We start from the raw sequence: 72,089 nt of genomic DNA, 5'->3' as shown, positions 1-72,089 counted from the left end.
ACCCATCACAGGCTTGTGTGGACTAAGTTAAACTCGAAGGGACACATTCCCTTATTCACGCACGATGAATAAATTCACACAAAGGCGTCGCTTTCACCCCCACTTAAAGCAGGGTTTGGAGCTCGAGTTTAGAGCCTTAGATGAAAAATCTTTAAGGGTTGAAATCATTAAAAAACGGTCAGTACAACTATTTACTCGAAAATATAATCAAAAGTAAGTAATAAGGATCGAAATGTTACCTTAAAATTTAAACTTACCCTTTTCATTAAAAAGACAACTGGAAATTATCTTAGCCTGACTCACTTACCTGTCTCCCTAGCGGAGTCGCCAAGCTGTCGTAAACGTCTTTCGGTTGTGCCCCGGAATTGGGCTTCGATGTGAAAACTGGATTGGGAGTCGCCACCGATCATTTACTTTACGAAAAGTGCCCTATCTGCGTCTTACCAGTGATATGTCGGATCCGGGAGTCGGTTACGGTCAAGGAAGAATTAGCACCCTTGAACCGCCCTTTCGGTACTATGTAATTTCTAGTTGTCTTTAATTAAGAAAGTTGAAAGTTTAAATTGAAAGGTAAAATAACGATCCAAAACTTACATTTGATTGATTGAAAATGTACCCTTAAGAAAGTAAAAAAGCCATGTTATATAAAATGGTAAGAAATTAATTAATTAAATTAAAATGAAAAGAAAACAAATTAAGTAAAATGATAAAATAAAGAAAACAAAGATAAAATAATAAGTAAAAAAATAAATAATAAAATATATATAATAAAGAAAAAGAAAAAAAAAATAAATAAAACAAATAAACAAAATAATAATAACAAAGTACGAATAATATATATATATATAATAAATAAAAAGTAAATATATATAAATTAATAAATTAATGAAGAAAAGAACATATACACATATAATGGTAAAAAAAACAAATAAAGATAATTACAATATATATATATATATATATATATAGTAACAATACTAATAATGATAATAAGTAGTTAAAAAAAGACAATCACACCGAAAAGGGAAGAAAAGAAAGTAATGTTTGGTGAAGTATAATTGACAGGAAGAAAAAAAATGACGAGGGGATGGGGACAAAGTAGGTAGATATAATTAACTTGTGTAGAATATATATATATAATAATAGTAAAATGTATATATAACAACAATAATATCAATAAAAAAAGAAAATAAATATAATATAATGATAATAAAAAATATAGAAAATTAATAGAAAAATATATGTATAATATTATAAAATATAACACTTAAAATAAAAAAAACCAAATATATATTAATAATAGGTATAAAAACTAAAATATTTAAAAAGAACATATGCATATATATATATATATATAATATAAAAATAATACAAGTAATAATACAAGAATAATAAAAAGAAAGAGAAAATAAAAATATAATAATAATAAAATATAAAAATATACATATATAATAAATAAGTAGAATAAAAGGAAAATATAATAGTAAAAATAATAATAAATATAATAGTAATAATAAAAATGCAAAGAAAATAAATATATATATGGGTAATAACGTATATAAATAGAGAAAAATTAAAAAAGTGATAAATTAAAAATAAAATTAGCAAGTATGTATATATATATAAAACTAATTAAGGGATTAAAATGAAAGGAATGTAAATTAAGTGGGTAAATGTCAAAGAACATTGAAGATTAAAACCGGCAAAAATAAAAAAAATTCATTTTTTGATAGATTTTCGTACTCTCATTCCAAAAATGTAATTTGTTTTTGCGAAATAGCCTCTAGGGAGCGTAGATCTGAAATCAAAGTTTCGAAAAAACTCCCTCTGAGTCATCGGCTAAAACATTTGTCTTTGGGGTTCTCCAAAGAAAACACGATTAACAACGCATGCAAGTGAAGAGTAAAGAGAAACAAACGAAAGATAAAAAAAGCTTTCACCTTTATTACTTCGAATCGTTTACAATAGCTTTGCCTTTGTATTTTTCGTGTTTTCCTCTGTATTTTGTCTGTAAATCGTGTCTTACAATAGTGAGTTACAATGGCTATTTATAGTGCTTGTGGATCATATCTTTAGGAATTTAAATCATAGTAGAACTCTATCCTATTTTTAGGAGTTTAAATCCTATTAAAATTCTATCCTATTTTTAGGAGTTTGAATCCTAGTAGGACGAAAAGGTGTGTTGACAGTTTTATCAAAAAATATCTAAAAATCCGTGAATATCGACTAAAATATTTCGACTTTCTTACTTTCAATCTCTAATTCGTGGACTTTTGGATCAAATTCTATCAAAATGGATGTCGGATTCAGACTCAAGGTTTATAGGTGAAGGGGCATATGAAATTTGGGATCGAACGGTAATCATCTACGACAGTCGACAATGGCTGGTAATAACATCCTGTAGCCTTCTGTTTTTATTATATAGTTGGGTGATCAAAATAGGAGAGAGTAAAGTTCAGTGAGGAACGATGTAATTTATCATTTTAGATTAAATAATAATAAAAAATATACACCGTCACAACGTTAGAGAGATAACAAAAGAGTGAGTAAAATGATTCAATCTGTAAAGTTCAGTGATTAAATTAGAAAAACTAAAAGTATGTTGAGTAAAATAGGAGAGAGAGTAAAGTTCAGTGAAGAACGATGTAATTTGCCCTTCATTATATATAATTTTTTATGTTTCAAAATTTTGTTTTTTATTAACGATAAGTATAAGACAATATATGTTTAAGGATAACTCTCAACTTTTCGACATTAGATAATCACACCCCTAATATTTATGATGCTTGAACTCGAGTGTTCAAAGAATAATAACAATTTCTTTATTACGAAGGTCACGCTATCTTTCAACATATTATTTATGTTAGATTATATTATTACAAAAATATATGTAAGCGATTGCAAAGCATAAGTATGGGACGTGTGAATCATGGATATGGATTGCCATTTCCATATTTTCCGTGAATAAAACATGGTTTGCGATTAATGGTGATTGGAAGGCTTGCGATTTAGGCGGGATTCTAAGAGACGAGTCTGGCACAGTGTTAGGATCTTTTCAAGAAGCTCCTGGTCCGGGTCATTCTTTAATGGAATTTAAGGTCATTAAACATGGTTTAATTTTCTTTGAATCTTCTAGTTGGTGCTCTAAGAGACGGTTGATTATTGAGAGTGATAGTAAGTTGTTTGTGGAGTGGATTAAGAAATTGCGGATAAGATAAGGAACTTGGAGGGCGTTATTCGTTGGATACCTAGGCTAGCAAACTTAGAGGTAGACGTTTTAGCAAAGTCTGAAATTGGCTAAGATAGGGAGTTTTGGTTTAGTTTTGCTTTTTTCTCGTTTTTTGGTTTTATCTATTGTACGGGGCATAAGTTTGGTTGTAATCATATGCATTGTACTACTCTTTTATTAATAAAATTTTGAGGCACTTTTTTCTTCTTTCCGCTGATTTCTGGAACACCTTATGGTGTTCTAATTTCTAACGAGACCTCCACTTCTTATCAAAAATACATTGTGATGAATGTAGATGCGGCCATGTTTATTGATTTTTTTGGGTTTTTTAAAAATTTGATTTATTTTCTAATTATATATTTGGGATTTTGTTTTTACCTAAATCTAATAAACTGTTGACATTTTGGGTTTTCTTTTCTGATTACATGTTAGTGTTGTTTTAAACCGTTATTTCATTTGCAAAGGTTTGTCGGTTCTGCATGTGACCAATTCATTTTTATGTATGCCTGGTTTGGTTTCTCTTTTTATGTTTTTCTATTTCTTTGCTTTCTAAGAAAAATTATTAAAAATAAAATTTAGGACATTGTATTTTTATATTATTTGTTTGTAAAAGTAGTTTCTATATATATGTCTACTTTTACAAACAAATATGTCTTCTTGCTCTATACTTTACCTATAAATATGTCTTCTTTTCTGATCTCTTTCATATGGGAATTAATTTTTTATGGAAATTGTAATGTAGGTTTGGGACTCGGAAAAGAGGCTCTTGTCTCATGCACATGTCTTTAAAGAAGAAATTACATCTTTAGCAGTTATGCAAACTGGTCCCTACATGCAAGTCTATCTTCGGTTCTTTGCTCTACTGTAGGTTATTTCAACTTTCAAGAGAGCACATGCGACAATTGAATTTTTCATATCGATTTAATTTCTGAATTTGCAGGTATGTTGGAGATTCTGATGGCAACATCAAGGGTTTTAAGATTGAACAAGAAGTACGTCATGTTATACAAATGAAATACACTATACCTTTTCGGCTTCTCATGGTAAGTAGACGTACATATCAGCTTAAGATTTGAAGTGTGTTAAGCATTATCGTGCATCGTAATCTTTTAACAAATAAACTTGACAAGGCTCAAGCCTTACACGTTCTTGTTTACTCTCTAGTCTTGGCTTGATGACAGTGACATCATTATGCTCTCCTTGACTACAAAATCCTCTTAAATGAATAAAGGATGCTACATGATTCATTTGGAGTTTCCTAATGGCTCCTTAGAAACCTACTATGCTCTCCTTGACGTGTGAAATTTTCCATCCGCTAAGTCCTACTACTGTGCTCAAGTTGGCAGGATATGGATTGCCATTTCCATATTTTCCGTGAATAAAACAGGTCGCGGAGTATAAAGAGGTTGCTGCACCCGTACTGAAACCTCCAATACCTAGTTTAACTGGAATTTGAGAAGGCCAGGATTAGAACAATGTCAAAAACAATTACAATAACTAAATACTCGAAGGGAAATGGAAAACACTCCCCCCTCGCGAATAAAAGAAAAAAAAAGAGAGAAAAAGAATAGCATCATAAACCCTCATAAAAAAAATATGCGAGGAAACATACTGTCAGCGGGCTCTGTTGATAACAAATTTGCAACATGAGCTGCAGCAGCATCCAAACCCTCTACATCATCAGGAGCATCTTCTGAAAGGTCTCCCACATCGAACCCTGATATGTATGTCATCTTTTAAGGACAGCCATCAAAGACGAAGGTTGAAGAGAGTGAAGCATAATTCATCTTGTTTCCTTCATAAGAGACTGCATCAGTATAGAATTTTAAGAATATACTTACAAGCAGTTGATGGAAAGCCACCAAACATAGAATTCTCCGTGAACCACGGCTACGAAAACGCCTCCGGTGGACGGGGGCTCGAACATGACATCAGACTTTCCCGTGTCCAGAAAGCCTGCAAAAAATGGGATGGACAGGCCATCCGAAAAACAAGCCAAGGTACCCAGGAAAACACCAAGCCATAGAGCAACGAGCATGACCGGTTTGTTGGACCAAAAAACCTGTGCTGAATGATAATATTAGAAAAGGATGTCACATCTCCACAAGCTCTCTACAAGGAGCTCAACAGTTCCACTACTGATTGAATTGCAGTGCTGGAGATTCAACCCTAAGAGGGTCTTGCCTAATCTTTTCAGGAATGGGATGCTTTTGTTCGACACTCCGGAGCAACCTGAGAAAGAAAGTACTTGCAAAATTAGTTGTTCTGCACGGGACAAAGCAGCAACACCAGCATTGGTGATTGCACACCTTGACACATCCAGATCACCGAGGAAGACACAACTGTCGGCAACTGCCACCAAACTTGCATCGGTAATCCTCCTGCAACCATCGAGATTGAGCAACTCGAGGGTACCTCCATGTAGCCTGGCCAAGGCCAAAACTACCTCGTCGGTCAAATTTAAGCAGTCGCTCAGATTCACCTTCACAAGTCCTGCCACACAAGACTCGAGAAGATGTAGAAGACCAGCATCTGTGATGCCATAAAGCCCACTCAAATCTACATGCTGAAGCTGAGGGCACAATTTTCCCACCATAGCCAGGCTGGAAGTCTCGAAGCCTGTGCAGTTCCTTATCGACAAGGATTTAAGGGAACTGCAAGGGGAGGACAAAGGAGCTTCCAAGGACACATCCTTAATTCCCATGCACTTCACTAGGGCCAGAGATTTCAATCTACAGTTTGAGAGGGAACCAATAATCCCAAATTAAGCAATCCATTTTGTAAAACAACACTTTTAGATCAGAAGATTTCAATAATGCACTAACTAAAAGCTAATTGAAACGAAAATCCGGAACAAACAACACATCATGTAAAATAAGATCAGAAGAAAATCGAACTGTGCCTACAAAGCTAACTAGAATAGTGGATCCATTAGGCAAGGTGACTGAACAACTTGTTATGGAAAATAAAGATTCAAAGAGAGTCTTTGAATAACATATATGCCTTAAAGCCTCAGAATCTAAAATCCAGTAATCATACACCCCAACACATGAACCATTTATGTGTGACATAATCTTACCTTGCATGGCAGTATTAATTGAAGTGGTAGGAATATCCAAAGAAGATGTAGTTTGTAACTGAGTAGTAAGCATAACAATAAATTACTGGCATTTCTCGGGAGTGAAATCTTCAGTGACTGTAGAAGAACCTTGTTGAGAAACCACAAAGTTGGAGTGAGCCACTTGAGTACCTTTACCACGAGAAGAATTCGAAGAAGACCAATTCTTGGAATTATAATTAGGCAGATAACCAATCAACTTATAACACTTGTCCTTTGTGTAACCAAGAATATTACAATGACTACACAAGGGTATATTCTTGCGATTACTAGTGCCAGAATGAGCCTTGACAACAAAGGTAGGCTCAAAAATAGGATGAACATGTTGCATATTTCTTTGATTCTCTTCTTGAACAACCAAAGAAAACACCTTTGAAATGGGAGAAAGGGGATCCATTAAAAGAATATGGCCCATGATATGAGCATAAGACTCATTCAACCCCATTAAAAATTGAATGACTTGTTATTGTTGTTGTTCAACAAGCATACGTTGTACTCCTCCACAAGTACACTGGAGACAACTACATAATTGTCGAATCGAAAACAATTCATCTCAAACAATCTTTAACTGAGTGTAGTAATTACTTACTGACATTTGATCTTGCACGAGCTCACACAATCACTTCTTTAAATGAAACAATCGTGGCTCATTCAACTGCTAGAAGCGATCAATCAAATCTTTCCACATTTCAACTGCAGTTGTATAATACAGTAAACTCGCATCAATGTCTTTGGAAACTGAATTGAGAAGCCAATAATTGACCAAATTGTTGGCTCTTATCCAAGCGTTGAACTGATTTACCATGGACGAATCAGGAGTTGGAATGGAACCATCAATGAAACCAAGTTTTTTCTTGACAGAGAGGGCAAGCATCATCAATCTTTTCCAACTATGAAAGTTATCACTAGAAAGCAGCTGGCTCACCAATATCATACCTGAATTATCAGATTGATACAAATAATAAGGATTTACCCAATTATCGAAACTATCATTTAAGGAATCAACCATGATAAAGCGTAAAAAAAATCAAACTTCTGATACCATATAACAAACAAGAACCTGGAAATGGAAGAATGATTTCTTTCACTTACATACAAAAAAAGGTTACAAATCTGTTTACAACTATAATGTTAACTAATTAATCGTATTAAAAATAGATTAAAGCATCTAACTAATTACAGTTAATGTATTCTAATAGAGAGGAAATAATAAGGTGGAGGATAGTTATTAATGTATTCTAATAGAGAGGAAATAATAAGGTGGAGGATAGTTATCCCTTTTTTATTTTATTCTGACTTGAAAAATGATAACTAAAAATATAATAACAAATCCAAATTATCTGTTATTGGGGGAAATAGTCAAGGGTGTTCAAATCCAATCCGATCCAAAAAAATAACCGAAAATCAATCCAAAAAACCGATAACCGAAAAAAACCGAAACCGATTTAGTGTGTTTGGTTTTTTTTTAAAAAAACCGATCGGTTCGGTTCGGTTTCGGTTTGAAAATCCAGAACCGATCCAAACCGAACCGAACCGATAGTGTTAGCTATCTCCATGCGACACCGTTTCAAGTTTGGTGTAAAAACTGAAACCCTAACCCATTTTCCCAATTTTATTCACGTCTCCGCCTCTTCTCATCCTATTCCTTTCCTCTGTCCTTTGACCCTTTGAACAGAAAGCCAAGCGGCTGATTTGCGACAATAGGTTTTCCTTCTTTGGTTTTCTTTCAGCATTGCACCTTGTTTTCCTTCTGTTTTGCTTAATGCAGTCAATTGCTAACCACTTTATTTTTCGATTGCAGTTTGGGCTGAGTAATTTTGTTGTTTGTTTTCCGGGAAAACTCAAGAAAATGCTCTTCTGATTAATCGTTGTTTCAGCAAAAGGTGAGCCAAGTACAGTTCTTTTCATATTTTCATACTGGAATTTCCCCACTTGTTCTGCTTTCTAATTGTCTTTTCATACTTATCGAAATTTGGGTTTAAGGATGTGGTTTTAGATTGCATGCAAGTGCATGTTAATGGATCTGGTATTTTGAATTGTTTTATCAATTGCACATGGTATTTAAAGAACACATGGTATTTACTAATTTTTGAAATCTGATTGAAAGTTGCTCGATGAAAATTCGAGTCACTCATTCAGTGGGGACTAAGCAAGGAAGGTAATGGTTGATAAGGAAAACTGATAAGCATATCAATGACTATATTTGATTTTAATGTAGTTGACGGGATTGAGAAGAAAACAGTACAATAACGTTAAGAGCAAGTTATGGAACAGACAAAATCCAGTAGGGAATTCTTCACCCAAAACAGTACAAGAGTCGTTCTGTATGGATAACTTGATGGAAATTCTGTTCTTGGTGTTAGAACACACAAAGAGGTTGTCTGATTTCATTTTTGTTGTTCAATGTGATGCAAGTGTAAAAATAGAATAATATTAACATGCACATTGTTGGAAAATGCTTGAAGTAACTGATTAGGCGTCTAATTTCTTGAAGTTTCAAAATGTATTTACCAAGTAAAGTTCATTTGAAATGTGCAATTTTTCCTTCTATTGAATGCTACCAGTGAATTTAAGACTGAGTTTCCTATCAACCTCATTCAAAATTTTGTTTCTAATTGAGCTCACCATGTCTTCCAGAGTTCTCTTTTGCAAATGAGAGTAAGATACTGTAAGAGCTGCCAGACATACGTACAGGGTTTTGACCACCACTGCCCTGCTTTTTGGAAACTGTATTGGTACTAGAAATCAATTTGTTTTTAGCAATACATTTTTTAACTAATTTTTTTATTTGTCGATACCTTCTTAATCTGTTCTTACCATGCAAATAACCCTTTGTTTATAAGATTATTCTTAACTAAATATTATCCTCCTTTGTGATTGATGTTTTTATGTCATCATGGGCAATAACAGAATTTTGAAAAATTAGAATCCAAAAACCGCACAAATCCAAACCGAATCAAACCGCATTTAATCGGATCGGATCGGATTTTTTTAGAAACATCCAAACCGATCCAAACCGCAAAAAATTATACTTTCGGATCGAATGAATTTTTAGCCAAAAACCGATCCAAACCGACCGCGAACACCCCTAGAAATAGTTGAGTCACCAGAAAGTTAATTACAAATAAATTCAATGTGAAAATTGATCGATTTTAAAGTATAATAAATAAAATAAAAAAAGAATAAAATACAGTGATAATCGGTATAATTTATTTATTTTTTACATTTGAGTTTATGGATTACAAGAAAATTCATCTTTCCAGCCATGAACTCGTGAGCTAAATTCCATTCCAAGCCCAGCAGACTCGATAATGTGGGCTTGGCATCGGGAGACTCGACGCTATCCCGCGAGGATGAATCGCTGACTAGATATTGAATTCTAGAGCGTTCCTTTTTTTCCCAGCAGGAAAGCGCGAAATTCACACTAACCAAACTACACTGAATTTTCTTTCTTTTTGATTAGTCGAAAGAAAATCGGGCGAGTCGACGCTATCTGCACAATGTATCGCCAAATCAACGACGCCATCTACACAAGGTATAGAGGAATCGCAAGTCTCCACTCTCTGGCTATAAGAACACGACACTTGGATTTCGATTTCTCTTTATTTTCTGTTTGTAGCTGAAACGATACTATCCATGGATGGCATCTGGAACGAGCTTTTGTCCAACCTATCTGATTACGATGAAGCAAATGTAAGAATTTTTTGTTTCGAAGTTTTAGATTGTGCTGTTGACTTAATAATCTTCAACTTTTCTGATAACTCATCAAGATATAAACCCGTGTGTGAGTTCTAATTGCTGAATATAGAAGTTGCTGTGATTTTATAGGTTACAGATATTCCTTTAAAGTGCCCGAGCTCGGTGCAGAATCATCCCGGACTAAGCGGCGGGATTACCGTAAAGCAGAGTAATGGAAGCACAGTCCAGGCATCTCAATCTCCAAGCACTTCAAATGCTCGAGTTTTGAAAAAAATCTAAATCTAGTTTATCCGAAACTGAGCGAAATGAGAGGAAAAGGAAAAATGATCAGGCATATCGCGAAAGAGTAATTTTGATTCCATCTCATCTCATTTCCTTGAAAGAATTTGGATATGTCGTAACCGGTTTTCGTCCGGGCACGAAATATTATACTTTGGCGGGGAAATTGATGTGAATAAATGGTTTTGAAAATAATTTGGGAGTCGCCATCGACCTTTTGGGTTAGGTAGGTCGAATACCTAAAAATTATTTTTTTAAAGAGTTTTAAGAAAACACCAATTAAAAAAATGAACTGATATGCGTTTATAACCAAAAATTCGTTCTTTTTAATAATAAAAAGGGATTCGTGGTCGGTTACGTTTAGGGAAGGATTAGCACCCCTACAACGCCCAAAATTGGTACTTTTTAATTATAATTTGTCTCTATTATTAAAATTTTAAAAATTCAAAAATATATTTAATTTATAATTCTATTATTTCAAAATTATATAAAAATATATTTATTTATTTAAAAATATCAGAAAAGAACTTCTAGGTGTCTTAAGACAGCTCTTTTCTTTGATATTGATAAATATTAATTTAAATAATATTGTTTACTTTTTAATTTTAAAATATCAGAATGGGACATCCAGTTGTATTAAGACTGTCATTTTCTTCGATATTAAAAATAAATATTTAAAAATTACTATTTATATATATATTTATGAATATATAAAAATATTTAACAATATAATAAAATAAAAATAAAAATACTACTAAAACAATATATTTAAAAACAATAAAATAAATGAAAACATATAAAATAACTGACTAAATTACAGTAAAAATAAAATTAAAAATCTAATTCATAATTAATCAAAATTATAGGGATTAAATATGTTATTTTCTTATTTAATAATTTAGTGACTAAAATAAAATCATCTAAAATTCGGATATTATAATAAAATAAATTAAAAATATAAACTAGGGATTAAATATTATTTATTAAAATTAAGGGATTAATTCTGTTATTTATCCTACATATATTATTTTAATAAAAAGGACTAAAATGAATAAAATTGAAATTCGAAGACTGAATTAAAAATATTATAAAATCGATTTAGTGACTAAAATGTAATGTTTACAAATTAGGAGGACGGCGGACGGAGTTTAACTATTGTCTAATTACGCGCATAGTCCTTCCCGAAACGACGTCGTTCGGGAAGGACTATAAAAGTTCCAAACCTGCTGGCCCGAAGGGCCAGTCTTCATTTCTACTTCTCCTCTCTCTCTCTTCTTTGAGAGAAAAAAATTTCTCTCGCTTCTCTCTAGAACAGAGAGAAGCCAGTCGGCCGGCAGCCGTCAGTCGGCGTTCGTCCGCCGTCAACCACCGCCGCCGGCCACCGTCTTCGGTGGCCGAAAATTTTTTTTTTACATCTAAACATAGATCGGACCGTCCTAATGACGGTTCCGATGCTCTTTTCCGTTAAACGGCTCCCAATCGGAGCAAATCTAAAAAGAATACCTTCGGTTTTTCGAAGGTTTTGATGAGATCCGGCGTTTGGCTTCCTCGGTAAGTCTTTCTCTTCCTTTTTCTTTCTCTTCTGTTTCTTTGCTACTGATTGTTGAGATCGTTGGTAGTTTTTAGTATCTAGTTTCTTTGTATCTCTCTCGATTTCCTGTGTAGTCTCTGTCTTTTTTTCTTTTTTCTGTCTCTGTCTCCCTTTTTTTTCAGGTTGGGGTGGTGGCTTTTATAGCCACCACCGGTGTGGCCATCGGACTGGTCCGAAGAGGGAGTCTCGGTGAGTCACCGGACTACCAGTGGTGACTCACCCCGTAGCCATGGCGTGGACGGCTGGCGTTGGAGCTTCTGGAGGCTTCGGTTGGGACGTAGCAGCGGCGGAGGCGGCGAGATAGCAGCGGCGGCCGCGTGTCCCTAGGGTATCAGACCCTAGGGTTTCCATCTGGGGCAATCTGGACCGTTGGATCTCTTAGATCCAACGGCTGTGATGAGGCGTCCGGCTAGATTAGGGTTAGGAAACCCTAACTGAAACCCCCAAATGTTTAGGGTTTCTGGTTTGTTCTGGACCGGTTCTAGTTTGTTTGTAACTGGGCCGGTCCATTTGTAATTGGCCTGTAATTAATTATTTATATATATATTTAATATATATTTAATAATAATAATAATAATAATAATGATAATAATAATAATAATAATAATAATAATAATAATAATAATAATAATGATAATAATAATAATAGTAATGTGGGTAAAAAATTAGTATCTTCAGCTGCCCCTCTTTGCTCATTCTTGTGTTAACAAGAATAGGGCAAAGATGAAAAGATAATAAAATTTTTTATCCATTTGGCTTCACTTGATTATAATGGAGATATTGAATAAATTCTTCTCTTTCTTCAGATGAGTTCTTTTCATTATGAACTTTCTGCTGGGGATGATGATCCATCAAATGATGAATTCAAGCAAAAGATTGAACAAGTTCTTCTCATTATGAACTTCTTCTTCATTCTTCAGATGACGAGTTCTTCTCATTATGAACTCTACCTGGCAATGTTGATCCATCAAATGATGAATTCAAGCAAAAGATTGAACAAGTTCTTCTCATTATGAACTTCTTCTTCCTTCTTCAGATGAGTTCTTCTCATTATGAACCTTCTCTGGAAAAGATAATCCATCAATTTGATGAATTCAGAAAAAAGGTTGAACAAATTCTTCTCATTATGAACTTCTTCTTCCTTCTTCAGATGACGAGTTCTTCTCATTATGAACTCTACCTGGCAATGTTGATCCATCAAATGATGAATTCAAACAAAAGATTGAACAAGTTCTTCTCATTATGACTTCTTCTTCCTTCTTCAGATGAGTTCTTCTCATTATGAACCTTCTCTGGAAAAGATAATCCATCAATTTGATGAATTCAGAAAAAAGGTTGAACAAATTCTTCTCATTATGAACTTCTTCTTCCTTCTTCAAATGAGTTCTTCTCATTATGAACCTTCTCTTGAAATGTCAATCCATCAAATGATATATTTGAATCTTTGCTAAAATCTTTGAAATTCCTGTTAAAAATTCAACAAGAATAAAAATGAATGAAAATGCATCTATTTTTGCAAATGCCTAAATATGATGCATGAATGTTAAGTTGTTTGATTTCAGATTGGTGAATTGAGTATTTCTTCAATTGTAAAAACCCAATAGATCTTTCTTCTTCAAAACAAAGAATCTATCATCTTTGACAAATATAGATGTAGATATAATGTCACAAAACCTCTTGAGAATAAAACTCAATAGTATAGGCTCTTGAAAAGCTTGTATTCAGGCAACATGTTGATTCTGATAACAATTCATCTGATTATGAAGTGACCTTTCAAGATGATTTCACAGATATCGATAGTTCTTCTAATACCGAGAAATCTTGACTTCTGATTCTGATGAAGAGAATAAACTGTTATACTTGACAAAAATGTGATTCTCAGAGGCTGAAACTTCAAATAGCTTTCTTCCGGTAACAGATGGGAAGCCATTATGTGATGATCCCAGTTACAAGCAAAGGCGAAACTTGTGCTATGATTTTTGGGAAAGGAATAAGCAAAAGAAGCTTGAAAAGAAACTTCTTAATGAAGACGATCATGCAGTTCATCTTTTAATTCTAATGATTGGTTCTGTAGTTCTTACCAAACCAGATCAGATAACTCAAAGAACACTTCCAGAAGATGCTATGAGCACATTCATCTTCCAAATTCAATGATTGGTTCTGCCAAACCAGATCAGATAACTCAAAGAACACTTCCAGAAGATGCTATTGAGCACATTATTCTTCCAAATTCAATGATTGGTTATGTCTAACCAGATCAGATAACTCAAAGAACACTTCCAGAAGATGCTATTGAGCACATTCATCTTCCAAATTCAATGATTGGTTCTGTCCAACCAGATCAGATAACTCAAAGAACACTTCCAGAAGATGTTATTGAGCACATTATTCTTCCAAATTCAATGATTGGTTCTGTCCAACCAGATCAGATAACTCAAAGAACACTTCCAGAAGATGCTATTGAGCACATTATTCTTCCAAATTCAATGATTGGTTCGGTCTAACCAGATCAGATAACTCAAAGAACACTTCCAGAAGATGCTATTGAGCATATTCATCTTCCAAATTCAATGATTGGTTCTGTCCAACCAGATCAGATAACTCAAAGAACACTTCCAGAAGATGTTATTGAGCACATTATTCTTCCAAATTCAATGATTGGTTCTGTCCAACCAGATCAGATAACTCAAAGAACACTTCCAGAAGATGCTATTGAGCACATTATATTTGTTCCAGTTAATGTTTGGACTAGGATATCATAATGCTTATTCGATGTAGAGCCAGAATTTGTAGATTCGAAGCATTTCCATCATACTACACTGAAAATGACTATATTCATAATTCTGCCAATTAAGAACAGAGTTTCTCTTATTCTGCTTCCTCCATGTGCTGATGTTTTTCCATTGACAAAGAAATGATGGCTTTCATGTGATCCAAGAACAAAGTTGAACCGTTTATAAACATGTACAAGAAGTACCAAATTGTCAGAAAGGATCTGTAAAGCTCTTGAAGCTTATGACAATGAGCCAACTTCGAGTGTTCAGAAGTATGTTCTTAATGAGTGCTGAAAATGGAATCTAGTATGAGTTGGAAGGAATAAAGTTGCTCCACTTGAACCTGATGAGGTGGAAATGCTTCTAGGTTTCCTTAAAAATCATATACAAGGATCGGTATAGAGACATGTTTCTAGTAATATCAATGTCTTGTTTCTTTTTGCTGGAATCAGTGCTGCAAAGATTGACTTCTACTGTCTTAGTATATCTTTGAAAACAGATGTGCAAGAACTGAGTGGTGATCGGTTGGAGCAATTGATGAGTAGATTTGGCGGATTCGATCTTGTTCAAGATGGTGATGATTTGCTTACTTTGTATTCCACGTATTTAAAAGTATTAACATAAAGTGATATTCAGAAATCTTTAATTTATTTCAAAATTATGTTAAATCATAGAAGAATAAATTGAATTTCCAAAAATAAATTGAATCTCAAATAAATTGAACTTGAAATAAATAGAATTGTATTCAAAGTTATGGCAAACATAAGAATGATAAAAATTCAAATGTCTCAACAAATTATAAGCATAAGTATTTCTAAATTAATCAAGTTGACACAATTTAGAGATGATGTAAGCTTTTGTCTGGAAGATCTCAAACGTTGTTGAAATGCTTGTAGATGTGAAGTTTCTTCCAAACTATTAAAATCTTAAGAGAGTTCAATTGCCAGATGCCTAATATCAACCTGCATTTGAGCCGCCTTTTTTTCAACTCAAATCCTTCTTTTGGTTACAAGATGCTCTTTGCGAGTTTTCACCTTGACCCCTCTTTTTTCTCTTTTTTTTTTGATTCATCTTTTTTTTTTCAAGCATAATATTTCTTGACAGAATCCGAGTTTATTGGATTTCTCAGAATTTTTCCATCCATTTTTGCTAAGATCAATGCTCCTCCGGAAAAGGCCTTTTTTACAACGTATGGCCCTTCCCAATTAGGCATCCATTTCCCACGGAAATCTTTATGTATAGGTAAGATCTTTTTTAGTACTAGATCACCCTCTTGGAATTCTCTTGGATGTACTTTTTTGTCATGAGACTTCATCATCCGTTTCTGATACATCTGTCCATGGCAAATAGCTTTCAATCTTTTCTCCTCAACAAGGTTCAATTGATCAACTCTAGCTTGGATCCATTCAGATTCATCCAATTTTGTTTCTCTCAATATTCGAAGCGATGGAATCTCAACTTCAATTGGTAAGACTGCTTCCATTCCGTAGACTAGAGAAAACGGTGTTGCCCCAGTAGATGTTCGAACAGTAGTTCGGTATGCGTATAGAGCAAAAGGTAACTTCTCGTGCCAATCTTTGTAAGTTTCAGTGGTCTTTGTAATGATTCTCTTGATGTTCTTGTTTGTTGCTTCAACTGCCCCATTCATCTTTGGACGATATGCAACTGAGTTTGCATGTTTGATCTTAAACTGTGCACAAAGTTTGGTCATCATTTTGTTGTTCAAGTTCAGAGCATTATCTGTAATGATCCTTTCTGGTAGGCCATATCGGCAAACTATCTCTTTCTTTATGAATTTGCAGACTGTGGACCTCTTAATATTGGTATATGAAGCAGCTTCAACCCATTTGGTAAAATAATCAATTGCCACAAGGATGAAGCAATGTCCATTCGATGCTTTTGGTGTAATTGCACCAATGACATCTATTCCCCACATAGAAAATGGCCAGGGTGCTGTCATTACATGTAAAGGAGATGGGGGTACATGAATCTTGTCTGCATATATCTGGCATTTATGACATTTCCTTGCATAATCAATGCAATCTGTGTACATAGTAGCCCAATAGTATCCATATCTCATTATTTTTCTGGCCATGGAAAGACCATTTGCATGTGTTCCACATATTCCACTGTGTACTTCTTCAATGACGTTTCGAGCTTCGCTAGTATTTAAACATCTCAATAGCATTTGATCATTGCTTCTTCTATACATAATCTCGCCATCAAGAAAATATCCAGCAGCCATTCGTCTCAAGGTTCTTTTATCAATTTCAGATGCATTTGGTGGATAACTTTGATTTTTGATATATTACAGAATATCATGATACCATGGTTTACCATCTACTTCTTCTTCCACACTATAACAATGTGCAGGAATTTCATAAACTTGCATTTTGATTGGCATCATATCAACTTTCTTAGTTGCTTGAAACATAGCAGCTAATGTAGCCAAAGCATCTGCCATTTGATTTTCTTCTCGAGGGAGATAATTGAAGGTAACTTTCTCAAATTCTTTCACTAATTCGAGGGTAAAATTTTGATATTCCAATAATTTGGGATCTTTTGTTTCCCATTCTCCTCGCAATTGATACACCACCAAAGATGAATCTCCATATATCTTGAGACATTTGATTTTTCTTTCTATAGCTGCTTTCAACCCCATGACACAAGCTTCATATTCCGCCATGTTATTGGTGCAAAAGAATTCCAGTCTACTTGTAAAGGGATAATAAATATTTTCTGGAGAAATTAACACTGCCCCGATTCCTCGTCCCAAAGCATTAGATGCTCCGTCAAAGTAAAGCTTCCAAGTTGTAAATACATCATTTGTTTTGACTTCTTCATTCATGGATATGCATAACAAATCTTCATCGGGAAAATTGAAGTTCAAAGGCTGATAATCATTTGATACACGACTGGCCAGAAAATCAGCTATGACACTTCCTTTTATCGCTTTTTGGTTGACATATACAATATCAAACTCAGATAATAACATCTGCCATCTAGCCATTCTGCCTGTCAAAGCTGGTGATTCCATTAAGAATTTCAAAGGATCAAGTTTTGATATCAACCAAGTAGTATGGTATAACATATATTGTCTGAGTCTTCGAGTAGTCCACACCAAAGCACAACATAATTTTTGTATTGGTGGATATCGAACTTCACAATCAGTAAATTTCTTGCTCAAATAATAAATAGCTTTTTCTTTTCTTCCAGATTCATCATGTTGTCCTAGTACACATCCCATCGAATTTTCGAAGACCGTCAAGTAGAGAATTAATGGTCTATCAGGCATTGGTGATACTAAAATTGGGACATTGGATAAGTATTTCTTAATAATATCCAAAGCTTCTTGACATTCTTCATTCCAGACTTCAGGATTGTTCTTTCGAAGTAATTTGAACACTGGATCACATTTGTCAGTTAATTGAGAAATGAACCGAGATATATAATTTAATCTTCCCAAAAAGCCTCGAACTTCTTTTTTTTGTATTAGGTGGTGGAAGATCTTGAATTGCTTTTACTTTATCTGGATCAATCTCGATTCCTTTTTTTGCTGACCACAAATCCCAAAAGTTTCCCGGAAGTTACCTCAAAAGTGCATTTAGCGGGGTTAAGCTTTAATTGATACTTCCTCAATCTTTGGAAAAGCTTCCTCAAATTTTGAATATGTTCTTCTTCAGTTCGGGATTTGGCAATCATGTCATCTACGTATACTTCAATCTCTTTGTGCATCATGTCATGAAACAAAGTTACCATGGCTCTTTGATATGTTGCCCCTGCATTTTTCAATCCAAATGGCATCACTTTATAACAGAATGTGCCCCACATGGTTATAAATGTTGTTTTTTCCATGTCTTCAGGATTCATTTTTATCTGATTATATCCTGAAAATCCATCCATAAATGAAAACCATGCGTGCCCTGCAGTATTGTCCACCAGTGTGTCTATGTGGGGTAATGGAAAGCTATCTTTCGGACTAGCTTTGTTGAGATCTCTGTAATCCACACACATTCGAACTTTCCCATTTTTCTTTGGTACGGGAACAATGTTGGCTACCCATTCTGGGTATTTAGATGCCTGTAGGAAACCTGCATTGATTTGTTTCATCACTTCTTCTTTGATTTGCCACAACATTTCTGGCCTCATTCGTCTAAGCTTTTGTTGGACCGGTTTATATTCTGGATTGATTGGAAGCTTGTGTATCACTATATCTGTGCTTAAACCAGGCATATCTTGATAAGACCAGGCAAAGATATCTTTGAACTCTTGAAGGAGATTTATCAATTCTTGTTTTATCTGGATTATCAGAGTAGTACCAATTTTTACCTCTTTTATTTCTTCATCTGTTCCCAAATTCACATTCTCAACCTCTTCTTTGTGGGGTAGAATTTGTTTGTCTTCTTTTTCTACCAATCTTAATAGTTCAGTAGGAACATCACATTCCAGTTCATCCTCACACCCATTGATTTCTTCCAGACATATGGGCTGCTCTAAATTTATCACTGGATTAAATCTAGGAATAAACATGCTATTAACACTGTGACACCTGCAAATTTAAGTCGGACATATTTCCGAAAGAATATAGTAAATTTATGAAATAAATAAATGTAAAAATGTAAGAAAATGTAAAGAATGATTGCCATATGAAAATTTTAAAGAAAATTCCTTATATTTAACATAATTTCTTTTACAAGATAACAAAAAGTTTTCATATTTTTGAGCTAAACATAAAAGATTAGTTCTGAATATTACTCTGCATTAATATTAAAAACTATAGGAAGATCTTCAGTGGTCCAATTGGTGAGTGTTTCTCCAGGAAGACATGGTCGAATCCTATCCAAGTATTTGCCAGTTTTGTTGTCATTCATGATCATGTTGATAAATAATCCATTCATAGCTTTTTCAACTATGTCTTGATCTTTCGTCAACTTTTCTTCTTTAAAGGCTTCAACAAGCTGCTGTTCTACATTAATTGTTCCCCCTGATCTGAATGTGGTCTTCAATTGTGGGAAAGACATGTATTTCCAAAGGATTTCTCCCCCTTTCAATTTTGCCTTTCTGTTTTCACATCTTCTTTTCATCTCTTTGTTCTTTTGCTGAAGATTGGGCTTAAACCCCTAGCCCAAAACGGTATTTTTTCATCTTTATACTGATAGGAATTGAAATCCCTTGAAGATTCTTTCCTAAACCTCTCCCAGCTTTAGCTCCGATGCCTAAAGTTTGTCGTACCGTCATCTTGGTGCAATCAGACAATCTGGGATATGGAATTTTGCTTCCTTCTGCAATAAAGGTTGCATTTACAAATTCAAGAGCTCGAAAAGATCATTCAAGAGCATCATCATTGGTGTCGATATATGGAACATCGCTTGTTACAGACGCAATGATTTCTTCTTCAGCGCCGACGCATATTAGTTGTCCATCAACAACAAATTTCAGTTTCTGATGTAATGAAGAAGGAACGACTCCTGCTGAATGAATCCATGGCCTCCCTAATAGACAATTATATGTGGGGTGGATGTCCATCACCACAAAGTCAATATTGTACACGACTGGGCCGATTAACAACGGTATTTCCATTTTCCCAAGCACTTCTTTTTTAGTACCATCAAATGCTCGTACTACATTCTGAACTCTTCATGTGTGATTGATCCAGAGGCATTCTTTGAAGTGTAACTAGAGGCATCAAGTTGAGAGCGGATCCATTGTCAATCAATACTCCTGGCAACACATGACCATGACAATGTGTCGTGATGTTCAAAGCTTTTATGACCCATTCGCCTTCCGGTATTTCATCATCTGTGAACGTTATGTAATTGTCAGCGGCTATAGGTCCCACAATTCTGTCAAGTTTATTGAGGGATATCTTCGGGGATAAATGTTTGATTGAGGATTTTCATCAAAGCATTTCTATGTGCCTCTGAATTCATCAAGAGATCAAGAATAGAAATTCTCGCTTGTTGTGTAGTTGTTCAACCACACTATACTCACTATTTTAAGAATTTCAAAATCTTGAGTTGTTTTTCTGTCACAGGCTCATGAATGCTGGAAGGGATCATCTCAAATACCTTCTGAGGTATTACCATGGCTTTTCCTTTGCTTCACTTGTTCTGAAGCATTGGATGTTTCGGGAGAGTAACATCTCCCACTTCTGTAAAGAAAACCGACTTCGCTCACTGTTTCAGACATCGATGTTGTACTCAAACTTGTTTTTTCTTTTCTGTTTTTTCTAGAGAAACAGATCCTCCTACCATTGAAACATTGGTAGTATAATTCCAAGGTACCCTGCGGTATCTTTGTATGGAAATGGTAGAGGAGTGGTGATAACTACTTTCGGCTTATTGGTGTAGGAATCACCGTAGATGATTTCACATTAAATCACAGGATCATTATCTTTCACTGGTTTAGAATCCTCTGATGAGCAACATCATCTTCTTTTTTCTTGGTTCTTCTTCAAAGAATTATATTTCTCTGTTGTTCATCAATTTTTGCACCAAATCCCTAAACTCAGGACATAGTTGAATTTTATGCCCTTTTCCTGATGATATTCACAATAATTCTTGCCTTCATTCTGCTTGGCTGAATTGTTGTGGAATTATAGGCTAAAGAGAGTTGTTGGAATACCCAAACAAACGGAGATTTAATTTCAGAAATGTCAGTTTTGCTTTCTTTCTGTTTCTTCCTGAATGCATTCGTTTTTATCTCCATGATTTGGCAATTGATGATTTGATGCAGATGGTGTATTGAATTCCAACTTCCCAGTGTGATCAATTGAACCACCCTTTTGAATGCCAAACAGTTTCAATAGAATGACCCGTGATTCCTTCATGATAAACACAGTGTGCCTTCGTATCATACCAAGGAGGGAATGGTGGTGCATGGGAACCAAAGGATATGGCCGTATGACATCTGCTTTTAACAGCGAATCATAGATCTCAGCATATGGTACTGGTAAAGGTGTAAAAGACAACCTTTCATTTTCCTTTCGAGATCCTCTGGAATTGCTCGATTAGTGTTTGTTTCCTCTTTCTTAACCCTTGGCTGGGTTATGTAACACTTTTCGATGAATCCTTGCTGTAAGAATTTGCATGTGACTTCATTCTCCTTTTTCCGGTACGTAGGTCTTTTGGAACTAGACCCATCATTTGATTCAATCTTGCCACTTTTTAAGACATTTTCAATGAGTTCTCCAGAAATGACCAAATCTGCAAAATTCTGGTTGCATTCCCATTAGATGATTAAATAAGGAGCCTTCAAGGTATGAACAAATATTACTGTGGCCTCTTTTCTAACAAAGGTGGTTTGAACTTGGGCCGCAGTGTCACGCCATCTCTGGGCATACTGTCTGAATGTTTCATTTTTTTTCTCCAATTTGGAGAGTCCATCTATCAGGAACCATGTGTTACGTGGCGATACTGCTCTAAAAATGCTTTAGCCAAATCTTTCCAAGATCTAATGTTGGCTTTGGTCAATTGAGTATACCATTTTAAAGCCGGTCCTGTCAAACTATCCTGAAAGCAGTGAATTAACAATTTCATCTTTCACATACCCTGCCATTCTTCGACAAAACATAGTAATGTGGATGAAGGGCATGTAGTACCGTCATATTATCAAATTCGGGAGCTTTGAACTTGATGGGGAGGATTAGGTCTGGAACTAAACTCAATTCACTAGCATCAACCCATAGAATGATTCAGTTATTTCCACAGATTTCATTGTTTTTCTAAGTTCTTGATCTGTCTGGTCAGTTCTTCATTACTTTTTGTTTCTCATTCAACTCATTCAAATCTGGGATCAATGCTCAGTATTAAGATCCCCTATTTTCACATCGGATATAAGCGGATTTTTGCTTGAAGATGCAGGATCCACTTGTTGGTTTTCATGTGGTTTGGCTTCTGAAATGCAGATGTACGAGCATTGATTTGTATAGGTGTAGTACCAGAATGATAAATTGGTTCTGGTGGAAACACTAGAGGATATATGGGTTCTTGGTCGAAAGATACAAGATTTTCATGCATTTTTCCACTGATAGCCTGCCTTTTAAACAAGTCCTCTATTTTCTTCATCATAATGTCTTGTGAATTTGCAATACTGGCTTCAATTTTTTCCAGCTTCATTCTCATTTCTTCTTGTTCTTTATGATGTTGTTCTCAATACGCTGTATTTTATCCTCCATAATTCTCTTAGTAGCTTGTCTAGTACCGTAGTGATGTTGTATTTCTCTTTTAGCCAGAATAACTGCGATTGAAAAATCTTTTAATATTATTTTTTCCAAATTTTAATTATTGAATTTTATCTTAATAAAATAAAATAATAAAATTATTCATAAAGAGAATTATGAAATGAATGATGAATGTATGCAAAATGCATGTATGTAAAAAACATTGATCCCAAAAAGTTAACTGTCATAGAACAACTTTCATCGGCATACAAAAGTTTCTTTATAATAGTTCATAACTACAGATAAGGCATAGCTTTCCTATTAAGCTCTATAATTTCTTTCATTAACCATGACACCTTCTTTCCACATCCAGAAACTGGATCAACTTGATGCTCAATTATTTTGGCTTCAACAGCTAGTTCCCCAACATATCTGGCAACTTCGCTCATTTGAACCATGGCCTCGAACACCATATTACTTCTTTCTTCACTTCTTTCCACATAGAAATTAGTTGACTTTGCCATTGTTCATTTGTTCTTCAAGAGTTTGCTCTAACTCAGTGATTCTGACTTGACAATTGTGCAGAATTTTTTCAAGATCTCTAATGCGTCTTCGCAGTGAAGCATTTTCCTCATTACTTTCTTTGAGATCATTAGGTCCTAGACGAACCTTTTCTTGAAACAATGATTCTTCAAGTTGCAAAATGTAAGCATTAAACTCTGAGTTTTTATTTCTAGACTGATCCAGATCTTCTTCAAGTTTTGTTCGTGCTTCTTGTGTTCTTTGATTAAGCTTCTGGATCTGCACATCTTTGTTTCTGCATCTTCGCATCCAATTTCTAGCCACTTCCTGCTCTACCTCAAATCTGGTGTTGAAATTTTTCTTTCCAGCTCCCATTTTCTTTTTCAACATTGGATTCTTCCATCTTTTGGCCTCTGACTTCAAGTTCAGCAATCAACTGGTTCATTTCAGATTCAAATCCCTTGAACATGATTTTTCTCACCTTCAAATTTATTAAAGATGTCATTCTTCATTTCTTCTACATCTTTGACTCGATCTCTTTCTCTTTGCATTTCATTCATGATCTCGCGATGCTCAGCCTTGTGTTTTATAATTCGCTCTCTTCTGTCGACCTCAAAATCTTTCATTTTTTGCTTTCCCTTCTCAAGGTTTTTGAGTAGACGACTATTCTTTCCTTTCAGATCTTCAACTCGACTTTTCTCTATGTTCAACTCTCTAGTCATCTGTACCGTTGATTGGCTTGGTCTTGATGCTTTCCGGGATTTATATAACTCCTGGTAATTTTTCTGTAAGGCTCTATACTCATCCTCACCTTTTTCTTTATCTTTTCTCAACATTGCACATTGTGATGAATGAAATTCAATGTCAACCCCCAACATAGCTTTATCTTGTCTCATTTGCTCTAATTCTTTCGACCAGCCTTCTCTTTCTGCTTCAAACTCAGCTCTCAAGATTTCAATCTCTGACGGAACCACCTTAATGCGATCTTCCATAGAGATATCCTAATTTTGATCTGGTAAAGGAATATTTTCGTTTTTCCTAACAGATCTCCATTCTTCATAATCAGGAGTTAGCATTTCTTTTGCTGCTTTATCTCGGATACAAAAAGTTGTTTTCCAAGCTGTAACGGCTTCCATGATACTTCTTTTATAATTTTTGCTGTGGAATGCGAATTCAGATGACTGTAACCCAGCAGTGACAGGTACAAATTAACGACCTTCATACTGTCTTATGACCAGAAGTGGTGCATATCCAATTCCTCCCCATAATCCGAGCAACATTATCCAGTTGTAATTTCCACATCTGTAAAAGAATTCCCTTTGGATTTGCCACGGGGCTCGCCAAGTCACGTCATTGCTTTGTAGATTTCGAAAGGCATTAATCCACATATCTTTCTTAATTTCTTTCGGCCATTCCTGCTCCAGAAATTCTTTTAATGGTGAGTAATCCGTATTAAAGCGTCGGTATGAAACCTTTTCTGTCCTCCAGAAATGACTACGGATCCAAACATATAACAACTGGGTACCCTGAGAATCGTCCACCTCCTAACCTTTTACAAGCATTTAACGATCTGAAGGTCTCTGCTAGGATTGCAGAAGCAGGATTAATCTTTTTCGGTAGCTGTTCAAACAAATCTACCACTGCAGCTTCAACATATCCCAATATTTTTGGGAAAATGACGATACCATACATACCCAGAGCAAATAAATCGAATCGTACTTTAATATCTGGATGGCTCTGAATAAGTTCTCTAATGTTGGTCCAAGCAATGCCTTCGCTTTCGCCTTTTTGTTTTGTACGGGATGCCACCCATTCTTCTCGTACCCCAGCAATCTTTGCTAATTTAACTCGAAAGGGTTGAGTTTTAATTGACTTTGAATAGATTCGATTCTCCAAAACCCCATCTATATGTAGCAAAGTTGTGTATTCTTCAATAGTATGGACCAAATCCTCTTTATTGAGAGTGAAGCAATTGTACCCTGGATTCCAGGATTGAATTAGGGCTCTGAGTAATTCATCATCAACTTCTACATAGAGCAAATATGGGATGTCTCCGTAAGTCTGATAAAACTGCAATTTTTTGTTTGAATCCCAACTTTCCAAATGCTTCGCAAATCTTGCATATCATTTCTTTTTAGTGAAACTGGAGCATAACTGGCCAAGTCAGATACATAATCATCCTGCAGGCTGTCTCCTTCTCGTCTTTGTAAGTCCTCAGCCCACTGTCTTACTTCTGAGTTTAGAATTACTTGATTTGAACACTTTTTATCCATAGATGAAGGCTTTCCAATGAGACAATTAACACAAGGATCAATGTCTTTTATCCTGTATGATGCAATGCAAACAGAAAATAAAGAACACACAAAAGAAAATAAAGTAGTTTACATAATAAAGAAATTTAATAATAACATTTACATAATATTCTTTATTTAAACATGCTTTTCTAAATTTAAATAATTTAAATAAACATGTAATTTAATTAATAAATAAATTAACAAGAAAGTCAGAATTCATTTCTCCTGTGTGTAACCTATTTGGACAAAATTTCGGCATGACTTCTGATCGGAAGAGTTTCTAAGGTTCTTTATATGCAGGGTTTCAGATCTAAGAATCAAGGTACCCGAATTGTCCTTGTTAGTGCCCCCTTGGGTTGCTAACCCTCAATCCTAGTCCATCACAGACTAAAGTGGATCGAGTTCAATTCGAGGGGATACATTTCTCTATATCTGACACGGAGAATAAATTCTCACGAAGACATAGAGCATATGAACCCCGAAAGTTACTTGCTAGGTCTGACACGGAGAATAAATTCTCACGAAGACGTCGCTTTCACTCCCACTTAAAAGGGACAACTCAATTATAGAGTTTTATGTTATGCAATGCAAGTGTTGTGTGTGAGGAGAAATGTTCATACCTTTGACAAAAATAAATAATGAAATAAAATACTTACAAATAAAATAAAACATATAAATATTATGAAAATAATAAGTAAATATAAAAATTTTGAAAAGAAAGAATTAAAAATTAAATATATTAACTTTTAATTTTTAATTAATAGAGACAATTTATAATTTGATTTTTAAAAGTTTGACCGGTCCCCAGCGGAGTCGCCAAGCTGTCGTAACCGGTTTTCGTCCGGGCACGAAATATTATACTTTGGCGGGGAAATTGATGTGAATAAATGGTTTTGAAAATAATTTGGGAGTCGCCATCGGCCTTTTGGGTCAGGTAGGTCGAATACCTAAAAATTATTTTTTTAAAGAGTTTTAAGAAAACACCAATTAAAAAAATGAACTGATCTGCGTTTATAACCAAAAATTCGTTCTTTTTAATAATAAAAAGGGATTCGTGGTCGGTTACGTTTAGGGAAGGATTAGCACCCCTACAACGCCCAAAATTGGTACTTTTTAATTATAAATTGTCTCTATTATTAAAATTTTAAAAATTCAAAAATATATTTAATTTATAATTCTATTATTTCAAAATTATATAAAAAAATATTTATTTATTTAAAAATATCAGAAAAGAACTTCTAGGTGCCTTAAGAGAGCTCTTTTCTTTGATATTGATAAATATTAATTTAAATAATATTGTTTACTTTTTAATTTTAAAATATCAGAATGGGACATCCAGTTGTATTAAGACTGTCCTTTTCTTCGATATTAAAAATAAATATTTAAAAATTACTATTTATTATATATATATATTTATGAATATATAAAATATTTAACAATATAATAAAATAAAATAAAAATACTACTAAAACAATATATTTAAAAACAATAAAATAAATGAAAACATATAAAATAACTGACTAAATTACAGTAAAAATAAAATTAAAAATCTAATTCATAATTAATCAAAATTATAGGGATTAAATATGTTATTTTCTTATTTAATAATTTAGTGACTAAAATAAAATCATCTAAAATTCGGATATTATAATAAAATAAATTAAAAATATAAACTAGGGATTAAAATATTATTTATTAAAATTAAGGGATTAATTCTGTTATTTATCCTACATATATTATTTTAATAAAAAGTACTAAAATGAATAAAATTGAAATTCGAAGACTGAATTAAAAATATTATAAAATCGATTTAGTGACTAAAATGTAATGTTTACAAATTAGGAGGACGGCGGACGGGGTTTAACTATTGTCTAATTACGCGCATAGTCCTTCCCGAAACGACGTCGTTCGGGAAGGACTATAAAAGGTCCAAACCTGCTGGCCCGAAGGGCCAGTCTTCATTTCTACTTCTCCTCTCTCTCTCTTCTTTGAGAGAAAAAAATTTCTCTCGCTTCTCTCTAGAACAGAGAGAAGCCAGTCGGCCGGCAGCCGTCAGTCGGCGTTCGTCCGCCGTCAACCACCGCCGCCGGCCACCGTCTTCGGTGGCCGGAAAATTTTTTTTTATATCTAAACATAGATCGGACCGTCCTAATGACGGTTCCGATGCTCTTTTCCGTTAAACGGCTCCCAATCGGAGCAAATCTAAAAAGAATACCTTCGGTTTTTCGAAGGTTTTGATGAGATCGGCGTTTGGCTTCCTCGGTAAGTCTTTCTCTTCCTTTTTCTTTCTCTTCTGTTTCTTTGCTATGATTGTTGAGATCGTTGGTAGTTTTTAGTATCTAGTTTCTTTGTATCTCTCTCGATTTCCTGTGTAGTCTCTGTCTTTTTTTCTTTTTTCTGTCTCTGTCTCCCTTTTTTTTCAGGTTGGGGTGGTGGCTTTTATAGCCACCACCGGTGTGGCCATCGAACTGGTCCGAAGAGGGAGTCTCGGTGAGTCACCGGACTACCAGTGGTGACTCACCCCGTAGCCATGGCGTGGACGGCTGGCGTTGGAGCTTCTGGAGGCTTCGGTTGGGACGTGGCAGCGGCGGAGGCGGCGAGATAGCAGCGGCGGCCGCGTGTCCCTAGGGTATCAGACCCTAGGGTTTCCATCTGGGGCAATCTGGACCGTTGGATCTCTTAGATCCAACGGCTGTGATGAGGCGGCCGGCTAGATTAGGGTTAGGAAACCCTAACTGAAACCCCCAAATGTTTAGGGTTTCTGGTTTGTTCTGGACCAGTTCTAGTTTGTTTGTAACTGGGCCGGTCCATTTGTAATTGGCCTGTAATTAATTATTTATATATATTTAATATATATTAATAATAATAATAATAATGATAATAATAATAATAATAATAATAATAATAATAATAATAATAATAATAATAATGATAATAATAATAATAGTAATGTGGGTAAAAAATTAGTATCTTCAGATACTATATAGGCTTATATCATAAATAGGTATTTTATGTCAAAATAGTTATCTAAATTATTCAAACATTTTCATCTAAGTTCTAAAAAAGTTGACTCGTGACATTAATTAAAGAATATTTTAAGTACTTGGATTGAAAAAAATTGAATACTTATGTACCTATTTTGACCAAAAAAATAAATTTAGTATTTATTTTGACAAAAAAATACTTTAGGTACTTAAATGAAAAAGATGATATACTTTAGGTACTTATTTGTTATATAACCCTACAATAGAATATGCCTTGGGAAAAGCATTTTCTACCAGTTTTTATTTTCTTTTGGCAAGTGGCAACGATTTAGCTGCCAAAAAGTGTTCCTTGATAGCTAGAAGGTAGAAGCATTTGAGTTGGAGATGTTTGGGAGAAATTAAAAAGAAAGATCTAAAAGCAGAATCCCAATGCATAGAAAGAGTTTTTATTCCTATTGATATGTATAGTTTGATAATGAATGACGTGTCTTTTTCCTTTGGAAACAGCAACACAAAGTGCAAATGCAATTGGATTTTGAGAACCTTACTAGAGAAAATGATTCTTTGAAGGTCGAGAATCAGTCACTAAAAGAGGATAATGCTTCCATTAATCAAACCTTGGCAAAGCAAGCAGCCATGATTGATCAGTTGGGGAGTGATCTTTTGCAGCTGAAGCATGACCATAGCAAACAAAATGTTCTTTTGGAAACACTTGCACAGTATCTAGTATGTCTCTTTTCTTTCTGCTCTTCATGTACATGTAGTAGTTTTTTATTTTCTTTATTTGCTTGAGCCTTGAAGAAAATAAGGTATGTCCTAATTGGTCATAATAGTGAGAAAGGGTATCGGCGGCTTAAGCTACTAGCATGCATGGTTGCTACAACTTTTTATTTTTAATTGCATACGTTGTCCAAGACATATTGGATGAGTAGAGAGAGGTAGTTTTATCATCTAAACATATGAGAAACTTGGAATGATTTTAACTCGTCTCTATGGGAAAAATATCTTTATCCAACACTCACCACTCTGTCCAAGAAACTTAGAATGATTTTCACAAACTCTTATTTATCGACTCCAGACTTCTATAATAGTTTTGTTACTGATTTCCTACGGGTTTTGCTAATAGACTTTTGTTAAAAAGGTTATAAGGCTTGTTACCAAAGTGTGTCCTTTTTTTTGGGTACAACTCACACACCCTTGGCAGGTGCAAATCTCTGCCACACACTCGCACCATAAGTCAGTAGTTCCTGTGATTCAAACCCACGTAGGTGGGCTTGGGTGTCTTTGTAAAAGCTAACATGTATTGCTCGTTTTAAAGCTTGCATATGATGGTATAGTTTTTTTCACTCGGTTGTTTTAATTTTAGGCTGATCCATTGCGGCTCGAAAATGAGAAACTGAAGGCCGAAAATGCTTCATTAAGGAAGAATGCCAATCTTAATGGTAACGTACCACAGCTGTTGGCAGAGAATGCCAGTTTGAAACTTGAAAATAAGGTACTCAAGGTTCAGAACGATGCTTTATGTGGGAAGATTATTAGTGACAACGACAAGAAGCGAGCAAGAACAGTAATCTGAAGTACTGTTTGAAGATTTGCCGACAGGAAGTGTTCTTTCTTTTGTGCTCAGCTTGTTTATGCTCTCTACTTCTGGCATACCTTGGTATCTAGACCACTTGGTCGGATCTTCCTTGGAAACTTTTCGTTTTATATTTTATCTTCAACATTGTCTTCCGCTTTACTCTCTGGAATTTTGCACCTACCTGCAGCTGACGGTTAAGTCCTTGAATCTCTGTATCGTAGTTGCCGGATTCAGTTGAGGTGGTCTGGTCATCAAGATGTTATTCCACTTTGCTGCTGCTGCAGCTGCCTTGTTGCTACTGAATATTCCTTCATCAGCTATGGCCATAGAATTAGATTTTGTGTTTAGTGCACCTCTGTTGTATGTATACATCGGTGGTGAAATTTTCAAACTTCAGTGGACTAAATCTTCTTTGTTGTCAGTTCTTAGAAATATGGCGGTTTCTTTTTAAATAAGGGTATGGTGTGCACAATGAAAATTAATTTAAATTAATTTGATATTATTAGATGGGTGGAAATTGATGGTTGAGATTATTTATATTTTTGTAAAAAAAAGTTATTTATTTAATTTTAATTTTACCCATTATTTTATAGGGTAAACTACGTATTTAGTACCTATACTCTCAATTTTGGTCTATTTTAGTATTTATATTTTTAATTTTTTTCAAAATCATATCTAACGTTCAGTCATTTTAGTATCTCATCATTAAAAGTTTAGCGGGTTTAGTACCTAAACTGTCATTTTTTAATTTGTTTTAGTATCTAAACTTTCAATCTTTTCAAAAATTAATGTTAAATTTTGAATAGGGTATTAAAATAAAACAAAAACCAAAATTTTTAGCAGTAGATATTAAAATAAAACAAAAATTAAATTTTAGGTATAATTTTGAAAAAAAAAATAAAAAAAAAATAGATACTAAAACATATCAAAATTGATTGTTTAAATACTAAACGCATAATTTATTCTATTTTATATTTGTCAAAATCATGATACTTGTGTTGCACGTAATATCACTGATTTAAATATGAAATTTCATGTAGCGGGGTGAGACTTTGTCTTGGCTTTAATGAGTAAGCAATCCAAGTAATATATCTCCAGAACACGTTATTTTTTCCCAGCAGGGAACGCGAGATCTCCCACCAACTTCCACTGAATTTCCTTTCCTTTTTCCAGTCAAAAGAAAATGGGGCGAGTCAACTCTATCTACACGATGTATCGCCAAATCAACGACGCCATCTACACAAGGTATAGAGAAATCACAAGTCTCCACCGCTTCATTATAAAAACACTGCACATGGACTCCGATTTCTCTCTGTTTTCTGTTTGTTGCTGAAACGATACAATCCATGGATACCTTATGTGTCGGGCCTTTTCTCTCTAACCTATCTGTATACGTTGAAGCAAATGTAATGATTTTTGGTGTTTTTTTTTTTCAGATTGTGCTTTCGAGTTAATAATCTTCAACTTTTCTGATAAGGCGTCAAGTGTGTTTGTTTTAAACACGGAATATAGAAGTTGTAGGGATTTGATAGGTTACATGAGACGGTATGAAAAACAGTTTGATGTACCGATTCACTTACATAATATAAATTTAATTTAAAATTATTAAATAAATACAAATTATTAGTTAACGGTTTGATATTTTTCAATTTTAATTTCAATCATCAATTTAATTAAAAAATTCAATATGCATAACTAGATCCTACCTTTATAAATATTCGTAAAAATCAAAGCTAAGGTGATTATAAAGTAGTATATGTTCTGAATACTTTTAATTATTTGACAATAAACACTCAATCACCTTATTATTATCGTTGGTCGTGAAACAACAACGATTCCTCTTACCCGTGTTGCATCACTGATTTGAATATGAAATTTCATGTCTCTTAAGCCTGAGTCTGCTTTTGGATTTCTAGAAAAAGACGTTAAAAGATTCTATCGATGCTGTCCAATGAGATCTTTGTCAGGAACAGATCTGTGTTTTCCCTCAAGGTTCTACCTCCTAACTTTACATGAGAAAGTAGCAGCTGTTGACCCCTAATCGGAAGTAATAACTAATGTAACATTCATTACTTAAAATACATACAATTAGCACTAGATCTTTTCCGTAGGCCACCGCTCCACATCCTAGAATTATTTGTTTCCCAGTCAAATAAGCATGTTGTCTGTTCAATTATATGCACAAGGAAAATTGAATTTGACATGATAGCATTTCCCGTTGGTTGTTGCTTCCTTAGAGAAATGCATCATTGCTAAATTATTCCTTTTACCATGAAAATTGTTTACGGGGTGTTTCTCATCATACAAGTCATGTTTGTTTTAGTAATGAATGTCGTCTTACCATAATCAAACTAATTACAATCTGTAGTGTATTTAGTATTCAACATTTCTGTTCATTATTCATCTTGCCTGGGAGGATCATCCATAAGCTGAATCAAATGCATTCTGCTTTTATATGGAAAGAAAGAAGAGAGATCTGCAAAAAGCGCAATATGAGATGGTACCTTCTGGTATCCTTAGCATGAACAACGAGTATTAGTCTGGAGCATTGCTTGTGTTTGAAACATATATGGGCACTCTTCTCTACTTCTGAATCCATTTCGGTTGCTTGGATTTGAGCTTATTCGTTAAATTTGCATGGATATTTGCCAGTTAAGACTCCTAGATATGAAGTTAGAGTTGTAAGAAAATCTTGAAATTGAGGGAGATTGCTAGAAACTGCTGCAGCTGGAGTTCTCTGGGAACCTTTGTATCTGCTGATACTTGGAACTGATGAACAAAGCACTGAGGAATAAGTTGATTTGTTCCATATGTGCATGCCGAAATTTTCTTTGATAGCCTTGTTAGCAATCTTGGATCGTTTGAGCAGACTTTCCAGTCCCAAAGCGTGGGAGACATCGGTGTATCTGCTACTTGTACACTGTTAGGAAAAATGTAGAGATCACTTGTTTTTCTGTTCTAGTTACTCAAAGGCCGTCTAGCACACCTACTGCAAGAACACCTGGTAGTTGCTTAGACGAGCTTAGCTGCGTGACCGGTACTTTAAAAGGGAAATCATCCAGTCTATTTTGTTGGACTTGCTTGGACTGCATGCATATTATGTTTTGAAGGAGCACAACTGTAGAAGAAAATGTGGTAAAGCAAAACCTTGATGGTATAAATCCAACCAAACTACTTTCTATTTGTCCTGCTGTTGCTTTTCAACTTCCTTTTACACCAGATTTTATTCTTTCATACAGTTTCTTTCTACGCAACTTATGAAGTCTTTACAATCTTGTGCTTGTGTTTTCTTAAGTACAACATTAGGAAGTAATGAGTTGTTAATATGACATACTTCTCGGGTTTGTTATCGTGTCACCGTCACGGCCCGTCGATTAACAATATTTGATATTAAGGTGATTACAAAGTAGTATATGTTCTAAATATTCTCAATCATTTGAAAATGAACGGTCAATCATCCTGCTGAAATCGTTGGTGCTCAAATTCATAACCTCTAAAAACAATAAAGATTCTTTTAACCACTAAGGTAAGTTGGTTCATGCTACCAGTAATAATGTTAATTGAATTAAATTCAAATTCAATTGGTTATATTAAGAAAAAGAGCTTAAAATAATAATAATTTGAAAATGAGGTATGAACCAAGCATTTTCGGATATTCGGGATTAAACTAAGCAAGGTAGGTGTTCATTATTATTATTATTATTATTATTATTTGACAAAAATAAATTATTTACTAATATGAAAGGAAGTGATAAATTCAAGAGTTAAACGTTAAATTAAACCTTTTAGTTATAAGGGTTTAGATCAAAACAAAGTTATAATGTTATGTAGGGGTGTTAATGGTCAGTTAATCGTACCGTTTAGTCTAAACGTTTGGTTAATCATTATAGTTGTTATTAAATTTTGTTAATCATAACCTAACCATTAAAAAATAATTAACTGCTAATATAATTAATTAATTATATATTGTCAATAACGGTTCGGTTATAGGGTAACATATGGTTAACCTACAATTTTTTCGAACATAACAAAATTTAAAAATTTCATAAAATTTACAATGATGGAAACATATATATTTGTCAAAATCTTTTTTATTTATAAATACACTTTATTTTATAAATATATATATATATTATGAGATTTAATAATTTTTTTATGGTTTAAAATCTTGTGTATATATTTATATTTGTAATTTAAAATCATGTATTTCTTTTATCTATGTTTGATTTAATGTGATCTTATATAAGATAAACATGATAACTAAAAAATAGGGAATCATTTTGATTTTATTTTTAATTCTATTATCTAAATAATATAATTAATTAATTATAATTTATTAACGGTTAACCGATGGTTAACCATTTATTAAAATTCATTAACCGTAACCGTTAATAAATATTTTTTAACAGTTTGGTTAACCGAACCCGTTTAATCTTAACGGTTCGGTTAATTAACCTATAAAATGTAGCGATTTCATCGATTAATAGTTATGTTTAACGGTAACGGATTAATCTGAACACCCCTAATATTATGTGCCTGAAATTTAAAGTTAAATGTTTTAGAGTTTGAAATTTAGGACTTAAAAATGACATTCAAATAAGTAGGTTTGTGGAATAGTTTTTCTTTATCAATGTCATAATAACCCTTTACTTTGAAGGTGAGGGTTTGCATATTTTATTTTATTTTAACTTAGATTAGCATAATATTAAAAATTGTCCTTAAAATTTGATGGAATAGTTATCTTTACCCTTATACTAAAAGCTCTTGTTGGAGGCTATATGTTTAGCTCGCCCTTCTTATTTTAAATATAATGTCAAGATTTACCTTGAGTACTTGTTTGAATAGTCATTTTGTGACATTTCTTCACCAACAATCGACACTTGCTGCTGATCTAAAATTTTCAAAAGTGGTTAATTAAAAATGTGGAATATGTCACATAATAAAAGTGATGATTTGATCATATGCTACATTATCAAAAAATAATAATGTGATATATCATACCATTAATTAAATATATTTGAAAATATCATATCATTAACAAACAATGATCGTTAGTCAACCAATGATTTCTACCTACTATTTTGAATAAAAATAAAATATTAAGAGTTAAAAAGTGCTTAAAAAATCGAAGTGATTTCTCCCTCTCCCTTTTTTTTTCTTTACGATTTATGTCATTTTCTATATATCTAATCAAGTTTTTCTTTTTGATTTTGTTTAGCCGGCAGTGGTACCGGTTTTGATGTTGGTTTTCGATCAACAGTTGTTAATTTTTTAATAGGAATAATTATGTCTTTGTGATGTGTTTATCTCTGTGTTTTGATACATTTCAATAGTTTGGCCGTTATTTTTATTTATTTTTTATGAGGGTTGAATTTTGACAACGCTACGACTGATCAAGATAGCGCTTATTAGTTATCATATTTGTCGTAACCGGTTTTCGCCCAGGTACAAAATTTTTACTTGGCGGGAAAGTAAAGTGAATAAAAAATGATTTATATTTTGGGAGTCACCATCGGCCTTTTGGGTTAGGTAGGTTGAATACCTAAATATTATCTTTTAAAAGAGTTTTTAAGAAAACATCATTTAAAAGATAAATCTGTATTCGATTAACCAAAAATTCGTTCTTTTTAATAGATAAAAAAAGGATTCGTTGTCAGTTACGTTTGGGGAAGGATTAACACCCCCACAACGCCCAAATTTGGTACTTATTAATTATAAATTGTATCTTTTATTGGAAATTTAAAAATTCAAAAATATATTTAATTCATAATCTTGTTATTTCAAATTTATTAATATAATTTTAAGAAAATATATTAATGTATATATATATTTTTTATTTTTATAAATAAGATATTTATTTACTTAGAAATATCAGAAAAGGAATTCTAGGTGCTTTAAGATAACCCATTTCTTAATATTAAAAAATAAATAAATATTAATAAAACGTTAAAAAAATAATATATATAATTTATAAAAGTAAAATATTTATTTAAAATAATATATATAATTTATAAAAGTAAAATATTTATTTATTAAAAATATCAGAAAATGGACATCCAGTTACTTTAAGACTGTCCTTTTTTAATATTGAAAAATAAATATATATTAAATATAATTATTTTTCTTAAAAGTAATTTATAAAATTAAATTTATAAATAGGATTAAAATAAATAAATAAATATTATTTATTATATATATATATATATATTTATAATAATAAAAATAATATTTAAATATATTGAAAATAAACATATAAAATTAAAATATAACTAAACAGTGACTAAAATAAAAAAAATTAAAACTATATATTTAAAATATAAAAAGCAATAAAGCTTGTAATTAAAAATAAATGAAGATATTAAAATTAATGACTAAATTAGAATATATTAAAATTAAATACCCTAATTCGTAATATTATGAAATATAATAATTAATAGTTTTAATTTAACCTTAATTATTTATTCAGGGATAAAATAAAATTTATAAAATTATGAGGGACTAAATCCTAAATATATATATACGAATAGTGACTAAATTATAAATTAATTAAAATTATAAGACCAAATTGAAATGATTATAATTTGATTTAAGTGACCAATTTGTAAAAGTTACAAACTAAGGGTACTGCGTAGAATGTTTACCCATAAGCGTAAATGATGCCTATACCCCCTACCCAAAACGACACCGTTTGGGAGGGGTATATGAACCCTGAATGGCCGACCCTTCGGGCCATTATTCTCATTTCTTCTCTTCTCATTCTCTCTCTAACTGAGAGAGAATGAGAAATGCTCTGTCTTCTCTCTAAAACGAAGAGAGAGACCACCGGCCGGCAGCCGTGCTCCGGCTCCAACCACCACCGTGAATGATGGCCGAAATTTACAAAATACCCCTAAAGCGTAGATCTAAACGTCCTAAGGCCCGATCTAAGGCTATTTTAACCTAAAACCCCATAATATATCGTAAATATAAGATTTTCACCTTCGGCGTTTCGGTTCTTCGGTGACGTTTGGAGCTCTCCGACAACAAATTAAGTTCCTCTCTTCTCTTTTATTTTTGTTTTTGGTTCATGCTTCATTCTGCTCTGTTGGTTGTTTGCTTGCTCTCGGGTTCCTCTCTCTGTTGTTGTTCTCTTTGCCTTTCTCGGTTGCTCTCGCTGTTCCTGTTTCTGTCCGTCTCCTTCTTTTGTTTTGCAGGTGTGGTGGCTTTTATAGCCACCACCGAGCTCGTATTGGACCGGATAATAGAGCTCTTGGCGGTGAGTCACCAAACTATGGTGGTGACTCACCATAGGGCTTCGACGTGGGGCTGCTTCTAGAGTATTCAGCGAGGCGGCGGCGTGGTGGCATCATCGGAGTGGAGCACCTGGCAGTGGGAGTGTCGGCAATGGTGTGGCAGAGGCGACTGGATGTTTGGGTGATGAAACCCTAACTGGATTTAGGGTTTATTATTAGGTTTGGACCAGTTTGTTTGGGCCAGTCTGGGTTATAATCGGGCCTGTTTGTAAATAATATTTTATTAATAATAATAATAATAACAATAATAATAATATATAATATAAATAATATAATAATCAAATGAAAAAAAACGAGTATCTTCAGCTGCCCCTCTTTGCTTATTCTTGTGTTAACAAGAATAGGGCAAAGACGAAAAGATAATAAGTTTTTTTTTTCATTTGACTTCACTTGATTATGATGGCAATGTTGAACAAATTCTTCTTTGGGATTAGTTCTTCTCATTATGAACTTTTCCACTGGGGATGACAATTTATCTCATTCTGTGATGTAATTTAGCAAAAAGTTGAACAAATTCTTCTCCTTTTTCAGATGAATTCTTCTCATTATGAACTCCTTCTGGAAATGTTGATTCTGATCTATCTCCTTATGTGATAGAATCAAACAAAGGTTGAACAAGTTCTTCTCATTATGAACTTCTTCTTCCTCTTCAGATAAGTTCTTCTCATTACGAACTTTCTCTGGAAAAGTTGATCCATTGAGTAATGAATTCAAACAAAAGGTTAAACAAGTTCTTCTCATTATGAACTTCTTCTTTCTTCTTCAGATGAGTTCTTCTCATTATGAACTTTCTCTAGAAAAGTTGATACTAATCTATCTCTTTCTGTGATAGAGTCATGCAAAAGGTTGAATAAGCTCTTCTCATTATGAACTTCTTATTCCTTCTTCAGATGAGTTCTTCTCATTATGAACTTTATCTGGAAAAGTTGATCCATCAAGTGATGAATTCGAGCAAAAGGTTGAACAAATTCTTCTCATTATGAACTTCTTCTCCCTTCTTCAGATGAGTTCTTCTCATTATGAACTTTACCTGGCAATGCTAATCCATCGAGTGATGAATTAAAGCAAAAGGTTAAACAAGTTCTTCTCGTTATGAACTTATTCTTCATTCTTCAGACGAGTTCTTCTCATTATGAACTCTACCTGGAAATGTTGATCCATCAAGTGATGGATTCGAGCGAAATGTTGAACAAGTTCTTCTCATTATGAACTTCCTCTTCCTTCTTCAGATGAGTTCTTCTTATTATGAACTCTATCTGGCAATGTTGATCTATCAAGCGATGGATTTGAATCTTTGCTAAAATCTTTGAAAATCCTGTCAAAATTCAACATGGATAAAATGAATGAAAATGCACCTATTTTTGCAAATGCCTAAATATGATGTATGAATGTTAAGTTCATTTTTATTTGATTTCAAAGTGGTGAACTCAGTCTTCCTTCACTTTGGTCAAAATGTCTTTTCAAGCTAGCATCTCTGATTTGGAAAAGCAATCTTTGTGTCTTCTTTGTTTCATGAAAGTCTCAAAAGAAATATTTCATTCAGAAAATTCTTGTTGCGATCATAATTATGACCTTGTTGCCCCATCTTATCATGGATAACATCGGCTTTCTTTGCTTGGACTTGTGTAAAAATCCAATAAATCTTTCTTCTTTGAAAAGAGAATCTATCATCTTTGAAGAGTGTAGATGTAGATATGCCTGGCTTAACAGGGATTAATTAGGAAAGTAGAGTCTGTTCTGATTTGACTCTTGAAACACATCATAAGAAAGATTTATCCTAATTTCTTTCATGTCTTCACATCTAATTGGATCTCGAACAGGGCCACTCAAACCATATCATGTCGAGATGATTAACAACAACCTATCGTTCAACCTCATTTGGCTCCACTAGTTTCTTATTGATAAAATTTCCGCTTCCCTTCTGTGGAAAGAAATTTTCATCATATCGCATTTCAAAGCTTGGTGTTGAAGAAGACAGACTTCATCTTAGATCCATAAATGGAAATGCCATATGATTGTAACATTGGTTCAGCACCATAATTACTGGTTCTTAAAACACTTGACAACACATTCATTATTTCTTGTGGCTTCTGCTCAGATGCTTGTAAAACATTTGACAACACATTCATCATCTCATGTGGCTTCTTCTCAGATATTTGGTCAGGGAAGCTCTTTCATAGTTGTTCAGAACTTTTGTATGATGTCACAAGACCACTTGAAAACAAAACTAAATAGGAATACAAGTGAGATGTTGGTGTGTTTCATGACCAAAAAGTTGGTCAAATTCACAAAATATGCTAGTACTGAATTGAATAAGAGATACCAATTGATCTTGATATCATCTCGGGCAAGGGCAAGTGTGATACTGATCACGTTTTCTTCCGTAATGAGTATTGTAGGAGGTAGAAATACCTCAGCTATAGGAGCCATGTATAGAAGGATGTCTATGGAATTCTTGTTGTCGTAGATGAAACTCATATGACAAACCACATAGATGCAAACTCAGTTCATCTTGGCTGGCAATGATAACCCCAGTAATAACGAGAATAAGGGTAACAAACGTATGCTGAGCTTCTTTATTCAATGTTATCAAGTAAACACAAACTTATGTGAAAAACAGCTTTGAAACCCCAATAGTATGGTTGAAACTAACTGCCAGGAATCTCAAAGAAATATTTCCAATCATCACCAACACAGAGAATGCAAAATTCAAAGTCGAGATCTTGAGAAACTGAACCCTAGATCGAATGGTATGCCTGAGGATCATCTTTATCCATGCAACCGTGATGTAGCTTAAAGAACACGCTGTCATGTGACACATGGTTAAGAAGATTGGGTATTTGAAACCATACTTACTGAGTAGATATTTGTTTAACAACATGACCCTAATACAACTGTCTGATGAATGAAGCAATTATGTATAGTCAGCTCGACTGTCACTGTTTCACCATTTTTATTCTTCATATCTTTCTGTCTCATTGGAAATATTTGCTCAAATCAATGAAATTTAACACATGATGATGTGGGCCTTCAGCATGCCCCAACATTTGTTGCTTGTTAATCTGAGCCTTCAAAATGCCCCACATGGATCTGTCTGAAGTAACCTTTAAAATGCCCTAACATTTGTTGATACAGATGTTAAAAGTGTACTCAACATTACTTCTTGCTGAGATGAGCCTTCAAAAATGCCCAAATATCCATACTGACGTGGGCCTTCAAGATGCTTCACATAAAACATTTTTGTTTAAAATGGGATTTCGAGATGCCCCAATATTCTGCTTCTGATTCACTCTCAATGTATGTTTGACTGGAATATCATGATCCCCACGAGGTCCAATTTTGACAATGTACTATTGTAGGTACTTGTAGCTTTATTCGTGCCCCGAATTTGTTTATCTTGAATACTCTCATTTTGGTGTCACTAAACAACAGTGTTGTCAAGTAGCTGGATGAATTCTCTTCATGTTGTCACAAACTTATGAAATGCTCAATCATTCTAACAAAAATATCTGAGATATGTGTCTCTTCTGAATGTGGTGCCCATTTTTAGATCTGAAGGGATCTTAGTCAGACAGAGTGATATAAATCGCTTGGTAATTCATTTCAGGCTAACACAGTGAACCTTGTTTTCAGTGAAGGCTATTTCTGGAATATACTTTTCTGTGGAAGAGAAACCAATTTATGTGAACAATAATCTGATGCACTAACAAGACTACATATACAGTGGTACAGGCTCTTGAAACATCCGCACCCATGCAACATGTTGATTCTGATAACTACTCATCTGATTATTAAGCAATCTTTCATAATGATTTCACATATAGTGATAGTTCTTCTAATACCGAGGAAATCCTGATACTGATGCTGATGAGGAGAATAAACTGTTATACTTGATGAAAATGGGGTACTCAGAGGTTAAGGCTTCAATAGCCATGGAGAGATGTGGTCTGGATTCATCAATTGCAGAGTTGATAGATTATATATATGCTGCTCAAATGACTAAGGCTGCTGACGTACTTCTTTCAGTAGAAGATAGGAAACTATTATGTAATGACCCCAATTACAAGAAAATGTGAAACTCGGGCTATGATTTTTGGAAAAGGAAAAAGCAGAGGAAGCTTAAAAAGAAGCTTCTTAATGTAGAAGATCATGCAGTTCATCTTCTAAATCTAATGATTAGTTTTGGGGTTTTTACCGAACCAGATCAGATAACTCAAAGAACACTTCCACAAGATGTTATTGGGCCTCCTTATTTCTATTATGAGAACGTGGCACTTGCTCCAGTTAGTGTTTGGACTGAAATGTCACGGTACTTATACCATGTAGAGCCAGAATTTGTAGATTCAAAGTATTTTTGTGCTGTTGTACAGAAAAAGAGATATATTCATAATCTGCCATTTGAGAACATATTTCCTTTTATTTCGCTTCCTCCACGCACCATACATGATGCTTTTCCATTGACAACACATTGGTGGCCTTTCCGGGATCCAAGAACAAAGTTGAAATGTTTACAAACATGTACAGGAAGTGCCAAATTGACAGAAAGGATCTGTAAGGTTCTTGAAGCTTATGACGATGAGCCACCTTCAAGTGTCCAGAAGTATATTCTTGATGAGTACCGAAAATAGAATCTGGTATGGGTTGGAAGGAATAAAGTTGCTCCACTTGAACCTGATGAGGTAGAAATGCTTCTAGGTTTCCCTAAAAACTATACACGAGGAGGAGTTGCTAGAGACATGTTCCCCGGTGGTATCAATGTCCTGTCTCTTTTCTCAGGGAGCAGTGATGCAGAGGTTGCCTTCTACTGTCTTGGCATACCTTTGAAAACAGATGCACAAGAACTGAATGGTGATTGGTTTGAGCAATTGATAAGTAGATTTGGCAGTTTCGACCTTGTTGTTAGTGGCATCCAGTGTAACAACCTTACTGGAAGAAATAAATATCACTGGGATGGACTTGAAGATTGACTGCTACAGCGACTGTCTCTTTTACTGCTCCAAAACATATCATAATCTTGTATGAAAGATCCATAAGTGTAGAATTTTTTCCACTGTCTTATTCTATACCATAAGTTCTCAATTTCAAGTTCCTGATAAAGAAAATGATCAGCATGGAAGAAATAACAATGATGTATCAAGACTTGAGCCAACATCACGGTATAACCAGAGTGCAAGTAGTGGACTTGTTCATTCCCAAAATACACCTTAATGGGACTTATAACTCTGTGATGTAATCTTCTAGAGAACAAGGATTGATGGTTGGGGAAAATAAGTTGGCTGGTGATGATTATTGCTTTCAGCATGAAATAAGTGATAATCTTTCTTGATGAATTACTAATAATGTCACAAGAGAGCGTCATGAGTTCAATTCCCCAGACTTTCTGGCTTTTTGGACCACTTACTTTCAAGAAAGTGAAATGCTTCATCATTATGGTCTCATTTTTTCTACAATAGAGGTAGAATAAACAACAACTTGCTTCAAGGACCTTCTTCATTTGAGACTATCTTGTTTAAAAATGTTTTCCCCCTTTCTTTATCGAAGAATGAAAGAATTTTGTAAAATGTTGCCTATCACAGGTTCACAATAGAATCAAATCATAAACAATGAATTTAATGAATATCAAATAAATCAATTACACTTTTAAATCATTTAAAAATCATAGACCTATAGAAAGTGTCAAAATTATTGACTGTTTTAAGGTGTAGGATGATTCTGGTAAAGTAAGGTCTCTCAGGTTAATCCAGCATATATGTCTTTTTGGGCTTCCATTATTTTGAAGAAATGGTTGTTATGCTCATCTTGTCGAGATAATTCTTGTTTCCAGACTCTCAGGAACATCTTTGGGATGTATGGTGCTTCATTAATAGCTTAAGATCATCTCTTATGTCGTTGTTGCACCATTTAATATTCGAGCCGCCTTTTCAGGTTTTCAACTCGAATCCTCCTTTGGTTTCAAGATGTTATTTAAAAATTGACATCTTGAACCCCCCTTTTATCATTTTTTATATCATACATTAAAGATTTTAAAAACCAATTTTTGCAAATAAAAATCAATCTTGAGAGGCGGAATGAATTCTGAAGATAATTTCTTTTAATTAGATGCCTTCAATCTTGCTTTGCTTGACTTGGATCTACTTTGCTGGGGATTTTTCCATCATCTGGATCCATTCGTCTCCAGTATTTCTTGCATTTCTTGTTGAATAGGAATCTTTGAACTTATTGCACTTGATCAACCTTGTAACTTGAGGCTCCCCTGAATCACTCATCTTGGTTCAATTTTTCTTTTTCTTTTTTTCTTTTTTTTCTTTTTTCCTTTTTCCTTTTTTTCTTTTTTTTTCAAGTATAATATTTCTTGACAGAATCTGAGTTTATTTGGTTTCTCAGAACTTTCTCATCCATTTCTACCAAAATCAATGTTTCTCCGAAAAAGGCCTTTTTTACAATATATGACCCTTCCCAATTAGGCATCCGTCTCCCAAGGAAATCTTTATGTATAGGCAAGATCTTTTAAACACTAGATCACCCTCTTGGAACTCTCTCGGATGTACTTTCTTGTTGTGATCTTTCATCATCCGTTTCTGATGCATCTGCCTATTGTAAATAGCTTTCAATATCATCTCATCAATAAGGTTTAATTTATCAAATCGAGCTTGGATCCCTTCAGCCTCCTCTAATTTTACCTCCTTCAAGATACAAAGTGGTTGTATCTCAACTTAAATCGGTAAGACTGAATAATAAGGTGTTGCCCCAGTGATGTTCGAATAGTATTTCGATATGCATATAAAGCAAAAGGTAGCTTCTCGTGCCAATCCTTTTAAGTTTTAGTGGTCTTTGTAATGATCCTCTTAATGTTCTTATTTGCTCCTTCAACTGTCTCATTCATCTTTGGGCGATATATCACTGAGTTCGCATGCTTAAATTATGCGAAAAGTTCAGTCGTCTCACACATAGAAGTCTTTGTAAAAAGAGGTATCTTCAGGGGGATGAATATTCAAGATTAACTTTTATTTATATGAAAACGATGTAATTAATGCATGATATATTTATTTAAATCAGTCCTTTTTTATTCTTCTTTGAGTATGCCCCAATCACTCGAAATTATCTTCGATAAGTTGATCCACGATGTCTCATCTCGTCTCTTCTTGCAGGAAGATTCACGGATAATTTGAAAGTTTGGTTCTTTTGAGGTCATTTGGTTTATGATGGTTTTGTATTTGGAAGGACAAAAGTGTGACTTATGAAGTCATGTATATGGTGGAAGGTAGTATCATAAACCAGTAAACATCTGGAGTTGGTGTCTCAAAAACAGGTAGAGACATTTCTTCAGAATCTCAGATAAATGTAGTGTCAGGATTTGGTTTTGGTGAGGGTCAAGTAATTGGCGTTGGATGGAATATGGAAGATATAATTTGACCACTTGCCAAAGATCTATAACTCTTGAAAAATTAAAAGAATATTTAATCTATCTGATACTCAAGAATTTCAAGATTAAAATTCGATTTCTTACTCATAACCATAAAAGCAACACAAATTAATTTATTGCACAAAAGTAGAGAAATGAACAAAAAACAAGTTCAAACAAGATGCTGAAAATAGAAAGTACTATAGTGGTAGATAATACTTCCACTTGCTTATCTATCATGCCTCATTACTCCTATAATGTTAGGTGTGTAATCAGACCACGGTTCTCGTCCTCATTTGCCCCCTATTTCTTGATCATTTGTGTCAACTTCTTTGAATAAACTTTCAGATGCACAAATCTCTCATTCCTCCTTATCAGTCTCTATCATCTTCTTCTTCTTCTCTTAGTGGAAATTGGGCTCAATTTTATATTCAGAACAACTTTCTTTGGTGATGACATTTTTGTTTTGATTCTGAATGCATCTTGCAGCTGTGATTGGAGTAGTATTCACCAGACTCCTTAATTTGCCCTCTGTCTCACTTGTCCTCAAAAAATCTGATACAGGTGTTTGAGGTTTCTTCAAGGTTACATCTTTCCCATTCATTTTTAAACCTATGGGCCAGTCTCGAATTACCTCTCCTTTTATTTCTTTCTCATTTTTTAGGTTTCTTCAGGGTTACATCTTTCCCATTCATTTTTAAACATATGGACCAATATCAAATTACCTCTCCTTTTATTTCTTTCTTATTTTTTAGCATCAGAGAAGTATTAAAAATTGAACGTTTTATCATTGGCTCAAGTACTTTGTTTTCCTCGTTCTCTGCAGCATGTACCTCACTTGTTTTGATACTACTAATTCTATTTTGGGGTTTGATTCCTAATTGTTTGATCAAAACAGACTGATCATTAATATTCATTTCTATAATTTTATGAACCAAAAGGTCTTGAACTCGTTGTTTGAAGTTACCGCAATTCTCAATGGAGTGACCTCGAATTCCAGCATGATAGTCACAGAAGACTTTCTCATTATACCATCTCTGGTAAGGAGGCAACAAAGGCTTAGCCTGACATGGGCCAATAAAATGGGCTTTGAGTAACTTAGGATATAACTTGTTGCATGAAACTGAAGGAAACTTGGGTAGAATTTCTCTTGACATCACTGTCTCATTACAACTGTTTACTCTCATTTCTTGAAGATCTTGTGACTGATGATCTAGATGTTTGCTTTGTTTAGCTTTCTTCAATGGCACTGGAACTTCTTCCATGCTTCTCTTCAACTTGATATTTGTCGCATTTTCTGGGGTTATACCCGATTTTTGGAGATTTATTGGATTTCCACATTCTCTGACAAGTTCTTGGTCATTTGTTTTCATTGCATCAGCTACACCACCAACATCCAAATCTTTTATAACAAGATCTTCTAAAGGTTTTTCTCCATGGATCAAAATATTCATCAGGTCTATCAGTTTTGTCATTTGCCCTTTTGAATCATCTTGGAATTTTTTTGATTGATCAATTATCTCTTTTTGAGTCTGGATAAGTTGCTCTTGCAGTTTCTCGATTCTACCAACCCTTGCTAAAATCTCATTCATAGTTATTATCCTTCTTTAGGAAGACCAAGTTAACTCCACTTTGATTTCAAAAATTCTATCATGGAATTCTCCACGAATTATTCCCATATTTTCATGATTAAATGTGTCTAAAATAATTTGAAATAAAATGTAATTATGCCAAGATGCAAATGCAAAAATGAAAATGTAAATACAAACATAAAAATGAAAAAATGCAAATGTAAATATGTGAATGTAACAATAAAAAAGGAAATTGTGCAATACAAAAGCAAACATAAAAGTATAAATGCAAAATGAAAAATGCAAAGATGCAAAATGCAAATGCATGTATGAAAAGATGTTACTCAAGAGTGACTATCTTATAACAGATTTAACTGAACACAAGTTTCCGTGCATCAAACAAAACTTTTACATGTAGGGGATAACTTTCCCATTTTCTTCTCTAAGTTAGCTTTCATTCATTCTCAAAAGTTAAGTTACCAGTCTACTTTAATTCTTTGTAAAGTCAGCTAAGTTTATCAACTTATCGACCATATTGTTTATCGGGACTGCGGCTTCTTCCATTCCATTCTCTTTTTCTTCATTTTCTGTGTCAATTCTCGAAGTTGCTCATTTTCCCTTGTAAGAGAACATTTCTGTCCAAGAAGTTCTTGGACAAGATCTTCATATATGTTACAGTTCTTTTCAGTTTGGTGACCCCTACTATCCACTCTCCTGGGGTGTTTCCTATGCCAGCATTTCGAAAGGCTTGACTGATCTTCTGAAAATCTTCATGCATGTTTTCCATTTATGTGTTCAATTTCTTGTTTTGATCCTTCAAATAACATGCTTGAGCTTCATAAAACCCTCCTTTATTCTGAATGCTCTGACTGATGCTCTTATCATAGACTGCTTTTGGTATTAATTTAGCAGGACCTTCAGTTACCAAACTAAGTCAATCATTTATCATAAATTGTAAGGCTCCATGATCTAAAAGACTTTGGATTCGACGTTTGAAGGCAAGACAATTCTCGATGGTATGTCCTTGAGCTCTAGCATGATATTCACAAAACGTTGATGTCATACCAATTTGGATAAGGAGGTTGGAACGGTTTTATGTAGTATGGATTGAACCTAAATTTTAGACGTCAGGAGCAGACTAAACTTCGACAATTTCAGATTACATGACTTCTTCTCATCTCTGTGAGCTTTTACAGTTGTCACCATTTCTTTGGTATCTCCAGACAGTTTGTAAATACGAATAATGATTGTCTGTAATTTCTCAAATTGGTTAGGATCAAAAGTCCCTTGCATATCTGAGATTGCAGGGTTATGTCCATTGACCTCTCTCTCTCTGTGTGCATAAATTTCTTTTCCTTTGGCCAAAACAGATATTCTATCCATCATCTTGGACATCTACTCTCTTATTTCCTGTATCTCCTTTTGCTCCTCAACAGGCATACCATCTTTGGGTGCATAGCTCTCCTCTATCCTCGGAGTTTCCTCAGGATGTCATTCCATGGTTGCGTCATATTTTGTTTGATCATAAAACTTTTTGTCCATTTATGAAGTCTTTCCAATTTGATGAACAGTCTTTCAAATCAACACCTTTTGGTTATGTCATGATCATGCGCAATGCAATGGAAAAATAATAAAAAATAGAATAGTTAGTACCAACTAATGGAAAGAAAAATTCTATCTATCAAGGTATAAATCTTAACCTCATGCTTTCTAGTTCCATGCTTTGTTTGGAAAAATTAACCTAACTGCATGGTTTCTAGTTCGCATGCATTTATTCAGAAAAAGGAAAAAAATCAAATAAATTAAAAAGACAAAAAGTTAGAACTTATTTCTCCTTTGTGTACACCTACGGACAGAGGTTCAGTACTGTCTTAAATCGGGTGAATTTCTAGGCTTTCTTATATGTAGGGTTTCAGTTCTAAGAGTAAAGGTACTCGAACTGTCCTTGTTGGTACCCCCTTAGGCTGCCAAACCCTCAATCCTAGTCCACTACAGACTTAAGCAGATCGAGTTCAATTCGAGGGGACACATTTCCCTATGCCTGACACGGAGAATAAATTCTCACGAAGACATAGAGCATATGAACCCCGAAAGCTACTTGCTAGGTCTGACACATAGAATATATTCTCATGAAGACGTCGCTTTCACTCCCACTTAAAAGGGACAATCTTAATTATAAAGCTTATGTTATGCAATGCATGTGTTGTGTGTGAGGAGAAATATTCAAACCTTTGACAAACAAATAAAATAATGAAATTTAATACCTGAAAATGATATACATATAAATATTGTGAAAATAATAAGTATAGATAAAAAATTTGAAAAGAAAGAATTATAAATTAAATATGTGAATTTTTAACTTCTAATTAATAGAGACAATTTATAATTGATTTTAAAAGCTTGACCAGGTCCCCAGCGGAGTCACCAAACTGTCGTAACCGATTTTCGCCAGGTACGAAAATTTTTACTTGGCGGGAAAGTAAAGTGAATAAAAAATGATTTTTATTAAAAAAATATTTTGGGAGTCGCCATCAGCCTTTTGGGTTAAGTAAGTCGAATACCTAAAAATTATCTTTTAAAAGAGTTTTTAAGAAAACATCATTTAAAAGATAAACCAGTTTGCGATTAACCAAAAATTCGTTCTTTTTAATAGATAAAAAAGGGATTCGTGGTCGGTTACGTTTGAGGAAGGATTAGCATCCCCACAACTCCCAAAATTGGTACTTATTAATTATAAATTGTCTCTTTTATTAGAAATTTAAAAATTCAAAAATATATTTAATTCATAATCTTGTGATTTCAAATTTATTAATATAATTTTAAGAAAATATATTAATGTCTATATATATTTTTATTTTTATAAATAAGATATTTATTTACTTAGAAATATCAGAAAATGACTTCTAGGTGCTTTAAGACATCTCATTTCTTAATATTAAAAAATAAATAAATATTAATAAAACGTTAAAAAATAATATATATAATTTATAAAAGTAAATATTTATTTAAAAATAATATATATAATTTATAAAAGTAAAATATTTATTTATTAAAAATATCAGAAAATGGACATCTAATTGCTTTAAGATTGCCCTTTCTTAATATTGAAAAATAAATATATATTTAAATATAATTATTTTTCTTAAAAGTAATTTATAAAATTAAATTTATAAATAGGATCAAAATAAATAAATAAATAAATAAATAAATAAATATTATTTATTATATATATATTTATAATAATAAAAATAATAATTAAATATATTGAAAATAAACATATAAAATTAAAATATAACTAAACAGTTACTAAAATAAATAAAATTAAAACTATATATTTAAAATATAAAAAGCAATAAAGCTTGTAATTAAAAATAAATGAAGATATTAAAATTAATGACTAAATTAGAATATATTAAAATTAAATACCCTAATTCGTAATATTATGAAATATAATAATTAATAGTGTAATTTAACCTTAATTATTTATTCAGGGCTAGAATAAAATTTATAAAATTATGAGGGACTAAATGCGATATTTATCCTAAAGATATATATACAAATAGTGACTAGATTATAAATTAATTAAAATTATAAGACCGAATTGAAATGATTATAATTTGATTTAAGTGACCAATTCGTAAAAGTTACAAACTAAGGGTACTGCGTAGAAGGTTTACCCATAAGCGTAAATAACGCCTATACCCCTTACCCAAAACGATACCATTTTGGACGGGTATATGAACCCCGAATGGCCAACCCTTCAGGCCATTATTCTCATTTCCTCTCTTCTCATTCTCTCTCTAACTAAGAGGGAATGAGAAATACTCTGCCTTCTCTCTAAAACGAAGAGAGAGACCACCGGCCGGCAGCCATGCTCCGGCTCCAACCACCACCGTGAACGGTGGTGGAATTTACAAAATACCCCCAAAGCGAATTTACAAAATACCCCCAAAGCGTAGATCTAAACGTCCTAAGGCCCGATCTAAGGCTATTTTAACCTAAAACCCCATAATATATTGTAAATCTATGATTTTCACCTTTGGTGTTTCGGTTCTCCGGCGACGTTTGGAGCTCTCTGACGACAGAGTAAGTTCCTCTCCTCTCTTCTCTTTTATTTTTGTTTTTGGTTGTTGCTTCGTTCTGCTCTGTTGGTTGTTTGCTTGCTCTCGGGTTCCTCTCTTTGTTGTTGTTCTCTCTGTCTTTCTCGGTTTCTCTCGCTGTTGCTATTTCTGTCCATCTCCTTCTTTTGTTTTGCAGGTGTGGTGGCTTTTATAGCCACCACCGAGCTCGCATTGGACCGGATAATAGAGCTCTTGGCGGTGAGTCACCAAGCTATGGTGGTGACTCACCATAGGGCTTCGACGTAGGGCTGCTTCTGGAGTATTCAGCGAGGCGGCGGCGTGGTGGCATCATCGGAGTGGAGCACCTGGAAGTGGGAGTCGGCAATGGCGTGGCAGAGTCGGCTGGATGTTTGGGTGATGAAACCCTAACTGGGTTTAGGGTTTATTATTAGGTTTGAGCCAGTCTGTTTGGACCAGTCTGGGTTGTAATCGGGCCTGTTTGTAAATAATATTTTAATAATAATAATAATAATATATAATATAAATATATAATATAAATAATATAATAATCAAATGAAGAAAAATGAGTATCTTCAATATTGATCTTCCTTGCTTTGGACCCTCGTATTGATTTGGTTATGTTTTTTAACATTTTCCTTCTTTGGTCCTTGTGTGATCTAGGTGGTTAGTTTTTTGTATCAATGGTTATAGGAAAATGTTCTAATTATAATTTAGTTTACGTTTATGGTTATACTTATAAGTCTTCATTATAATTCTAGATATTTTCTATTTTTAATAAAACTAGTGACTTTCTATAAAAAAAATCGAAGTGATTATTTCATAAAACTTTAAGAATAAAATATGATATTATACCTTTATTCAATTTAATTTAGACATTATTAAATATCACTATTATTTCCTTTATCGAATTGAATATTTTTTCCATCCTATTAAAAAAGAAAAAGGGTTTGAAAAGCATGACCTTTTAATATTGAGAACAATCAATGAAATTTTAGGGTTTCTTTTTCATTAATGAAATTTTAGGGTTTCGAATACATGCAAAAAGAACATGGAAACTCTCGAAACATATATAAGCCCTAAACCCTAAAAAGGAAATCAAATATTTTATGGTAAAATCAAACATAAAAAGAAAAGGAAATAAGCATTGATTGAATCTGACAAAGTAGATTCAGCCATCACTTTTCCTACCCTATAAAACCCTACACAGAAAACACGTAGAAGACACACAGGCACAACAACAATCATGCCTCGATCATCGTCAAGCTGTGGCAGCAATTACATTCAGCCAAATTTCCAGAAAATAGTTTCGGAGAGTGAAGTCGGTCGAGGACAACTACATCTGAATCAGAGCGACGTCGATGCGTTCATCAAGCCCTACATGTCGCCCGGACACTTCGCGAGTCTCGCCACCGTCGGAGATTATACTCGAATCGTGGCTTTTGACGTGAAAACCGAGCGTGCATTCGCCGTGAAACTGGAGAGAGCCAGGAATGGCTACTTGCTCATGGGGAATGGAGTCAATAATATGATCAGGAATAACATATTCGTTGCTGGTTATGAGGTTGCTTTTTGTTGGCAGAATGGAGCTTTGATTGTTTATCGTATAATTAGCTTTTTTTCTCTTATTTAGTTATGATGTGAGAATAAATGGATTATATTATATTATTCAATAAGAAAAACATGAATAAAATATTTATAGTTATAGTTATTCATTGGGCCAAAATAATCATTGCAACTTATAATTGATTATTTTTGCAATAATTTTATAACTTTTGAAAATCATGGGACCAAAATGAAATTTTGAACATAATTCAACCTAGTTTACTCTTTATTTTTATCCCCACGCTCTTAGAAAGTGCAAGGACAGGAAACTTCATCCTTGATCTTTGCACCATGTATGGGGTAAAATTAGCACATTAAATGAGACGAGACAAATCGTGAGCTACTCGATGTCTATTTGGTTAAAGCTTAATAAATATTCAATTCGAATGAACTCGACTCGAGTTTTAATTCGAGTTCTTAACGAGTTGAAATGAGCTACTTGATACTCAACTCGAAAAAGCTCATAACAACTCGAAAATATAATATATTATAATTTTATTTTTTAAAAATAAATTATTAATAATATTAACATTTATGTGTTGTTTTTTTTAAAATGCAGTTTAAGGTTTTCATGTATTTAAGATTTAGGTTTGAGTTTGAGCTTGAGCTTCAATCGAGTTAAGCTTAAGAAGAAGAAGAAATTTATTTCGAACTTTTGCGAGCTTCAATTCATAATTTCGTGTTCGAGCCAAACTTAAAAATTTTAGGCTCGTGAGTTTTCGAGTCGAGTCTAGCTTCAATTTAGAGTTTTTGAGTCGAGTCGAGTCGAGCTTCAATTTAGAGTTTTTGAGTCGAGTCGAGCTCAACAATAATTGAACTCGACTAGACTCGTTTACAACCTAGGTAAAACTTTAATGTTACATGACTTTCCATGAATATGCATGTCTCCCTTTGGAGAATGTTTAGGTTTAGGGTTCTTGAAATTAACAAATATATTTCATTATTATCATTAATAATAACATACTAACAGCAAAGAAGAAACCTATCTACTTCGTTAGCCATTTGCCTAAAACCCTAAATAAACCGACACGTAGCTTTTAAATTTGGGATAGACCACGGGATCAAGTAGGACAATCATCCATCGAAAATTTTGAATTATCATATAATTTATATATTTTATATTAAATAATCAGTTTTTACCTCTCTTAAAATTTTAGAAGTTTGTCACCACTAATGTAAAATCTCACATACGGTCCTATTTCAAACTGTTTCGTGAATTAAAATAAAAGGGACTAAATTTGAAGATGTAGTGTATAGGGATTGAAAGCATAATTATCCCATTCTCTTATGGGTCACTCAACTTGCTAACATACGGGCACTTGCTTACAGGAGTCGGATCGAATCAACTTTGTTTGCATAATGGCTAGATTTTGGCCTATGCACGTGCGGACTCCGAGTCTGAACTGGATGAACTCGACCTGGAAATCAAGAGTCCAACTTGGAGATTGAATTTGATCACTCAGAAAAGTATAAAGAACAATTTGTATAGGGAAAGAGGAGCTAATTCAGCATTAGGAGAGAGTGATGAGCAAGAGAGCCCATATTAGGTGTGGGGTAATGAGCCCCTGAAAATTTGGACAGTGTCGTAATGGAGTCCGCCCACAATGTGGAAACACATAGTTGGCGAAAGCATGGGCTAAAAGGGAGCGGCTGTCATTGGACGTCTCATGAGTCATGCCACACCCTATTTTCGACACACGTAGGGACGATTCCATTAGGTAATGTTCAGCAGCAGAGTTTGTGTGTCAGTGTTTTTGTTGTTGTTAAAGAATCGACTATCAAATAATAATAGAATAATAAGGAAATAGAAGATTTATGGTATCATAGTATGAAAGTCATAAAAGTATTTTTGTTCGGATTGATGTAATATCCCACAAAATTAATATAAAATTTCAAACTTCGTACACTTGAAATAAGAAAGTGCCCACTTCAGAAAGATAATACTAAAACGAGCTATTGTCTACATCATTTGGGAGAGTGACTATGAAATACTAACTTGTTTGCAGTACAACAATGAAAGAGAGTATCTTACATGAGTCATCAACGACTTTGATTGGCGGAGATTGAGATGCAACTCGTTCATCCAGTGCATATTATCTTGCAGATTACTATCATTTATCTCATTCATATATATATATATATACTCGGCATGTATTAGTATCTGATCACATCGTTCCGCTAACTAGAAGAATATATAAATACTTCCTTCCTTCCTAATCTCGGATTATGTATGCAATAAGCTTATTTCGAATTTACAAAATTAAGAAGCTAGATTTGATTAAAAAATGAGTAAAGTATACAAATGGTTCATTGACAATAGGTTACTGTTTTATTAAGTCATTCGATTAATATAAGTTACAAAATAATCATCTAGCTCTAACTATAAAATATTATTTTGTTAAGTTCTTTGACTATAAAAAGTTACAAAATGATCGTCGAATGACTGTAAATTATATCTCAAACTTGCTTTTTTTTTTGTTAAAACATTAACTATTACTTAAGTTTGACGTCAATATGATGATTAAAATATAATAATCTTCTAGGAGTAAATTTTATCATAACATGTTAACATTTCATAATACATTTTTTTTACAGAAAAGAAAAAGTTTAAAACATAATAAATAGTAAAGTAATAATTTTGTAACTCTTAATAATTGAAGGATTTAACAATGACCATTCAAAAATTTATAATAGTTGAAGGACTTGTTGATGCAGTACCAAGGGATCATGTGCAAACTTTACCCCAAAAAATTCTACTTGAATAATTTTTAAAATCAAAGTCAAATTTTAAAAAGGGGTATTCATGGTTCCTTGACCATAACATGTATTCATTCCAACATGCCAGATGAGATTCCTAATCAGAGCAAATGGTAAAACTCAAGTATTCTTAGCAAGAATTTTATATTCAAAACATATAGAACTATCGCATGAGGATTTTACTAAAGGCAAAATCCACAACACCAACAATAAACAGAAAAGTCGGCAACAACGATCAAAGATCCACAAAAATTCCTAAAACTAGTAATCTCCCCTCATCAACCAGCAGACAATACCCACACTTATTTCGGCTGAGCTCTGAAAATTTTAGGATAACACAAAAAACCAAATGGGGTGAAAATGAACAAACAGCAGAATATGTTGAAAGCTCGGAGGCACTGAAATCCCCCTCTATTCAAATGCATCATCATCGTCGTCTGGAAGAGGCTGACTTGCTGCTGCTGCAAGCTCGGCTTCATGCCTACAATCGACACAAAACATGTTAATAACGGCTCATAGTCCAGGTAATACAAATAACAAAAGAACACCAAAGATTATCCTATTGTTGCTGGGCAGCCAAGTCGATGTGAACTTCAGGAGGAGCAAGAGCAGGAGACTCCACAAAGTGAAGATTAGGATCACCGAAATCATCAAAACATCATATTAAGCAGCATTGGCATTGGCATCGAACATTAAGCATGCAAAAAAGCGATGCTCCATTACCCGGCAAGCTTCCTGGCAAGATACAAGAAAGGCTTCTCGAAATTGTAGTTGCTCTTAGCAGAAATTTCATAGTACTGCAGGTTCTTCCTGTGGAAGGTGACCTGCTTCGCCTTGACCTGCCTGTTCTTTACATCAACCTTGTTTCCACAGAGAACAATTGGAATATTCTCACACACCCTGGCATTCGCAAAAACAACATGGTCACATAAAGCTGTTAACACAAAAACCATAAACAGGGAAAGAATCTCAACACACCTGCAAAGATCACGATGCCATGTAGGAACATTCTTGTATGTCAACCGGGCAGTAACATCAAACATAATAATGGCACATTGCCCATGGATGCTGGAACACACATTAAGAAACATGAGAAAATCACTCAGCAACTCAACAATGCAGTGATTGTTGTGGTCTAAGGCAATGGTACAAAATTAAACGTGCAACTCAAAACTCTAGCTAAAAAGAAACACATCATCAAGTTAACATCACAATAATGAAAGGACATTCATCAGCATCACTTATTGATGACAATGACGATAGATAATTCAACAAAATAATAGAATCCGGTGCAAGCAGTAACATCACTTACTAGTAACCATCTCTAAGGCCACCAAACTTCTCTTGTCCAGCAGTAAGTATCCCAGCAGTAAAAACGGATTATCCCACAGTTAGTGAAGAAGTCCAATGGGTGAACCTCCACCCCGATAGTTGCTGTGCATTCAAAATGACAATAACACTTGAGTAAAAATGATAATAAGCACTGAATTTGTTCAAAATTCAAACAAGGCCAACATAAAAAAACAGAAGCTCGTTAAAACACTTACGCTCGTATTTCTTCTCAAACTCTCCAGTCAGATGCCTCTTGACAAAGGTGGTCTTTCCTGCACAATCACAAAATTAGATGCCTTTTGACAAAGCTTTTAACACTAAATCAAAAGCTTTAGATAAAAAATACATATTCAACGGTAAACAAATTTATTTTAGTTAAAATATATCTGTCAAAAGCCTTGGAAATGTAAAAAAAAAGTATAATCAATCAATTTATTAACATGAAAAATGTTTCCATTCAAAATCTGTAGCAACTAACATCAGCAGATCGAACATACAACCGGTTAATCGCATATGAAACAACCTAGCAAGTCGAATCTACGAGAAAAGGATACTGAAAATACCAGTTCCTCCATCGCCGACGATGACGAGCTTGAAGCTTGGATAATCAACAGTTTCCTGGTTAGGCAAAGCCTACACCACGAATCAATAACGAAAGAAATCAAGATCTATCTCGAAACTAAAACACTATATTACAGTTAAGATATCGAAACAACAAAAGGTGTATAAATGAACATTAGAGAGAGAGAGAGAGAGAGTTTCACCATCGAGTGCTGAGCAGCTAAGAGAAGAGAGAGGAATCTGCAAATCCTGCGTTCGTTTGGCGAAAGCGGAGGGATCGGACTGCGAGTGAATTAGGAGACGGCGATGGCTAAGGGTTTTATAAGAGCGAGGGCTTTTGGAAGTCTTTAAGCTCTTTAACCATAGGCTCCGGCTTTAAATTGACGCAACTCTCTGTGCCGTTGGATATGATTAATCTCCACCATTTTCTCCATCCTCTAAATCTTCGTCGCCGTCGATCTTTCATCCCTTGGGGTCCACTTCTATTATGGCGCGCTGCTGTCTCTTTTTAAAAAAAATTGAGGGAGTAGATGGTAATTTAGCTAATGTTATTTTGGGCATTAAGAAAAAAAATAATATAATTATCGTTTTATATTTTCTTTCATATAGATCCCTTGTTAAAAAAATTAATGTGACATTTTTATCGATACTTTCCGTTATTGATCAATAGTTTCATTAATTTCTGTTAATGTGGATTTTTTTTCAAGTGAATATTATTTGTGACTGTTGTTAAAGATAAAAATAATTAATTTTTTGAGATGATTTTTGTAGAAAATTAGGATTGATTTAAATCATTTTAATGAAAAACTATTTATACTAATATTGATCAATGCCATAAATATTATTCAAAAAGTTACATTAAGTTCTTTTTTTAAAGTTAAAAAGTCATATTAAAAGAAAATGTAGTATAATGATAATGATTTAAAATACATAGGCTTTGCATACCTATTTACCAATAAGATTGTCACTATGAAGCTCATGTTTAATAATAAGGTTATTTATACAAACATGTCATTTTATATTGATATTATTATTATAATATATAAAAAGGTGTAAAATCAATCTTTTTGAATATTTATATTCATAATTTATAAATGAAGAGCAATCAAGATAATATAAGCATTATATCAAAATATTTTAATATATATTCAAAAGAATAAAATGAAGAGGCTTAAGCCTTTCAAATACTTCAATTTTTGGGCTCTGCATCCTGATTTCAAGGAGGTTGCGGGAAAGTCCTGGGCAGAGTCTGTGCAAGGGGACCCTATGCAAGCTTTGTTCTGTAAAATGAAGAGGCTAAAACCTGAGTTGAGAGCTTTTAATAAAAGGTGCTTTTCTAATATTTCTGGAAAAGTTGTTGAGAAGAGGGAACAGTTAGAGAAACATCAGATAGTTACTTTAACTGGAGGGAATTTGGATGTTGTGACAGAAGAGAAAAAATTATATCTTGAGCTCATTGAATTAGAAAAGGCTGAAAGGTTGTTTTATCAGCAGAAGGCTAAAGTGAACTGGCTGCTTGATGGTGATCAGTGTACCAAATTCTTCCACTCCCAAGTTGTTGTTAAAAGGAAGACGAATACAATAAGAGTGCTGATGGATGAGAGAGGTAATAAGTTGGATACTTTTGATTCAATGGCTGAAGAACTTGTGGATTATTTTACCAGGCAGATTGGAACTATAGATGGATGTGCAAGGGTGTTCTGACAATTTCCTGAGAGACTTGCTGGGATATACCCTGCCTGCAGGTGCTAATGCTGACTTGATTAAAGCTGTAACAAATGATGAAATCAAAGTGGCCATTTGGAATCAAGGCAAGGATAAGGCTCCTGGTCCTGATGGATACACTGCTGGTTTCTTCCATTCTGCCTGGGACATTGTTGGAGTAGACTTCATTGCTGCTGTGAGGTTCTTTTTTGAATCTTTTAACATGTTGCCTGCTTCTAACTCCACTGTCATTGCTTTGGTCCCTAAGCAACCCAACTCTTGCAAAGCCATGGACTTCAGGCCCATATCTTGTTGTTCAGTGTTTTACAAGACAGTAACCAAGATCCTAGTGAGCAGACTAGTTAAATATCTCCCTAATTTGATAGCCCCTAACCAATCAGCTTTTGTGAAGGGGAGGAAAATTGAAGGTAACACTCTATTGGCACAGGAGCTTGTTAGAGGATATGGTAGGGGTTCTATCTCCCCTAGGTGTTCCATAAAAGCTGACATGCAGAAGGCTTTTGACTCTTTAAGCTGGAAGTTTCAGCTTGTTGTATTGAAAGGTTTAGGGCTGCCTGAAATGTTTAGGAAATGTATAGAAGCTTGTGTTATGGAGTCTAGATTCTCCATTGTGTTAAATGGTAGCCTGGTGGGGTTTTTTAGAGGGAGAAGAGGAGTCAGCAAGGGGATCCCCTCTCCCCTTACCTCTTTGTGATTGCTATGAATGTTTTTTCTAAAATGCTTGATGTTGCTGCTTTTGGAAAAGTTTTCCAGTTTCATCCTAAGTGCAAAAGACTGAACTTAACACATTTATACTTTGCAGATGACTTACTCATATTCTGCAAAGGTAATTTGGATTCTTAGGAGTGAATTGTGTTTTGGAAAAATTCTATGAGATATCAGGGCTGAGACTAAATGCTGCTAAGACTGAAATCTTTACTGCTGGTGTGAATGATAATCTGAAGGCTTTGGTCCATGAGTCTACTGTTTTCAAACTAGGTTGCCTCCTTGTGAGATACCTAGGGGGTGCCTCTTGTTCCTAGGAAATTGACAGAGAAAGACTGTGCTAGTCTAGTGGAGCAAATCAAAGCAAAGCTTGGTCTCTGGCCCAACAGATGGTTGAGTTATGCAAGCAGGATGCATTTGGTGAAGTCAGTCTTGTTTAGAACTGCTAATTACTGGTGTAGACAGCTTATTCTGCCTGCTGTTGTGATTAGGAGGGTGAACCAGCTTTGTGCAAGGTTTTTCTGGAAGGGGGTGACATTCCAGCAAAGGGATCTCGAGTGAGTTGGGAGAGCATTTGCACTCCTAAAGCTGAGGGGGTTTAGGCCTTAAGCAACTAGCATGCTGGAATAAAGCTTGTATTTTGTTACTAGTAAAAGAACTTCTCGTGGCAGAGGGTTCTCTTTGGGTTGCTTGGGTGAGGTTATATGTTTTTAAAGGAGTTGATTTCTGGTCTGTTGTAAGCAAATCTTCTTACAGCTGGAGTATACGGAAAATTCTGAAGTTAAGGGATGAAGTGCAGCCTATTTTTTGGGGGATCATGGACTGGGATAAGGTTAACACCCGTTGGATGTGGCAGGAGATCAGGGAGAGAAGAGATAAAGTTGAATGACACAAGGTGGTCTGGTTTCCTATGCACATTCTTAAGCACTCACTCATAGCCTGGATGGCTATACTTGACAGATTGCCATCTGCTGATAGGCTTGCTCGAATGGGAATTGGGGTGGATGATAGGTGCAGGCTATGTGGAGTTGAGGCTGAGACTCGCAACCACATCTTTTTTGAATGCCCCTTCTCAAAAGTTGTTTGGGAGGTGATCATCCGGTTGTGTAATGTTGACAGAATGGTGGGGAGTTGGGATGAGGAATTGAGCTGGGCAATCTCTCGGTTTAAAGGCAAGACGCTCTTTGTGTTTATATTTAGAATAGTTGGTTTGCATATGTTTACTGTATATGGGAGGAGAGAAATCATAGGCAATTTAGGGGGTATTAGTAGAGATGTTGATAATGTGGTTAATTGTATCAAAGAAATTGTTAGGTTGAAGTCTACTCGTTTAGTCATAAAGAGCAGTGTTAGCAATAGGATTCTTTGCTTAGCTTGGGGGATTAACACCCCCTAGGAGGTTGTTGCTGGTTTTTTGAGGCTTGTATTGGTTGTAGCTGGTTGTTTAGGTTTGTATTGGTTGTAGCAGTGAGTTTCCTCTGCTTGGATAATAATATGCAAACTTTTCCAAAAAAATATCAAAATTACACCTATCTTTAATGATTAATTAAAATAATATTATTTTTATAAAATCTTAAAAGGATGTGGTTGACCAAATTTATTTTATACCCAAAACCCTTAAATCTTAACAGATGTGAACATACATGACAAGTACTAAAATTAAAAAAAAAAGTAAACCAAAATAAATATTAGTATAAGTCTGAAAATAAGTCGAACAATAACAACACGTGTATATAAAATTTATCTTTAATGATTGATATATCTTTTTAATATACATTTAATAGATGATTGAAGATAAAATTCATATTACGAACATTCAGAAACGAAACTATGATCATACACCTGTCTTCAACACGTGTTAGGCATGCTTATTATTTTCAAACAATTTTTTTTTAAAATTTTTCTCTTGTTTTTTTTTGGATTTAATACGTCATTCTTGTTCTTTTCAATAACTCGTAGGTTAAAAATAAATGATATTAAATTACAACCGAGGCCTTTTTAAAAACATATTTATCTTCATATTCGAAGATGAACTTGTGTTAGTATAAGCATACAAATTATATCAACTTAGATCAGTTGTCTGGTTTGGGATGCTTAATGTAGTGCTCAAGGTTTCCATGCATGGGGTTCATCTTTAAATTGAAAAATGTGGTCACGCGACGAAGTGTGGAAATTGAAGGTGGAAGATGGATTGTAGATTCTTTCTTTGCTTCAAAGAGAGTTGATCACATTAAATCTACCTCTCCTTGCTGCGTGCTGTCACTGACTACTCTAATTTCGACGCAAGGATATTAAAGAACTCTTTTTTTTTCCTTTCTATCTATTCCATTTTCTGAGCTTTCTTTTTGTTTTTGTTTTTCATTTACTGCAGCTTTGATCTTTGTACATTTTGGTCTTAGTCATTGTTTTTTTTATTAATTAATTGGGTTGGTTTTTATGTATATATTAAAATATAATTATATTATGGGTTAACTACATGGTTAGTCACTTATCTTTTAGTTTTATATACTTTTTGTCACTGATTTCAAAATTTATATGATATGACCACTTAAGTTTTTATTTAAACAAGATTTGGTCAATTACATTTTCGAAAATTAAACATTTAGTCATTGCAAGTTTAACGGTTGTTAACCATTAGCGGAATGATGACCTGGTATGATAATTAAGTAAAATAAAAAACACGTCATTTCTACGCGGATTAAAAAAATGAAGTCAATGTTTGACCCATTTTTGACTCTCTTAAACTAATTAAAGTGAATGACACAGTAATACCACGTTTATTCTATAAAAAAATGTGAAATTTGGAAGAAGAAAAAAAACCTTTTGAGTGTTTCATTTTGAGTTCATTTTCTCGGGGATTCATTTAAGTTCTTTTAGGGTTTTTCATGGATTTATTTTCTCCGAGAAAAATCGAAAGTTATCAAGTGATAAGGGAAAGTTATTTGGGTTCAAATGTTCTCAACTTTAGGGTCTCTTGTGGGTGCTTTGTGTTCTTGATGCGAAATAGGGTTTATTTTATAGGTTTGATGAAATGATTGAAAAGTGACTTCGTAAAAAGGGGATAATGCAATGGAATATGATAAATATTTCCTTTTTTTTGTACTTTTTGAACTGGTTGTTTGTATTATATTTTTTAATTGCTTTCTTCGATAATATGGGTTAAGGGTTGTTTTGTTTTCTTCGATATGGGTTATGCTTTTGTTTTCTTCAATAATTTTTAGGATTTTTGCATTAGGTTATTGCTTTGTGCTTTTTTCTTACATGTGATTTGTACTGTTTTGTAGTGCTTTGTGAATGTCTTTTTTTTTCTTTTTATTTTTTTCGAGAATATGGATTGTTTATTGAACTGTTTGCTTGCTCATACGAGGTTGCTGAGTAATATGTGGTCCAGACTGTTTTTTTTTTTTGCTTATTTAATAAAGTTGTTGTAAGGTATATTCTGATTGGCTTTCTTCTTACATATGGTCCATATTTTATTTGTTTTGTGTGTATGGTATATTGAATCTAAAGTATCACTGTAGTTTGTATACCATGTTGAAATTTTGTTTGTTTGTATGCTCTGGTATATTTTAAAACTAATGTATAAAGTAGTAAGTAGGGTTATAAGATTTTGCATCCAATTAACACAATAACATAATCTTTGCAGATCATGATTCAGACTATTTTAGTTGTATAATTCATTACAGTTGGAATTTTCATTTTTCACATGTAGTAGAATCCTGAGCCAGAATCAGATGTTGAGAAATCTGATGAGCTTCGTACTGATCATGAGTCTGACTCATATGGTCATAGGTTCTATGAGTTTAATATGGAAACTAACATAGTCAACCCTAAATTTAGTAAGGGCTTAATCTTTCCTAATAGGATTGTCATCAAGGAAGCTATTAGAAAATACGGAAGGGTCAATGGGGTGTCATGTTTTATAATATTTTGATATAATAAATTAAGGCAAAATGTTTTTGGACTTAATTGAATATGTTCAAAGTTTTCAAAAATAATTCAAAGTCCATTAAACTATAATTTGAGCACAAAACAGTTTTCTGAGTACGTAGTACCGATATTGTTCTTACAGTATCGATACTATATGAACAATACTTGTTTATGCGGTACTAATACTGGAGGCGAGAGAAGTATCGATACTCTCTAGGTAGTATCAATACTACCAGTTGTTTTCCAAATTGCTCAAATTTCATAATGCCAAATAGGTACCGATACTCAAAAGGTACCGATACTACTTTACACAATAATATCGATACCATGAAGCATAGTATCAATATTGGTCAAGTCCAACAGTCTTCAACGGCTAATTTATTTAAATATTATAAAGGTAATACCGATACTCATATGTTTCTTCCTTGCAAAGCAATGCAATTTTGTAGTTGTTTTTAAGTGTCATGTTACAACCTATTTCGTATACTTTAGGGCGCAAACTTTATAATAACCCCATTTACAGAACCATTGCCTTTACATTCCAGTTTAGTATTGTGGGCAATTGTTCCTACTTATTTATATGATTATCAGGCATTTTCTGCAACACCTTAGTCCTCCAAGAAAAAGAAAAGGTTCGGTAGTGTTACGCTTTCTTCTCATACGTCATGAAATTTTGTTTCAAGGGAATGTTCATTTTCCGTTGCACTCGAACGACAAACCGGCAGAGTCAAATGCATTTACATATGAATATGTGAGGTCTGTGTATCACGGAGACATCCATTGAGAATTGTAATAATATTGGTTAGTTTATCCAAGAAAGATAAACGACTCTCACGGTTGTCTAGCGTATGTCGTTTGAACTTTTTATGGAGCTATGTTCCCGACATCAGTCGCCGCGTCATTTTGCATATTGCTAGTTGTTTGCTGCACATTTTGCTCATGTACAGCCTCTTCACTATGCCTTCTGTTGAAATTGCACACTCACATGTACCTTGATATGGGAAGTTTAGATATCGTCTTTTCGTTATACTCCGAGTTCTCTGCCTTCTGCTCTTTTCTGCTTTATATTCCTTAATACGTTTTCAGGTCGGGTCTTTACGATGCTGAGAGCAAGTGAATTTGCCGAGAGTCCGGCTTGAGGAACTTATTTTTATCCCTTCAATAATTATTCTTCTTTTATGGCTTAGAACGAGTTGGATATTGTATTCTTCTCATTCCCTTTACTGAGGAATGATACGTGTATCTTGCATTGGTTCATGCCAACGTGAAGCTCTTTCGGTAAAAGCGTAGGTCAAAAGTGTCGTGATGAAACGCAGAAGCTTCCGAATGGCGAGAAGCAGACGCGAAAGAGCAAAACTAAGAAAACTATTCACCCTTTCTTCATTATGAAAAGGATAAATTACGTATTTAATATTTAAACTATAAGTTTTGGTCTGTTTTAGTACTAAAGTTTTTTTAAAATTTTATTTAATTTTGGTATCTCATCGTCAAAAGATTAACGTATTTAGTACTTAAACTATCAGTTATTTTCTGTTTTAATACCTAAAACTTAATTTTTTTTCAAAACTTAGCTTTAAATTTTGAACGGAGTATTAAAATGAAATTAAACCTAACTTTATGTATAATTTAAAAAAATAAAACTTTAGATACTAAAATAGAATAAAACTAATAGATTAGGTATTATATATATAATTTATCCTTATAAAAATTGCATACAAAACACTGAATATTTACCGATGAAAAAGAATCATTTTTTTTTGTATGAACACTTCAAGACCAAAAAAAAGCGTTGACCATCACAGATTTCCAGATAAATCATAAATAACATGCATCTTTAATCTCCCCTTCCATATCAAACCCTGCATGGAGATTGCAGAAGCAAAAACAAAAGAGCATTCAGTAGGGGGATCTGGGAAATATAAAGAAACGAAGTAAATTATTTATCAGTGAAGAAGATGAACTCACTGTTGGAATTCAATGTTGATGGAGACGACGGCCTTGCTGGTGATTCCACCGAAAGCCGTCTCGGAAAGCACAATGGTGGTGGATCGAGCTAAGATTGAGAGAGCGCCGTCAGAGCATAATCGATAATCTTGACCTGGATCGTCTCGTCGGGAACACAAGTCCAAGGCTGCGAAGCACTTATGCATCGAACCCGGTATTGTCTCCCGCACGATGCCCCATTGTCCCATATCCAGTCTTCGGCCGCCGTGAACAGATTGCTCGACGGGAACTCCGTTTGATCTTCGCCGAAACACGCCGTCGCTGCAACCGCGATACGTAAACGAACAACAACCCATCAATCAGCAAACGAAATAAAGAAAAAAGAGAACACTGAGTTCAGGGTTCGGTACAGACGTAAATACGGAGGGCTGTAGTGTGCGGCAGTTCCGACATCGCCATGGGAGAGCTGGAAAAACTGGGAAACGAAGAGAAAACACGATAGAAAACGAAGGAGTGGCAGTTTCTCAATCTGCATATTTGAAAACTTAAAGAGAGGGTAATGGAAAGAGAAAAGAATCAGATTGGCTTCAACTTAGAGATCATAAATTTAATAAAAATTTGTTTGGGAATTTGGAATCTGTTCTGGTGAACTGAGATGATGATAATAATATAATAATAAATGGCAAATGGTTATCGGTTATCGGTTGCTGTTGGCTGATGGGCGTGAATGGTCAATCAGTGCCAACTCGTGACGCGGAATTGTACTACTATTGTATTTAGGTATTTGCACTTTAGTACTTAAATTTGTGTTTAATATTCAATTCGGTGTCTAAGTTTACTTTTCCAGCGTAGATATTTAAATTTAAATTAAGTGTCTAAACTTGATATTAAAAGACGTAAGCATTCATTTGAATTAAGAAATACGATTTCAATGATTAATTATATCATAATAGAGATCAATATGTGTCAGATATATAGTTGATTTAGTTCGATTCGAGTATTTCATTCCTTCATTTTTCACTCAAGTTTATTAAAATTTTCAATTTAATTTTTAGAAATCTACATCCGACCTTGACGCCAGACAGAATAGTGATTATCCTGCAAGCGCTCCAACAGATGATTCACAAGAGAAAATTCGCCCAAAAAAAATCCAGAGAAAAAGTCTCTAGGGTTTAATAAAATATTATCAAATCAAACAATGCCAAAATCAGTCCACAAGCCGAACCGTTATAGCAAAAAATCGTCTTTATTCGAATTTTGCCAAAAATAGCAAAATCTCGAAAATCACTCTAAATTCAAATTCGAAATAAAATAAGCAATCTCCAAAAAATTCGGCCTAAATCAGATTTAAATTGACTTCCTAATTGACAATCGAAATATTACCATAAATAGTAAAAAATATCTAATTCTAGTTATTCGGATGGGAAAACGGCAGAATTTGAGGTTGAAAAAAAGGCCACATGAAGCATAGCTCATGTGGAGAGCGTGCGCGTTGAAAAGAGCTTTCCAGATTGGGGTCTTATGCGCGATTCTGACACCTGTAGCCAAAGTTATGGCCAAAAGACTGAAACATACTCAAAACGACCCCAATGAGGAACATGTCACAATCAATTCTCGCCTTTGCGCTGATCTTCCAATTCATGGTATCTCAGCGCCATCAAGGTACAATCTGACAGCTCAGCATCATCTGTCTCGGATCCCCCTGCATCAGACCTGATACATATATATATATATAATTTTATTATGTAGCTTAAAAAAATAAAAAGAGAGATATTATTATAGTTATCATTAAATATATAAGGGATAATTATATTATAGCTTAAGGGTTATTTTTGCCCCTATGTAGACTCAGTTTATCATTTTAACTTATGCCGTATTTTTGCATCAATTTAACTTTTAAAGTTGTTTAATTGCATCATTTTATATCCTACCCTAACTTAAAATCTTAAATTATAAACTCTGAATTAGGATATATGGTTTAGGGTTTATGATCGAGATATTATGAGATTATGATTTAGGGTTTTAAGTTAGGGATAAAGTATAGAATGATGCAATTGAACAACTTCGAGGGTTAAATTGATGTGAAAATACGATAAGGACGAAAGTGATAAATTGAATTTACTGCAGGAGCAAAAGTTACCCTTTACCTTATATTATTTTTCTAAATCAAGTCAAATATTTTTCACCATAAATTCAAACTCAAACTAATTTTTATAATAAAACGACCTTCTAAATTAGAGTAAACTCATTGAATTTGTGTCTCATTCTCATTCCTAGACCACAAAAATTAGTAAATTAAATCTTAAAGTTAAGTTTAGATTAAACCATGAAAAGAAATTCGGACCCCAAAATGCTTATTTACCGTTGTATGTGTTTTTTAACCTTTCTACGCTTTCAAGATACTTAGGTGGTGTTTGTTTTCACTGTTAAAGGTCTTCAAAGCTCTTATGTTTGCGCCGCGCAGACCACGCGCAAACATTGGGCTTCGCATACCGTTTGTTTTTTAGAGGACAAAAGCTCTTCTAACGTCTGCACGTCATCTTCTTAGCGTAGACGTGACATTATGCCTTCAAAACTCTTCTAACCTCTCCAAAGAATATTAAAAAATATGAATTGATTTATTTAAAAAAAATATTATTGTAGTTGTATGGATTATTTAAATTTCAGTATTGTAAAACTAAAATTATTTAAATTTCAGTATTGCAAAACTCTTTTAAGTTTAAAAAATCAATTTATTTATATTTCAGTTTATTTTAGCAGTCTGCAGACGTTAAAAAACAAACAGTCTTCTTCTTATAGACTGCAGACTTTTGATCTACCTCTTCTACTGCAGATGACTACATACATTTTACCTCTTTAAAAACAAACATCATATTAGTTATCTTCTTGGTAGTTGCCTTGTCATGATACTTGGATAATTTATTGCACTTTACAAGGTGGTATTGACCATTGATTTTACTAATTTTATAGAAGATCTGATCTCTTTTTACCTGAAATGGTAATATATATATATATATAAATAAAAAAAATAGATTTCATAAAGTTCAGCCCCAAAACTTTACTTAATGCCCATAAAAATAAAGGTAAATTACACCAATCATTACTAAATTTTATTCTTTTTCATATTTTAGTCATTATATTTTAAATTCATTTAATTTCCTCACTAAACTTAATATATTTAAAGTTCAGTCTCCCGGCGAACAAATTCTATCTGTCTTCTTCCTCCATCTAGCCCTAATTATATTGGGTTACTCTGTTTTTGGCAGGAAAGATGTCTGGTAAAGGCGCCAAAGGTTTGACCACCGGCAAAACCCTCGCTTCCAACAAGGACAAACACAAGAAAAAACCCATCTCTCGTTCTTCTCGAGCTGGTCTCCAGGTCTCTCTTTGCACAGTTTGTTTTCCTTTTTCCATAACATTATTCTTTTCTTGATTTGAGTTTTTTACCTTTTAGTTTATGGATACAATTTTAGCTCCTAGAGCTTGTGTTGAAGGGGGTGGAGCTGGTTAATGCTGGGATTCGAGTTGATTAATACTCCTAATTAATGTGTATTTTGCACGTTTTGGCAAGAACAATTTACGGTTGTTTAAATGTAACAGGCTATATAGTGGCAGGTCTATCTGTTGTGATTTCATTGCTCGGACTGCTAGGTCCTATAAATCTCCTTTTAAGTTTTAAGCCAGTTCCATGAGTGATGCTTTTCGTGTTCTGATTGATTAGTATCAGCTGTGTTAGTTGTTGTTTGTAAATCATTAGATGTAACTAGAGGTTGGAGTTTCATATGATATATGTTTTCCATTTGTTGAAATTTTTGTATAATGTATAAACCTGCAGTTCCCGGTGGGTCGTATCCATCGTCTACTAAAGCAAAGGACCACGGCACATGGGAGAGTAGGAGCCACGGCTGCGGTTTATTCTGCTGCTATCCTGGAATATTTGACTGCAGAGGTGTTGGAGTTGGCCGGAAACGCGAGCAAGGATCTTAAGGTGAAACGTATTACCCCCTGTCATAACCATTTTTAGATAAAACGATTAAATATTATTTTTAAAATGATTATGACTTTCATTTTGAAAAATTGAGTATTTTGGATTAATTCGGATTAAATTGAATAGAGTCGCCATCGACCTTTGGGTTAGGTAGGTCGAAACCTAAAAACGTCTTTCAAAATAATTTTAAGAAAAATCATTTTTAAGACTAAATTCGGTCCGCATTACCAAAGATTCATTTAAATGGATTCGAGAGTCGGTTACGTGTGGGGAAGGGTAAGCACCCCCACAGCGCCCAAAAAATGGTACTGTGTCGCTTACACATTGTCGTAAATGATGGAAATGATAAATCGAATATAAAATTAACCTATGATCCATTTATTGAGATTTATTTAATTTGCCTCGAATTATTTAAAGAAAATCCTTTAACTCAATCAGAAATCTTGAAATTTGCAATCCTCCGTCGAGAAAGCTATTTCAACTATTTCTCATTCGTAAAAGAATATTCTACCATTGATTATGTTAAAAATACAAATAGAATATAACTAAAGACAATGTTTACATACGAATAAATTGATTAACTAAAAACGTGAATTGAATACAAATTAAAAATTTTGGAATTTACATTCACATAAAATAAAGTAAATTGTCATTTAAAATAACACACATTGCATCGTTTGAACAAATTAATTAGCAAAATATACTCAACTTATTTTAAGTTTCTATGTCGTTAAAATGCCGTACCGGATTACACCACTTCGACCAAGTGGTACTTTCCACGCTCATTCTACGCATACATGTTCTTAAAGTATTTGGACAATATTTAAATAAAGAAAAATGGAAATAAATAGAAATAGAAATATGTGAAATAAATATTTACAACAAATAAAATTAAACATATTTAATTACATATGGTACAAATAGATACATAACATGAAAAATGTACATACATAGGGGATTAAAATAAAAGAAAATTAATATTACAAACTAAACTATAATGACAAAAAAAGTACTTTGAATTACAAAAAAACCAAAATAACAACATATAAACTCAAAGGACCAAAATAGTACAACATGAATTTCAAAGGACTAAAATGAAATAAATAGAAATATGAAGGGATTAATCGGTAAATAAAAACAGAGCCAAAATCAAAATATTAAACATTTACAAGCACTAGAAATGAAAATAAACCATAAACAACATCTAGGACTAAACTGCAATAACCAAAACATGAAGGCCGAATCATAATTAAACCAAAGTAAGATAATGACTAAAATAATAGATTTATAACTATCATAGCCAAATTTGAATATCAGAGAAAGTACACAACACCTAAGATCAGTGACTAAAATAATATTTATAAATGTCAGAGATAAATTCGAAACTCAGCCAAAACATAACAATAAACTCAGGGGCTAAATGAAACTATTACAAACATTGGGACCAAAGTCAAATATCCACAAAAATGACATAACATGCATTAGTAGGACTAAATATAAACAGGGAAACATAGATGCTCAAACAAAAGAAAATAAAATAGACATTAAACCAAACATCAAACGATGACTAAAATAGAATATATACGAATATGATGACCAAAACTCAAATAACAGTAAAGATAAAAAATGCATGGGATCAGTGATTAAATTAAAATATTTGAAAATATGAAATCCAGAATCAAATATAGACAATATGATATAAAACATGAACATGGACTAAATATAACATTTGCAAATTTCAGGACCAAATCCGAATAACAAAGGAAAATGCACAATAAACTGAAACAGTGACTAAAACGAAATAAATATAAATATCACAACCAAATTATAATGTCAGCAAACATAATATACAAATTGATGACTGAAATGCAATCATTAAAAATTAAAAGGCTCGAAATAAAACAATAATAATTTCATTAAATGACTTAAATAAAGCATTACAAAGGAGAAGGGACCTAAACTGTAGTTACCCCATGCTTGCAAAACACGGGTGCCCAGACCCCTTGAAACGGCGCCGTTTCGGTTTGGAAATATAAGCCCAAAACCGGCTTATTTCCCTCCCCATTCTCATTTATCTCATCTCCACAAAATAGGGAGAGGGAGAGATGCAGAGAACTCTCTCGCCCTTCCTCCTCAGGGGAGGAGCAACCGCCCTACACCGGTGGCGGCCACGGCGGCTCACGCGGAGCCATGGTGGCCGGATATAAAAAAAGTCCCAAAAGACTCCCTCACTCAACCCCAATCTGAAAAACAACCCCACCTAGCCTAAAACCAAACCTAAACCTTTAGATTTAGGATAGATTACCTTCGAATCACCGAGACTCTGACGACCTCTCGGATTCCATGGTGACTTTGGGGCTCCCCGGCTTCGAACCTAGGTAAATCTCTCCACACCCTTACTTTTCGGTTTTGGTTTTTTTTCTTTTTTCTTTTCTGGAAACCGAATCCCTCCTCCCTTTTTTGACTCTGATAGCTTGCTTGATTTATGGTTGATTTTTGCTTCGTTTGGTGAGATCATGACGTCTAGGAATAGGGGAAATCATGGGTTGTTGATTTAGGGTGATAGAATCCCGGATTTTCGGGATTATAGGGATTTTTTTATTTAGGGTTTGGGTATATATTTTACTGATTTGGGTTGATTTGGGACTGATGGGGTTGCTGTGGTTTACTGTAAACGCAGGCAGCCGGCGTCAGAGGCTGTCGGCGAGGGTAAGTTCGGCTTGAGCGCGGCGGCGAAGGGACGCTCGGCTGAGAAGCTGGAACGTCAAGCGCGGCGACTGATGATGATATTTAGGGTTTCAAACCCTAAGCTCTGCGTGATCTGGACCGTTGGATGGGTCCAGATCCAATGGCCAGAAATGAGGCGGCTGGGGAGATAGGGTGAAACCCTAGCAATGTTGGGTCCTGTTTTGGGCCGGTTGTAATGGGCTTTGGCCTGCCAAAATATGTAAAAATTAAATAAAATAAT

General features: G+C 34.0%; 3 protein-coding genes and 3 pseudogenes across 3 annotated transcripts; 3 read left to right on the top strand and 3 right to left on the bottom strand.

Annotated features, from left to right (window-relative positions):
- Positions 1-4,498: 4,498 nt before the first annotated feature.
- LOC120184911 (acyl-protein thioesterase 2-like) lies at positions 4,499-5,098 on the bottom strand. The gene is made up of 3 exons (XM_039189266.1): positions 5,071-5,098; positions 4,842-4,946; positions 4,499-4,674 (listed from the first exon to the last, which is right to left on the bottom strand). The coding sequence occupies exons 1-3, from the start codon at positions 5,096-5,098 to the stop codon at positions 4,499-4,501; spliced, it is 309 nt and encodes a 102-aa protein (XP_039045197.1).
- A 24,052-nt stretch (positions 5,099-29,150) lies between these two features.
- Positions 29,151-30,688, top strand: LOC120184905. Its single transcript, XM_039189261.1, has 2 exons — positions 29,151-29,377; positions 30,018-30,688. The coding sequence occupies exons 1-2, from the start codon at positions 29,174-29,176 to the stop codon at positions 30,225-30,227; spliced, it is 414 nt and encodes a 137-aa protein (XP_039045192.1). The 5' UTR covers positions 29,151-29,173; the 3' UTR covers positions 30,228-30,688.
- Positions 30,689-41,260: 10,572 nt separating this feature from the next.
- Positions 41,261-42,489, top strand: LOC120184910 (annotated as a pseudogene).
- Positions 42,490-55,094: 12,605 nt separating this feature from the next.
- On the bottom strand, positions 55,095-57,112 carry LOC120184907 (annotated as a pseudogene).
- Positions 57,113-65,142: 8,030 nt separating this feature from the next.
- On the bottom strand, positions 65,143-65,704 carry LOC120184903 (annotated as a pseudogene).
- Positions 65,705-68,338: 2,634 nt separating this feature from the next.
- Positions 68,339-71,830, top strand: LOC120184906 (probable histone H2A variant 3; the record flags this gene model as incomplete). Its single annotated transcript, XM_039189262.1, has 4 exons — positions 68,339-68,512; positions 68,969-69,140; positions 71,215-71,314; positions 71,802-71,830. Coding segments are annotated over exons 1-4 (409 nt in total), but the record flags the coding sequence as incomplete, so codon positions are not given.
- Between the last annotated feature and the right edge of the window lie 259 nt (positions 71,831-72,089).

This window comes from Hibiscus syriacus, unplaced genomic scaffold (genome assembly GCF_006381635.1).
Source record: "Hibiscus syriacus cultivar Baekdansim isolate YM2019G1 unplaced genomic scaffold, ASM638163v2 tig00112977_pilon, whole genome shotgun sequence".
Classification (NCBI taxonomy): domain Eukaryota; kingdom Viridiplantae; phylum Streptophyta; class Magnoliopsida; order Malvales; family Malvaceae; genus Hibiscus; species Hibiscus syriacus.
The sequence above is the reverse complement of the archived record's forward strand: the minus strand, read 5'-3'. Positions and strand labels throughout refer to the sequence as shown.

What these genes read in the sequence shown, in the direction of transcription:
- LOC120184911 (XM_039189266.1), bottom strand. Translation starts at nt 5,098, where the DNA reads ATGTTTGGTGGCTTTCCATCAACTGCTT. An exon ending in TGGCTTTCCATCAACTGCTT is followed by an intron (nt 4,947 to 5,070) that starts GTAAGTATATTC and finishes CATACATATCAG; the next exon opens with GGTTCGATGTGGGAGACCTT. An exon ending in ATCAACAGAGCCCGCTGACA is followed by an intron (nt 4,675 to 4,841) that starts GTATGTTTCCTC and finishes CTCAAATTCCAG; the next exon opens with TTAAACTAGGTATTGGAGGT.
- LOC120184905 (XM_039189261.1), top strand. Translation starts at nt 29,174, where the DNA reads ATGCAATTGGATTTTGAGAACCTTACTAGAGAAAATGATTCTTTGAAG. An exon ending in AAACACTTGCACAGTATCTA is followed by an intron (nt 29,378 to 30,017) that starts GTATGTCTCTTT and finishes TTTTAATTTTAG; the next exon opens with GCTGATCCATTGCGGCTCGA.